Here is a 59,741-nt window from a genome sequence, read left to right on the forward strand (position 1 = left end):
CACAGTGCAGGTATCTCTCTCTCTCACACACACAGTGCAGGTATCTCTCTCTCACACACACAGTGCAGGTATCTCTCTCTCACACACACAGTGCAGGTATCTCTCTCTCACACACACAGCGCAGGTATCTCTCTCTCACACACGCCGTGCAGGTATCTCACACGCAGTGCAGGTATCTCTCTCTCTCTCTCACACACACAGCGCAGGTATCTCTCTCTCACACACACACAGTGCAGGTATCTCTCTCTCACACACAGTGCAGGTATCTCTCAAACACACAGTGCAGGTATCTCTCAAACACACAGTGCAGGTATCTCTCAAACACACAGTGCAGGTATCTCTCTCACACACAGCGCAGGTATCTCTCTCACACACACGCCGTGCAGGTATCTCACACGCAGTGCAGGTATCTCTCTCTCTCTCACACACACAGCGCAGGTATCTCTCTCACACACACTGCAGGTATCTCTCACACACACAGTGCAGGTATCTCTCTCTCACACACACACAGTGCAGGTATCTCTCTCTCACACACACACAGTGCAGGTATCTCTCAGTGCAGGTATCTCTCTAACACACACAGCGCAGGTATCTCTCTAACACACACAGCGCAGGTGTCTCTCTAACACACACAGCGCAGGTGTCTCTCTAACACACACAGCGCAGGTGTCTCTCTAACACACACAGCGCAGGTGTCTCTCTAACACACACAGCGCAGGTGTCTCTCTAACACACACAGCGCAGGTGTCTCTCTAACACACACAGCGCAGGTGTCTCTCTAACACACACAGCGCAGGTGTCTCTCTAACACACACACAGCGCAGGTGTCTCTCTAACACACACACAGCGCAGGTGTCTCTCTAACACACACACAGCGCAGGTGTCTCTCTAACACAGGTCTCTCTAACGCACACACAGCGCAGGTGTCTCTCTAACACACACACAGCGCAGGTGTCTCTCTAACACACAGTGCAGGTGTCTCTCTAACACACACACACACAGTGCAGGTATCTCTCTAACACACACACAGTGCAGGTATCTCTCTAACACACACACACAGTGCAGGTATCTCTCTAACACACACACACACACAGTGCAGGTATCTCTCTAACACACACACACAGTGCAGGTATCTCTCTAACACACACACACAGTGCAGGTATCTCTCTAACACACACACACAGTGCAGGTATCTCTCTAACACACACACACACAGTGCAGGTATCTCTCTAACACACACACACACAGTGCAGGTATCTCTCTCACACACACACACACAGTGCAGGTATCTCTCTAACACACACACACACAGTGCAGGTATCTCTCTAACACACACACACACAGTGCAGGTATCTCTCTAACACACACACACACACACAGTGCAGGTATCTCTCTAACACACACACACACACAGTGCAGGTATCTCTCTAACACACACACACACACAGTGCAGGTATCTCTAACACACACACACACAGTGCAGGTATCTCTCACACAGTGCAGGTATCTCTCACACAGTGCAGGTATCTCTCTCACACACACAGTGCAGGTATCTCTCTCTCACACACACAGTGCAGGTATCTCTCTCTCACACACACAGTGCAGGTATCTCTCTAACACACACAGTGCAGGTATCTCTCTAACACACACACAGTGCAGGTATCTCTCTAACACACACAGTGCAGGTATCTCTCTCACACACAGTGCAGGTATCTCTCTCTCTCACACACACACACACACAGTGCAGATATCTCTCACTCACAGTGTGGGTATCTCTCTCACACACACACACACACACACAGTGCGGGTATCTGTCTCTCACACACACACAGTGCAGGTATCTCTCTCTCTCTTACAGACACACACACACACACACACACAGTGCAGGACACACTGGGGGACCCGCACTGCCCAAAAGATTGCGCCTGGCAGGGAGACAGACCCACGCTGGTGAGGGCTCACTTCACGTGTGTCCCCTGTCCCCATGTACAGGCTGGCAGGGACATGTGTAAAACTGCACGGGACCGCACGCTTGCTCGTGATCACGCCAGAGGAGAGGTCTGTGGGCCGGGCAGCGGGTGGGGATGGTGGAGAGTGTGGGGGTGGGGGGTGGGGGGCAGGGGTCCCGCTCACCTTCCGATCACCTCCTTGGGGGTGTACCTCTGGTAGAAGCCCCCAGTGGCGATGTCCTGCTCCTGCCGAAAGCCCCGGGTCATGTCTGGAGAGGTGGGAGACGGGCAGCTTTCTGTGGAGGGGGAGGGGGGAGAGAGGGATAGTGAGGGATAGGGGAAGGAGAGACCGAGGGACGGGGAGGGGGAGGGAGAGGCGGAGGGAGGGGGAAGGAGGGGAGGGGGAGGGAGAGAGGGTTGGGGAGAGACGGGAGAGGGACGGGGAGAGAGATTGGGGAGAGGGATAGGTAGAGAGGGATAAGGGACGGGGGAGAGAGACGGATGGGGGGAGGGACAGGGACGGCGAGGGGGGAGAGGGAGGGTGGGAGAGTTAAAACTGCCTCCTTTTCCTTGTAATACAAACATTTATCCACTACAAGCAGCTCTAAAGGACGTCCAGGTGTCAAACCAACGCAGCAAACGGAAAGTGGAAACAAAACCTCCACACACTGCCGAACTGCAGCAACGACGGTAACTCACCCCCCGCCGATCGCCCCCGCAACACTCCGGGTAAGGATCGCGTCCTCACCGCCGATGACACGCCCGATCCCCCTGAAGGGGGGCAACCCTGCCCTTCCTCTAACAGCGCAGCCCGGGGCGCACTTCTGCGGAGCGAGGGTGGGGAGTGCCCTGGGGGAGAGTTGGGAGGCGGGGGCAGTGGAGGGGCATGATTGACGGGTTGGGGACACGGGGCAAGACTTCACCTCCCCCCCCCCCCGCTCTGAACGCCACCTCAGTGGGAGAAGGCACCTCCTGTTTACCGTGCGGTCAATTGCCGGAGGGATCCCGGGGTCCGAGTCCGCGGCCCCCCCCCCCCCCCCCACCGAAAGCGGCCGCACAGGGGCGGTGAAGAAGGCGTACGGCGCTCTCGCCTTCACCGGTGGGGGCGTCGAGTACAAGAGTCGGGAAGTCACGTTGCAGCTGTATAAAACTCCGGTCGGGCCACACTTGTGCGCAGTTCTGGCTGCCCTCGTTACAGGAAGGGTGCGGGGGGCGTCGGAGAGGGTGCGGGAGGGGTTCACCAGGACCCCTCCCGGATTAGAGGGCGTGAGCTATAAGGAGAGGTCAGTCAGACTCGGGTTGTTCTCTCCAGAGCGGCGGAGGCTGAGGGGAGAGGTTTATAAGATCACGAGAGGCACAGATAGAGCAGACAGCCGGGATCTTTCTCCCCCCACACCCCAGGGTGGAAATGTCTAATACCAGAGGGCGTGCGTTTAAGGTGAGGGGGGGAGAGTTCAGAGGAGATGTGTGGGGCAGGTTTTTTACACAGAGCGGTGGGGGGCTGGAATGTGCTGGTGGGGGTGGAGGCAGATACGATGGAGGGGTTTCGGAGGCAGTTGGATGGACACGTGAACGGGCGGGGAGTGGAGGGAGATGGTCCGCGTGCAGGAAGGTGGGATGAGTTGGATTGGAATCGTGGCCGGCACAGACAGTGTGGGCCGAATGGCCTGTTCCTGTGCTGTGTTCAAAGTGTTATTGGGCACCGCGGTGCTCTCTCCCTCTCCCTCCCTCCTCGCCGCGCCTCCCTCCTCACTGCCCTACCAGTGTCCATCGCCTGTGTCCGGCGGACCAGTCTGGGAGGGAGGGAGGGACTCGCTGCAGCTGGGTCACTGGGCAGACAGCGGAGGGGGTGCAGGTTCGCAGCTGCGGGGTGGGGGGGGTCGGGGTGGGCAGAGCAGTGGGGGCAGTGGCTGGGCTACGGACAATTGGCACACTGATCGGGTCTGGAGCTGAGATAAGATGTGACCAATGGCAGGCGGGGAGAGGTGATCAAATTAGCAGACACAATGGGGCAGGAGAAATGGAGGGAGGGGAGGGGGGGAGGGGAGGGGAGGGGGAGGGAGAGAAGGGGGAAGGGGAGGAGGGGAGGGCGGGAGAGAAGGGGGGGTAGGGGAGGGGAGGGGGAGGGAGAGAAGGGGGAATGGGAGAGGGAGGGGTGGGGAGGGAGAGAAGGGGTGGGAGGGGAGGTGAGGGGGAGGGAGAGAAGGGGGAAGGTGAGGAGGGGAGGGAGGGAGAGAAGGTGGGACGAGGGGAGGCATCGAGAGAAGGGGGGAGGAGAGGAGGGGAGGGGGAGGGAGCGAGAGAACGGGAAGTGAGAGAGTTGGTGGGGCAGAGATTGGGAGGGGGAAGGGAGGGAGGGAGAGAGAGAGGGGAAGGAGGGAGGGAGAGAGGGGAGGGAGGGAGAGAGAGAAAGGGCAGAGAGAGAGAGTTGGCGGGGCAGAGATTGGGAGGGGGAAGGGAGGGAGAGAGAGGAGGGGGAGGGAGGGAGAGAGATTGGGAGGGGTAGAGAGATTGGGAGGGGTAGAGAGATTGGGAGGGGGAGGGGGTGGACCCACGGCGTCACAGGGAGAACGTGCGAACTCCACACACGACAGGGGCAGAGGTGGGCATCGAACCTGGTGCTCTGGGATCGCGGCTCCACCCACCGCCCGACACTGACGGTCCCTCCGCGCACTGACCGGGAGCAAACTCCCTCTGCCCCCTCCTGCCCACTGCCCCTCCCTCCTACCCCTCCGCCCCCTCTCTCCCTCCATCCCCTCTCACCTCTCCACCCCTCTGTCTCCCCCCCGCCCCTACCATCCTTCCGCCCTCCCACTCCCTCCACCCCCTCTCCCTCCCCTTCCCTCCACCCCCTTCCCCTCCCTCCCCCTCCCCCCTGTCCACCTTCTCCCTCCCCTCCACTTTCCTCTCCCCGTCTCCCCCCTACCCCTCCGTCTGTCCCTCCGCTTTCTCCCCCCTCCCTCTCCCCTCCTTCCTCTTCCCTCCTTCCTCTTCTTCCCTCCCTCCTCCTCTCCCCCTCCCTCCCTCTCCCCCTCCTCCTCTCCCCCTCCCCTCCCTCCTCCTCTCCCTCTCCCCTCCCTCCCCCTCTCCCTCTCCCCTCCCTCCTCCTCTCCCTCTCCTCCTCCTCTCCCCCTCCCCTCCCTCCTCCTCTCCCCCTCCCCTCCCTCCTCCTCTCCCCCTCCCCTCCCTCCTCCTCTCCCCCTCCCCTCCCCTCCCTCCTCCTCTCCCCCTCCCCTCCCTCCTCCCCTCCCCCTCCTCCTCCTCTCCCCCTCCCCTCCCTCGTCCTCTCCCCTCCCTCCTCCTCTCCCCCCCCTCCTCCTCTCTCCCCCTCCTCCTCCTCCTCTCCCCCTCCTCTCGCCCCCCTCTTCCTCTTCCCCCTCCTCCTCTCTCCCCCCCCCCTCCTCCTCTCCCCCCTCCTCCTCCTCTCCCCCCCCTCCTCCTCCTCTCCCCCCCTCCTCCTCTCCCCCTCCTCCTCCTCTCCCCCTCCTCCTCTCCCCCTCCTCCTCTCCCTCCCTCTCCCCCCTCCCTCCCTCCCTCTCCCCCCTCCCTCCCTCCCTCTCCCCCCTCCCTCCCTCCCTCTCCCCCCTCCGGACCAGCACTCCGGGGTGGAGGGGGGACCGTACCCTCAGCCCTCAGGCCGCCTCCTCCGGTGGTGTGGGGGTGGGGGGGCAGCAGACGTGGCCCCAGGCGGGAGGTGAAGGGCCGAGGGGCCGCGGAGTTTGCCCCCGGCCGGCACACTTGGCGCAGGTCCCGCCCCCCACCATGACTGACGGCGGAACCGGCCTATCGCGGCCCAGGACAGCAGCAGCGGTCCCGCCCCCCACCCTGACTGATGGCGGAACCGACCTATCGCGGCCCAGGACAGCAGCAGCGGTCCCGCCCCCCAGCCTGACTGATGGCGCAATCAGCCTACCACGGCCCAGGACGGACGCACCGGCCCCGCCCTCCCGTCTGACTGGGAGGGAGGGGAGGGGAAGAGAGGGATGTGAAGGGGAGGGAGGGGGAGATGGGGGGAGGGGAGGGGGAGAGGGAGGGAGGGGAGGGGGAGAGGGAGGGAGGGGAGGGTGGTGGGGGAAGGGGTCGGAGAGGGGGAAGGGGTGGGGGGAGGGGGAGGGGGGAGGGGGAGGAGGGAGGGTGTGTGGAGGTCGTGGGGAAGGGAGTGGGGGTAGCGGGGGAGGGGTGGTGGGGGAGAGGGAGGGAGGTTGGGGCAGCAGGGAGGGAGTGGGAGGGGCTGCGCGGAGGAAGGGAGAGAGGGAGGGGCGGCGGGGAGGTTGGGAGAGAGAGAAGGAGGGGTGGAGAGGGAGAGGGAGGGGCGATGGCAGGGATGGAGGTTTCAGTGGCGGAGAGGGAGGGCAGTGGGGATGGGAGGGAGGGGCAGCAGGGAGGGGGGACGGCGGGGATGGAGGGTTCGGTGGCAGGGAGGACCCACACCGTGAACGGTGGGGAGTGTCGAGGGACAGAGGGACCTCGGTGTACGAGGGGAAGACACACACACCGTGAACGGTGGGGAGTGCGGAGGGACAGAGGGACCTCGGTGTACGAGGGGTGGACACGCACCGTGAATGGTGGGGAGTGCCGAGGGACAGAGGGACCTCAATGTACGAGGGTGGGGGACCCACACCGTGAACGGTGGGCAGTGTGGTGGGACAGAGGGACCTCGGTGTACGAGGGTGCGACACACACCGTGAACGGTGGGCAGTGTGGTGGGACAGAGGGACCTCGGTGTATGAGGGTGGGGGACCCACACCGTGAACGGTGGGCAGTGTGGTGGGACAGAGGGACCTCGGTGTACGAGGGTGGGGGACACACACCGTGAACGGTGAGGAGTGTGGTGGGACAGAGGGACCTCAATGTACGAGGGTGGGGGACCCACACCGTGAACGGTGGGCAGTGTGGTGGGACAGAGGGACCTCGGTGTACGAGGGTGGGGGACACACACCGTGAACGGTGAGGAGTGTGGTGGGACAGAGGGACCTCAATGTACGAGGGTGGGGGACCCACACCGTGAACGGTGGGGAGTGTGGTGGGACAGAGGGACCTCGGTGTACGAGGGTGGGGGACACACACCGTGAACGGTGAGGAGTGTGGTGGGACAGAGGGACCTCAATGTACGAGGGTGGGGGACCCACACCGTGAACGGTGGGACAGAGGGACCTCAATGTACGAGGGTGGGGGACCCACACCGTGAACGGTGGGGAGTGTGGTGGGACAGAGGGACCTCAATGTACGAGGGTGGGGGACCCACACCGTGAACGGTGGGCAGTGTGGTGGGACAGAGGGACCTCGGTGTACGAGGGTGGGGGACCCACACCGTGAACGGTGGGCAGTGTGGTGGGACAGAGGGACCTCGGTGTACGAGGGTGGGGGACCCACACCGTGAACGGTGGGCAGTGTGGTGGGACAGAGGGGACCTCGGTGTACGAGGGTGGGGGACACACACCGTGAACGGTGGGCAGTGTGGTGGGACAGAGGGACCTCGGTGTACGAGGGTGGGGGACCCACACCGTGAACGGTGGGCAGTGTGGTGGGACAGAGGGACCTCGGTGTACGAGGGTGGGGGACCCACACCGTGAACGGTGGGCAGTGTGGTGGGACAGAGGGACCTCGGTGTACGAGGGTGGGGGACCCACACCGTGAACGGTGGGCAGTGTGGTGGGACAGAGGGACCTCAATGTACGAGGGTGGGGGACCCACACCGTGAACGGTGGGCAGTGTGGTGGGACAGAGGGACCTCGGTGTACGAGGGTGCGACACACACCGTGAACGGTGGGCAGTGTGGTGGGACAGAGGGACCTCGGTGTACGAGGGTGCGACACACACCGTGAACGGTGGGCAGTGTGGTGGGACAGAGGGACCTCGGTGTACGAGGGTGGGACACACACCCTGAGCGGTGGGCAGTCAGCGGGTCAGTGACCCCATCGACGAGGGTCAGTGGGTCCCAGTGACCCCGTTGTCACCCCGTCCGCGGGCTCGGTGGGTGAATGGGCACCCTACCTGCTGGCAGGGCACCCCTGGGTGCCTCGGTGGGGGAGGAAGGAGTGGGGGTGGGGTGGGTGGGGGGGCTCCAGACCCCAGACCACCAGCCCAAGGGAAATGGCGCCGCGGCCAACCTGACCTCAGTCCGGGTCACAGAGGTCGGAGGGGGCGGGGCTGGAGGACCGAGGGAGGAGGCGAAGCCGGAGGACCGAGGGGGAGGCGGGGCTGGAGGACCGAGGTGGCTGGAGGACCGAGGGGGCTGAAGGACCGAGGTGGAGGCGGGGCCGGAGGACCGAGGGAGGAGGCGGGGCTGGAGGACCGAGGGGGAGGCGGGGCCGGAGGACCGAGGGAGGAGGACCGAGGGGGAGGCGGGGCCGGAGGACCAAGGGCGACGGGGGGACCGAGGGAGGAGGCGGGGCTGGAGGACCGAGGGAGGAGGCGGGGCCGGAGGACCGAGGGGGAGGCGGGGCCGGAGGACCAAAAGGGACGGGGGACCGAGGGGGAGGCGGGGCCGGAGGACCGAGAAGGTCGGAGGACCGAGGGAGGGGGCGGGGCTGGAGGACCGAGGGGGAGGGCGGTGTCCAACGGTCCCGTCAATTGAATCCCCGGGCGAGCTCACCACCCCCAACCCCAGCAACCGTTGGTGACGCAGGGGGAGCCCTGACCAATCACGGGCGCGATTTTCGCCGGGGGGCCACCACGTGGCCTGCACGGGAGGGCGGGGCTTGAGCCCTGTGACGTCGGCACGGCTTCCGCCAACCGGCTTCAGGCGCGGGGTGGAGGGGGCGCGGCCTGTACGTCATCGCCACGGCCGGCTTTGCCCGCCCAAATGACGTCAGCGGCCTCCCCTCCATCGCACACACACACACACACCCCCACCCACAGTACGTCAACACGTCCGGATTTTACCCTCTACTGACGTCAGCACGTCCAGACCGCCCCCTCCATCCCAAGCTCCCGCCTCCTTCTCCCGACGTCATCTCGTTCGGAGCCGCCCGAAGCTCCCGCCCCCTTTCCCCTGACGTCACCACGCCCCCTCCCCGCCGTCGCGGCCAATCAGCTCACGCCCCCTCCCACCGCCGACGTCACCGCGCACAGACCGTCCCACCCCTCGGCGGGCGGGAGGGAGGGGTCGACCCAAGAGATGGGGAAAGTCAATCGTAGAGAGGAAAAGGCGGAGCCGCCGGCCGGCCGGTGGAGGGGTTGGGGGTGCAAAAAAAAAAAGGAAGTCGGACCAGGGAGAGGGGGTCCGGGGGCCGGTCTCGCAGCTTCTCTCCGGGTGTGGAAGCCAACCTCAGAGTGTGTCCCCCCCCCCCCTCCCGGGGGCGAGATCCCATCGACCGAGGAGATAAAAGGAGCGGGCGGGCGGGCGAGCGGCCGTCCGCCTCCCCTCCCCTCCCCTCCGCCATCTTGGTGATGGCAGCGGCGGCGACGGGCGGAGCGGCCGCAGCGGCGGCGGAGGGGGCCCCCACCACCACCACCACCACCTCACGGCAGGCGGGGGCCGGCGGCCAGTGAGATCCGGCGCTGAGGGGGGGGAAGGAGAGACGCCGGGCGGACGGGGATCGGATCGGCGGCGGCCCTCCCTTAAAGGCGCCGGCGCCCACCTTTCGTGTCGGAGGACATTTATTCGTCAGCGGACAACCTTCCCCCCCCCCACCAGGAAAAGACTTTTTTTTCTGTCGGAGGACATTTATTCCCCCCCCTTAGGAAAAGCTTTTTTTTCTGTCGGAGGACATTTATTCACCCCCCCCTCCTCAGGGCAAACTTTTTTTTCTGTCGGAGGATATTTATTCCTCATCCCCTTTCTCCCCCCCCCCAGGAAAAAACTTTTTTTTTTCTGTCGGAGGACATTTATTCCTCATCCTTCTTCCCCCCCCCCCACACACAGTTAAAATTTTTTCTGTCGGAGGACATTTATTACCACCCCCCCCCCCCCCCGGAAGAACTTGTTTTTTCTGTCGGAGGACATTTATTCCTCATCTCTCTCTCTCTCCCCCCCCCCGGAAAAAAACTTTAAATTTAGGAGGACATTTATTCATCATCTTTCCCTCCACCCCACCCCCCAAGGAAAAAACTTTTGTGTCAGAGGACATTTATTCATCGTCTTCCCTACCCCCCCCCCACCCCTCAGGAAAAACTTCTTCCAAACTCTGAGGGAAGTTTAAGGAAGGAAAAGTGGGGGGGAGAGGACTTGAACTGATTTCTGCTCACTCCCCCCCCCGCCCCAAAGTTTTTAATTTTTTTAATATATATTTCTATATTGTTTTTGGTCGGGAGGGGGGTTTTATCTGTGTCCTGACTTCTGGAGGAAGAGGACGAGGACGAGGAGGAGGAAGAGGGTTTCATCTGTGTCCTGACTCCTGGAGGGAGGAGGAGGAGGAAGAGATACCTGTGTCCTCGCTCGCCGCTGGAAGGACAGGAGGGAAAGGGCTTCGACTCGTTTCCTATCTGTTCCCCCCCACCCGATCGGAGGTGACAGAGGGGGCAGAGGTGAAGAAAGAGGAGCAATTGAAAGGACTTGACTCTGTTCCAACTCCACCCCCCCCCCCCCCCCCACCATCTGAGGTGACAGAGGAAGAAGGAAGAGGAATTGAAAGGACTTATTTCCTATTTCCCGCCACCTTTCAAAGTGACGGAGGAGGAGAAGGGATTAAAAGGGTCGTGGCATCTTGAATCTTGCACAAGGCGTCTCTGGGGGGGGGGGGGAAGGGGTGTGCGCGTGTGTGTTTGACGTTCAACGTCGCAGAGGTGTAATCTTCCCCCTCACTCATTGCTCTCCGTCGACTTCGCTGCCGGGATATTTAATTCTTTCAGCCCACCAGCCCCCTGGAGGAGACAGAACTCCTGGAATAGGGATTGCTCGTGTTGTGTGTGTGTGTCTGCGCCTTCTCATTTTGTTTCTGAGGAGGTCTCTGGAAGTCCCGCAGGAGGTCTCTGGAAGTCCCGGAGGATACAGTTCCCTGGAGCAGGGATCGTGTATTTTTTTACATTTGAAGAGTCCTTCCTTTTTTTCCCCCAAAAAATTAATTCGCACCCCCTTTCCGTCGCAAAGACTTCTGTTGAGTTCCAAGTCCTGGTGTTTCTCGACTTGCGGGGCGGTGGGTGGTGGGTGGTGGGGGGGGGGGGGGGGTTCCTCATCGCGAGAAGTCTCAAAGCAAGGTTACCCTCCCTGCGAGGACTTTGGCTGAGGTTAGCAGACGTAGGGAGGTGGAGGACAAGACAGCTCCCTTGCCCAACCTCATCGCGATAAGTCTTAAAGCAAGGTTTCACGCTCCGCCTGGACTTCGGCTGAATTTAACAGACTTAGGGAGGGAGGTGGACAACACAGCTCCCTCACCCAACCTTGTATTGGTTTTCTCTGGAATATTTACATCTGGAGTGGTATTTCAGAGGGACGTTTCTCTTAAAAGGAAGAAAAAGAGAATTCTTTCGTTGTTATCCTAAAAGACAACCAAAGGGAGCGTTGACCATGGACGGGACTCCGAGGGTGGGCGGCTATCGACGGAGCAGGAGGTCGCGTTCCCAGAGGGACCGGGAGAGGAAGCTGGCCGTCCCTGGGGGCAGGGAGCCCAGGCCCTACACCCCTTCCTCCGGCTCGGAGCAAGAGGGAGCAGAGGGTGCCGGCTCGTCACGGCCCAGGCCCCCCCGGCGCAGGAGGAGGGACTCAGCGTCCTGCGAGGAGGACGTCATCGACGGGTTCGCCATCGCCAGCTTCATCTCGCTCGAGACCTTGGAGGTGAGAGCGCGGGGATACGTCTCTCCTTCCCCGTCCCTCCCCCTCCCCCATGTGTAAATGGCTGTTTGATGGCCTGCGTGGGACTGATGGGCTGAAGGGCCTGTTTCTGTGCGGTGGGGCCGTTTGACACTGCGGGGAGGTGGGTGACTGGGTCATCGCTTCTATAGCGAAGGCTCCGGAGGTTTTCTGAAGGTGTAACGCGAGCTCCATTGGATCTGCTTGGAATGGTGTGAAATCCCTGCCGGCTTGGGCACAGGTTTGACGCGAAATGAGATGCCGAGCCAGGAACACTCGGCAGGTCAGGCAGCACCTGTGGGGAGAGGAAACAGGGCTGATGTTTCGGGATGAAGGACAGGAGAGAGGGGTAGAGGTAGAGTTGAGTCTCAGACGGGAGGTGGGCTGCCATCTTTCTCACCTTCCCTGCAACCCTATCCTCTCAGCTGGACCCAGTAACGTGAAGCCCACTTCTCTGATCCACAGCCACTGAGTATTTCGGGGTCTTCATTTCATTGAACACTACAGCACAGTACAGGCCCTTCAGCCCACAATGTTGTGCCAACATTTTATCCTGCTCTAAGATCTATCTAACCCTTCCCTCCCAAATCGCCCCCCATTTCTTCATCATTCATGTGTCTATCTAAGAGCCTCTTATATGTCCCTAATGTATCTGCCCCCACCACCTCTGCCGGCAGTGCGTTCCACACACCCACCACTCTCTGTGTAAAAAAAAACTTCCCCCTTATACATTCCTCCAATCACCTTAAAATTATGTCCCCTCGTGTTAGCCATTGTCGCCCTGGGAAAAAGTCTGACTATCCACTCGATCTGTGCCTCTTGTACACCTCTATCAAGTCAGCTTTCATCCTCCTCCTCTTCAAAGAGAAAAGCCCCAGCTCGCTCAACCTATCCTCATGAGACATGCTCTCCAATCCAGGCAGCATCCTGGTAAATCTCCTCTGCACCCTCTCTAAAGCTCTCACATCCTTTCTATAATGAGGCGACCAGAACTGAACACAATATTCCAAGTGTGGTCTAGCTAGAGCTGCAACATCACCTCGTGGCTCTTGAACTCAATCCCCCGACTAATGAAGGCCAACACACCGTACGCCTTCTTAACAACCCTACCGACCTGCGCGGCAACCTTGAGGAATCTGTGGACTTGGACCCCGAGATCCCTCTGTTCCTCCATATCAGGCTTCCCCCTTTTCGGACCCTCAGTGTCTGCTGTTCCCCCCTTGCTGTCGTTTGCTCTCAAAGGGACCTCCTAATCTTGAGAAATTGTGCATCTTCGAACCAAGGACGTAACGCTGGGGGTTGGTCAGACCACAGTGCAGCGGTTAGCGTGACGCTATTACAGCGCCAGCGACCCGGGTTCAGTTCCCGGCCACTGTCTGTAAGGAGTTTGTACGTTCTTCCCCACCCACCAACCACCCCCCCCCCCCACCCCCCCCCCGCCCCGGTGTCTGCGTGGGTTTCCTCCGGGTGCTCCAGTTTCCTCCCACATTCCAAAGACGTACGGGTTAGGAAGTTGCGGGTGTGCTACGTTGGCGCTGGAAGCACGGCGACACTTGCGGGCTGCCCCCCAGAGCACTCTACGCAAAAGATGCATTTTACTGTCTGTTTCGATGTACATCTTATCTTTTGAGTAGTTTTATAAGATAAGGTTTCTTTATCAGTCACGTGTACATCAAAACACACAGTGAAATGCATCTTTTGCGTAGGGTGTTCTGGGGGCAGCCCGCAAGTGTCGCCACGCTTCCAGCGCCAACATAGCACGCCCGCAACTTCCTCACCCGTACATCTTTGGAACGTGGGAGGAAACCCGAGCCCCCAGAGGAAACCCACGCGGGGGAGAGAACGTACGGGCTTCTCGCAGGCAGCAGCCGGAATCGAACCCGGGTCGCTGGCGCTGTGATGGCGTTGCGCTAACCGTGCCTGCCCTATACCCGTATCTTAAGCGAGGGTTGGAGAGGATTCCAGAGGAGGTTCGCAAGAATGATCCCCGGAGGTGAGAGGGTTAATGTACAAGGGGCATTTGAAAGTTTTGGGCCATAGAAGGATGATGGGGTTAGGGGGGGAAATCTCACTGAAACCTTCCCAAATATTGAAAGGCCTGGATAGAGCAGACGTGCAGAGTATATTTCCAGCAGTTGCCATTCTGAGCTGGGATGCATCCGGATAGGATGCTTTCTGTGGGAATTTAAAACCAAGGATGTAACGCCGAGGCTCTATCAGGCCTCGGTCAGACCGCATGTGGAGTATCGTGAGCAGTTCTGGGCTCCTGTATCTAAGGGAGGATGTGCTGGCATTGGAGAGGGTCCAGAGGAGGTATTGGTTTATTATTGTCACTTGTACCGAGGTCCAGTGAAAAACTTGTCTTGTGTACTGATCATACAGGTCAATTCATTACCCGGTGCAGTTACATTGAGTTAGTACAGAGTGCATTGCTGTAGTACAGGTAAAAACAATAACAGTACAGAGTAAAGTGTCCCAGCTACAGAGAAAGTGCAGTGCAATAAGGTGCAAGGTCACAACAAGGTAGATCATGAGGTCAGAGTCCATCTCATTGTGTAAGGGTACAGTTCAGTAGTCTTATCACAGTGCTGGCGTTATCACAGTAGAAGCTGTCCTTAAGTCTGGTGGTATGTGCCCTCGGGCTCCTGTATTTTCTATTGGTATACTATTGTCACTTATACCGAGGTAAAGTGAAAAGCTTGCCTTACAAACCGATTGTACAGGTCAATTCATTGCACAGTGCAGTTACATTGAGTCAGTACAGAGTGAATTAATGTAGTACAGGTAAAAACAGTAACAGTACAGAGTAAAGTGTCCCAGCTACAGAGAAAGTGCAGTGCAATAAGGTGCAAGGTCACAACAAGGTAGGTCGTGAGGTTCAGGAGAACGATCCCCGGGGGGTGAAAGTGTTAACGTATGGGGAGCGTTTGACGGCTCTGGGCTTGTCCTCGCTTGGGAGTTCAGGAGGAGAGGGGGAATCTCACTGAAACCTCCTGAATATTGAAAGGCCTGGATAGAACGGGATGTGGAGAGGATGTTTCCAGCAGCAGGAGAGTCCGGGACCGGAGGGCACAGCCTCAGAATAGAAGGACGTCCCCTTCAGAACGAAGACGAGGAGGGATTTCCACAGCGGAGAATCCGTGGGATTGGTCGCCACGGATGGCTGTGGAGGACGATCATCGGGTGTGTTTAAAGCAGAGGTTCTTGATCAGTGAGGGTGTCAAAGGTCGCGGGGAGAAGGGGTCGAGAGGGAGAGATAAGTCAGTCACAATTGAATGGCGGTGAGCAGGTTCGACGGGCCGAATGGCCTCATTCTGCCCTCGTGGTCTTCAAGGTGGCTCTGCGTACGGCATTTGAATCAGTGGCGTACTGGGCGACGGCTGACAACGGGATCCAGGTGAACTGGGAAGAGTCGGCAGGTGGAGTTTGGCTTGGAATGAGCGCAAAGCGTTTCGTTTTCGTGAAGTCAAACCGGGGCAGGGGCTCGGGCGGTAAGCGGCAGTTCCCCTGGGGAGTGTTGCAGAACAGAGACCGCACCCCCCCCCCCCCCCGGGGGGCAGGCTCGAGTGCGAGAGTCAGAGAGACACAGGACTGCAGATGCTGGAATATCCATAGGAAAAAACACTCTGATGCCGGAGGAACTCAGCAGGCCAGGTTGGAAAAAGGGGGGGAGCCCGATATGGAGGAACAGGGATCTTGGGGTCCACATCCGGTCCTCTGCTGGCTCTCGACCAGTGATCCTGCTCTCTTCCCCCCCAGTTCCCCACCGACATGCTCTAACCCTGCAGAAACGGCGGTCATGGTCACCCTGTCATTGGGAAAGATCGTACATAAACAGGAAAGAGTGCAGTGGAAAAAATCTCTTAGCAGTGTGGAGGAACAGAGGGATCTTGGGATCCATGTCCACAGATCCCTCAAGGTTGCCGCGCAGGTCGATAGGGTTGTGAAGAAGGCGTACGGTGTGTTGGCCTTCATTAGTCGGGGGATTGAGTTCAAGAGCCGCGAGGTGATGTTGCAGCTCTGGTCAGACCACACTTGGAGTATCGTGTTCAGTTCTGGTCGCCTCATTACAGGAAGGATGTGGGAGCTTTAGAGAGGGTGCAGAGGAGATTTACCAGGATGCTGCCTGGATTGGAGAACATGTCTTATGAGGGTAGGTTGAGCAAGTGAGGGCTTTTCTCTCTGGAGAGGAGGAGGAGGAGGAGGAGAGGTGACTTGATAGAGGTGTACAAGAGGCACAGATCGAGTGGACAGTCAGAGACTTTTTCCCAGGGCGACGATGGCTCACACGAGGGGACATAATTTTAAGGTGATTGGAGGAAGGTATAAGGGGGATGTCAGGGGTAAGTTTTTTACACAGAGTGGTGGGTGCGTGGAACGCACTGCCGGCAGAGGTTGTGGGGGCAGATACATCAGGGACATTTAAGAGACTCTTGGACACATGAATGATACAGAAATGGGGGTTATGTGGGAGGGAAGGGTTAGATAGATCTTACAGCAGGATAAAACGTCAGCACAACATTGTGGGCTGAAGGGCCTGTGTTGTGCTGTAATGTTCTCTGTAATACATAGGAGGAAAAAGCAGAGCAGTGATAGGTGGACAAAAGAGGGGAGGCGGGGTGGGCACAGGGTGGTGATAAGTAGACGCAGGTAAGAGATGGTGATGGGCAGGTGCGGGGGGAGGAGGGGAGAGCAGATCCACCGAGGGATGGGTCAGAGGTACGGAGAGAGGTGGGGAGAAAAGGGGGACTAGGAAAGGGAAGAAGAAGAGAATTCAATGTTTATGCCGTTAGGCTACAAGGTTCCAAGAGGGAAAACGAGGTGCTGTTCTTCCAGTTTGCGCTTGGAATTCTCCTGGCAGTGGAGGAGGCCGAGGACTGACGCATCCGTAATAGGGTGGGAGGGGGAGTTGAAGTGACTGGCAACGGGGAGATGCAGGTGCACATAGTCCCCTGAAAGTGGTGTCACAGGTGGACAGTGCAGTGAAGAAGGCGTCTGGCGCACGCTGGCCTTCATCGGGCGGGTCACTGAGTACAGGAGCCGGGCCGTCCCGTTACAGGACGCCGGTGAGGCCGCACTTGGAGTACTGTGCGCAGTTCCGGTCGCCCAGCTACAGGAAGGGTATCATTAAGCTGGAGAGGGTGCAGGAGAAGATTCACGGGGACTGGAGGGCTCGAGTTATAAGGAGAGGCTGGACAGGCCGGGGCTGTTCTCCCCTGAGGTACTGCAGGGCGCACTGAAGTAGTAAAGATAAAAACAATAACAGATTACGGAGTAAAGTGTCACAGGTATAGAGGAAGTGCAGTGCAGGCAGACAATAAGGTGCAATGAGGCAGATTGTGAGGTCGAGAGTCCATCTCATCATATAAGATGGACCTTAAACCTAAGCCCTCTCATTTTAGACTCCCGCGGTCACATTCTACGCCCCTCGTGGTCTTACAGACCTCCATTAGGTCACCCCCCGCAGAGTAACACAGTGTGGAAACAGGCCCTTCGGCCCAACTGGTCTGTGCCGACCACAGCGTCCTCCCTGCCAGTCCCAGTTGCCCGAGTTTGCCCCCTAACCCTCCAAGCCCCTCCCCTCCCCTCCAGCTACCCGTTCAAATCCCTCTGAAACGTTGCAATTGCACCCACCTCGACCACTTCCTCTGGCAGCTCATTCCGGTTACTCACCACCCTCTGTGTGAAGAAGTTAACTCTCAGATCTCTTTTAAATCTCTCCCCTCGTAACGATTTGGAAGAGGGGACCAAGTGTAGCACATCGAAATTTGCTGATGACACTAAATTGAGTGGAAAATCAAATTGCGCAGAGGATGCGGAGAGTCCGCAGAGAGATATAGATAGGTGAAGTGAGTGGGCAAGGGTCTGGCAGATGGAGTACAACGTTGGTAAATGTGAGGTCATCCACTTTGGAAGGAAAAATAGAAGATCAGATTATTTAAATGGTGAAAGATTGCAGCAGGCTGTGGTGCAGACGGACTCGGGAGTGCCTGTGCATGAATCGCAAAAGGTTGGTTTGCAGGTGCAACAGGTTATCGAGAAGGCAAATGGAACGTTGGCCTTTATTACTGGAGGGATTGAATTTAAGAGCAGGGAGGTTATGCTGCAACTGTACAGGGTACTGGTGAGGCCACACCTGGAGTACGGTGTGCAGTTCTGGTCTCCTTACTTGAGGAAGGGTATACTGGCTTTGGAGGCGGTGCAGAGGAGGTACACCTGGTTGTTTCCAGAGATGAGGGGGTCAGCCTATGAGGAGAGATTGAGTCGCCTGGGACGATACTCACTGGAATTCAGAAGACTGAGAGGGGATCTTATAGAAACAAAATTGTGTAAGGGACAGATAAGATAGAAGCAGGAAAGTTGTTTCCACTGGTGGGTGAGACTAGAACTAGGGGACGTAGCCTCAAGATTCGGGGGAGCAGATTTAGGACGGAGATGAGAATCTGGTTTTCCCAGAGAGCAGTGAATCTGTGGGATTCCCTGCCCAGGGAAGTAGTAGAGGCTCCCTCATTAAATATATTTAAGACACCGTTAGGTAGATTTTTGCATTGAGGCACACACAACACTTCAGATAAGATTTGCATTTACACTGTCCACGACACGCGCAATCCCCTGAAGTGACTCCTGTTTGCTACCGTTATTATGCCCCTCATAATTTTATAAAAACCCCACAAAGTCGCCCCTCATAACTTGATAAAAGCCCCACAAGGTCGCCTCGCGGTCTCCAGTGAGAACAAACCCATCCAATCTCTTGCTATGACCACAGACCCGCTGCTCCCCATGTGGTGTGGTGGCCCGGAACTGTCTGCCACGAGGGTGGCTTTGACCCCACCCCCTCCCCAAGGCAGTTCCCCTCACTCTGCCCGCCATCTCTCTGGGTTAGTGTGGGGACCGACACGGGGCTGCGGGGAGAGAGCGGGGCAGTGGGATCGGTGTGGGGTCCGATGCGGGGCTGTGGGGCAGGGCAGTGGGATCAGTGTGGGGACCGACACGGGGCTGTGGGGCAGGGCAGTGGGATCAGTGCGGGGATCGACGGGGCTGTGGGGAGAGAGCGGGGCAGTGGGATCGGTGTGGGGTCCGATGCGGGGCTGTGGGGAGGGAGCGGGGCCGTGGGATCAGTGTGGGGACCGACACGGGGCTGTGGGGAAAGGGCGGGGCTCCCTTGTGGCTCCAGACCCAGGTTCAATCGTGACCTTCGGTGCTGTCTGTGTGGAGTTTGCACATTGTCCCTGTGACCACGTGGGTTTCTCCCATGTGTGTGGGTGAAGGGGTAAAATCCTGGGTGGGGGGGGGGGGGTGGTGCGGGGGTGGAGGGATGTGACTGGGAACATGGGGAGACTGAAATGGGACCGGTGTAAATGGGTGGCAGATGGGATGGCAGGGAATCTGTGGGCCAAAAGGCCTGTTTACGTCGCCATTTCTCTGACACTTGGTCAGGGCTGGTCTTTGCGCTGAGCTACGGGGTTCCACCGGTCAGGGGGTCGGGTCCAAACCGCCTCCCGGTAAAACCGTGGCACCCCTTCCCCGTGCCTCTGCGAGCTCCTTTCAGGAGTGCAGCGCGTTTCACAGAACGTAGAACAGAAAAGGCACTTCGGCCCACAATGTTGTGCCGACATAACTATTCCCTCCTACCGACAGAATGCCCACATCCCTCCATTTTCCTCTCATTCATGTGCCCATCCAAGCCCCCAATAAATTTGCCTCCACCACCCTATCAGGCAACACATTCCAGGCATCCACCACTCTCTGAGTAAAAAACGTACCCCTTACGTCTGTTCTGAACCTACCCTCCTCTCACCTTAAATGCATGCCCTCTGGTATTGGATTGCTCAGTAATGGGAAAAAGATATTGCTTGTCCACCCTATCTATGCCCCTCATTATTTTGTACACCTCCAACAGATCACCCCTCAGCCTCCGCCGCTCCAGAGAAAAGAGCCCAAGTTTGTCCAGCCTCTCCTGATAGCACATGCCCTCTCATCCAGGCGGCATCCTGGTAAACCTCCTCTGCACCCTCTCTAAAGCCTCGACATCCTTCCTGTAGTGGGGTGACCAGAATTGCACGCAGTAGCCTAAATGCAGCCTAGTCAGAGTTCTGTAGAGATGCATCATAACTTCTCAACTCCTGTACTCAGTACCTCGATTAATGAAAGCAAGCATTCCATAAGCCTTCTTCACCACCCTGTCTACCTATGTAGCCACTTTCAATGAGTCATGGACTTGCACCCCAAGGTCTCTCTGCTGTGAAGGGTCTTGCCCTTAAGAGTGTACCGCCTCCTAGTTTCCACCCTGTTCCGAGCGGCAGATGCCAGCTTATTGCCTCTGTCTTTCTCCGCTCTCCGCCCTGCCGCACAGGTCGATAGGGTTGTTAAGAAGGCGTATGGAATGTTGGCCTTCATTAGTCTGGGGACTGTGTTCAAGAGCCGCGAGGTGATGTTGCAGCTCTGTAGAACTCTGGTCAGACCACACTTGGAGCATTGCGTTCATTTCTGGTCGCCTCATTTGGGAAGGATGTGGAAGCTTCAGAGAGGGTGCAGAGGAGATTTACCAGGATGCTGCCTGGATTGGAGAACATGTGTCATGAGGAAAGGTTGAGCGAGCTAAAAGTTCACCCAGGGAAGGGGGGAGTGTCCTGTCACATTCCTGATGTGCAGATGAGGGAGAGGTAATGTGGTGGGTGTTGTGTGCATGGACTAACCCCACCCAGGGAAGTGGGGAGTGTTCTGTGACACCCCTGACGTGCAGACGGGGGGAGAGGTAATGTGGCGGATTTTGTGTGCTTTGGCGGTGGACGGACTGAGTGGTGGTGCCGATCGAGCGGGCTGCCGTATCCCGCACGGTGCCGAGCTTCCCGTTGAAGCTTTGATCGTCCAGTTTCTCCCTCCACGGACGCTGCCTGACCTGTCGAGTGTTGGCACCGTTGCCCGTTTTTTTTACTAACCAACGGCCTCCTGGTTTTCCGAAGGGAGGAGGGTCACCAGTCTCCCACTCCAAATCGCCGCAAACTTGTCCGGGGGTTGGTGGGGGCGGTGGTTGGCGGTGGAGGGACGGAGGCAAAGCCTCGCCCACAATCTGTTTCATTCCGACTCCCCTTCCCTCCCCTACGCAGAAGGAGGCAGCGCTTAAGCCCCCGGAAAGGGCGGAGGGACAAAGGAAGAGGCCGGACAAACGCAGGTCTGAGGAGCATGGGACAAGCTGGCCAGGCGAGGGGTGCAGGGCGAACGAGGGCTCCGACGCGGAGCGGGCCAGGCAGAACGGAGAGCAGGAGGGCAAGAAGGCACCCCCTGCTAAAAAGGTACCGGCTCACACCTGCTGCAAGGGCAGTCTGGAGTTCCCTGCAGGGAAAAACAGGTCCCCGGGGAGTGGGTGACAGGCTGGGATCTAATCCAGGGGTTCGAGGGGGGTTATATATAGAATAACAGGTCCCCGGGAGTGGGTCACAGGCTGGGATCTGATCCAGGGGTTCAGGGGTTTATATATAGAATAACAGGTCCCCGGGAGTGGGTTACAGGCTGGGATCTGATCCAGGGGTTCGGGGGGGTTTATATATAGAATAACAGGTCCCTGGGATTGGGTTACAGGCTGGGATCTGATCCAGGAGTTCGGGGGGTTTATATATAGAATAACAGGTCCCCGGGAGTGGGTTACAGGCTGGGATCTGATCCAGGGGTTTGGGGGGTATATATACAGAATAACAGGTCCCCAGGAGTGGGTTACAGGCTAGGATCTGATCCAGGGGTTCGGGGGGTTTATATATAAAATAACAGATCAAGGCTGCCTCTTCCCCCCCACCCAGGTGAAGATGAAAGGACAGAGTCATGGTAACGAAAGCACAGGCGGCGAGAACGGGAGTTCCTACCGCAGCAGCTCGCGCGGGCCGGGCAGCGAAGTGAGTACCCATGTGGCGGAGATCGGCCTCCCACCCCTGCACCTCCTCCCCGCTCCTTCCCTCCCTACCCTCCGCTGAGAGAGAGGGACTGAGGGACACCAGTCAGTGTACAGATCTCCCCCCTGAGGGAGAGGGACTGAGGGACACCGGTCAGTGTACAGATCTCCCCCTGAGAGAGAGGGACTGAGGGACACCGGTCAGTGTACAGATCTCCCCCTGAGAGAGAGGGACTGAGGGACACCGGTCAGTGTACAGATCTCCCCCTGAGGGAGAGGGACCGAGGGACACTGGTCAATGTGTGTGTGAGTGTGAGAGAGAGAGAGAGAGAGAGAGAGAGAGGGAGGGAGTTGGTAGGATTTAATTTTGGGGAGAGAAATGAGAGTCCCACAGCACAGAGACCCTTCAGCCCAACCGGTCCTTGCCAACCCAGATCCCCATCCAAGCCAGTCCGATCTCCCTTCATTTGGCCCATATCCCTTTAAACCTTTCCTATCCATGGATCTGTCTGAGTGTCTTTTAAATGTTGTTAATGTACCTCAACCCACTTCCTCTGGCAGCTCGTTCCATATATGGACCACCCTCTGGGTGAAGAAGTTGCCCCTTTAAGTCTTTCCCCCTTCTCACCTTCAACCTGCGCCCTCTAGTTTTAGACTACCTGACCCCTGGCGAGAAAGATCGTGACCGTCCACCATATCTACGCCCCCTCATGGTTTTATAAACCTCCGTCAGGTCACCCCCCCATCAGCCTCCTTCGCTCCGGGGAGAACAGTCTCAGCCTGTCCACCCTCTCCCTATAACTCGAGCCCTCTCCAGTCCCGGCGACGTAGCCGTGAATTTTCTCTGCAGCTGAATGACACCCTTCTGGACGACCAGAACTGCACACAACACCCGAGGCGCAGTCTCGGCAAAAATCTCAGGGTCAGTTGTGAACCATTGAAAGGTTCCTGCTGTTTCTTTTTTGTTTATTGTCGGTGGTTCCAGATACTGAGAGCGGCAGACTTGATCACTGTGCGATGATCGCTTGTTGCTGTTGCCCAGCTCTGTTGAATTTACCTTTCCCCCCCACCATTTTCTTCTTCCTGCAGGAATCTGTGCACTCAAGTCTCGGAACAGGATACTTTGTAAGTCTCAGCTGTTCGACCCTGAAGTCCCGTCAGCGGTCGAATTTGAAATTGGTTCACTGTCAAACAAGGGGATGGTTCTTCCTGCAGCGCTCCCTCCTCGCCACCCCTCCTACGGCGCAGCGCTCCCTCCTCGCCGCCCCTCCCACGGCGCGGCACTCCCTCCTCGCTACCCCTCCCATGGCACTCATTTCCCCCTCCAACATTCGTCAACCCAGATCATTCTCTCTCTCTCCGCGCGCTCTCTCTCTCTGCAGGTATCTCTCTCTCTGCAGGTATCTCTCTTTCTTTCTCTCTCTCTCTCTCTCTCTCTCTCTTTCTCTCACACACACAGTGCAGGTATCTCTCTCACACACACACACACACAGTGCAGGTATCTCTCTCACACACACACACACACACACACACACACAGTGCAGGTATCTCACACACACACACACACAGTGCAGGTATCACACACACACACAGTGCAGGTATCACACACACACACACAGTGCAGGTATCTCTCACACACACACAAACACAGTGCAGGTATCTCTCTCACACACACACAGTGCAGGTATCTCTCTCTCTCACACACACACAGTGCAGGTATCTCTCTCTCACACACACAGTGCAGGTATCTCTCTCTCTCTCACACACACAGTGCAGGTATCTCTCTCACACACACACACAGTGCAGGTATCTCTCTCACACACACACACACAGTGCAGGTATCTCTCACACACACACACAGTGCAGGTATCTCTCACACACACACACACAGTGCAGGTATCTCTCACACACACACACACAGTGCAGGTATCTCTCTCTCACACACAGTGCAGGTATCTCTCTCTCTCACACACACACAGTGCAGGTATCTCTCTCTCTCACACACACACAGTGCAGGTATCTCTCTCTCTCACACAGGCAGTGCAGGTATCTCTCTCTCTCACACACACGCAGTGCAGGTATCTCTCTCACACACGCAGTGCAGGTATCACACACACACACAGTGCAGGTATCACACACACACACACAGTGCAGGTATCTCTCACACACACACAAACACAGTGCAGGTATCTCTCTCACACACACACAGTGCAGGTATCTCTCTCTCTCACACACACACAGTGCAGGTATCTCTCTCTCACACACACAGTGCAGGTATCTCTCTCTCACACACACAGTGCAGGTATCTCTCTCTCACACACACAGTGCAGGTATCTCTCTCTCACACACACAGTGCAGGTATCTCTCTCTCACACACACAGTGCAGGTATCTCTCTCTCACACACACAGTGCAGGTATCTCTCTCACACACACACACACAGTGCAGGTATCTCTCACACACACACACACACAGTGCAGGTATCTCTCACACACACACACACAGTGCAGGTATCTCTCACACACACACACACAGTGCAGGTATCTCTCTCTCTCACACAGTGCAGGTATCTCTCTCTCTCACACACACACAGTGCAGGTATCTCTCTCTCTCACACACACACAGTGCAGGTATCTCTCTCTCACACACACACAGTGCAGGTATCTCTCTCTCTCTCACACAGGCAGTGCAGGTATCTCTCTCTCTCACACACACGCAGTGCAGGTATCTCTCTCACACACGCAGTGCAGGTATCTCTCTCTCTCACACACACGCAGTGCAGGTATCTCTCTCTCACACACACGCAGTGCAAGTATCTCTCTCTCACACACACACAGTGCAGGTATCTCTCTCTCTCACACACACACAGTGCAGGTATCTCTCTCTCTCACACAGGCAGTGCAGGTATCTCTCTCTCACACAGGCAGTGCAGGTATCTCTCTCTCTCTCACACACACGCAGTGCAGGTATCTCTCTCACACACGCAGTGCAGGTATCTCTCTCTCTCACACACACGCAGTGCAGGTATCTCTCTCACACACACACACAGTGCAGGTATCTCTCACACACACACACAGTGCAGGTATCTCTCTCACACACACACACAGTGCAGGTATCTCTCTCTCTCACACACGCAGTGCAGGTATCTCTCTCTCTCACACACACGCAGTGCAGCTATCTCTCACACGCAGTGCAGGTATCTCTCTCTCTCTCACGCAGTGCAGGTATCTCTCACACACGCAGTGCAGGTATCTCTCTCTCTCACACACACACGCAGTGCAGGTATCTCTCTCTCTCTCACACACGCAGTGCAGGTATCTCTCACACACGCAGTGCAGGTATCTCTCTCTCACACACGCAGTGCAGGTATCTCTCACACGCAGTGCAGGTATCTCTCTCACACACACGCAGTGCAGGTATCTCTCTCTCTCACACACACACAGTGCAGGTATCTCTGTCACACGCAGTGCAGGTATCTCTCACACGCAGTGCAGGTATCTCTCACATGCAGTGCAGGTATCTCTCTCACACATGCAGTGCAGGTATCTCTCTCACACATGCAGTGCAGGTATCTCTCTCTCACGCAGTGCAGGTATCTGTCTCTCACACACACACACACACACACAGTGCAGGTATCTCTCTCTCTCTCTCACACACACACACACACACACACACACACAGTGCAGGTATCTCTCTCTCTCTCTCTCTCACACACACACACACACACACAGTGCAGGTATCTCTCTCTCACACACACACACACACACACAGTGCAGGTATCTCTCTCTCTCACACACACACACACACAGTGCAGGTATCTCTCTCTCTCACACACACACACACACACACACACACACACAGTGCAGGTATCTCACACACACACAGTGCAGGTATCTCTCACACACACAGTGCAGGTATCTCTCTCACAAACACACACGTACACAGTGCAGGTATCTCTCTCACAAACACACACGTACACAGTGCAGGTATCTCTCTCACAAACACACACGTACACAGTGCAGGTATCTCTCTCACAAACACACACACACACAGTGCAGGTATCTCTCACACACACACACAGTGCAGGCATCTCACACAGTGCAGGTATCTCTCTCTCGCTCTCTCTCTCTCGCTCTCTCTCTCTCTGCAGGTATCTCTCTCTCACAGTGCAGCTATCTCCGTCACTTACACACGCAGATTCTCGTGGACACTCACATACACAGACATACACACACAGTCTCTCTCTCTCTCTCTCTCTCCCACACACACACACACACACACACACACACACACACACACCCATGACCTCTCCCTGTTGCTCCCCCTCACTGTTGCTCCCGTGTTGTGTCTTGCAGTGTGACATCGACAGCGACCCAGACGAGAAGGTGAGCGGTTTCAGTCAGTCCCCCTCTCCCTGCACCCCCCCCCCAACACACTTCCTCTCTCATTCCAGCCCTCTCCCTCCACCCCCTGTCCCCAGCTCACCCACCCCCTTGCCTCCTCCCCCATCTCCCTGTTCAGGAACCACGGGCACTCTGACCCTTGGACTGCACTGTGCCAACGGTGGACCGTGAAGGGGGCACAGGGAAATGACTTGAAAGGGCCACACGAGGGAGGGGAGAGCGGCTGCGATCGCTCGCAGTTCAGGGGAGTCAGGAGGTCCCAAGGAAGCGGTGCTGCGGGATGAGCCCCCAGCCCTGGGTTCAATCCCCAACCCCCCACCGGTGCCCTTTGCATGCGTGGAGTTTGCACCGTCCTCCCTGTGGGTCACCCCTTCTCTCCAGGTGCTCCAGTCCCCTTGCACCTCCCAACAAGCATGCGGGGTCGGTTGGGTTCGTTTCCCCCCACCCCCAGTGTGTGTGTGTGGATGAGGGGATAGAATCTTGGGGGGGGGGGAGGTATGAGGGGGTGGGGGTGGTGATGGGGGGAGGGTGAAGGGGAGTTGGTGGGAACTGGGAGGAACACAGAACAGGATCCATGTCAATGAAGTGATCGAAGTTCAGCGCACAATCGATGGGCTGAAAGGCCTGTGTCACTCCACTCATTTCAAGGAAGTTTGGTAAAGTTCCTCGTCGAAGGCTCATTCAGTGTTTGTTGAGGCTTTGTGAAAGGCAGGTCGTGCCTCATGAGCCTGATTTGAATTCTTTGAGGATGTTGTGACAAAGCACATTGATGAAGGTAGAGCAGTGGGTGTGGTGTACATGGATTTCAGTAAGGCATTTGATAAGGTTCCTCATGGACGGCTCATTCAGAAAGTCAGGAGGCATGGGATCCGGGGAAACTTGGCCGTGTGGATTCGGAATTGGCTCACCCACAGAAGACAGGGTGGTGGTAGATGGAGCGTATTCTGCCTGGAGGTCAGTGACCAGTGGTGTTCCACACGGATCTGTCCTGAGACCCCTTTGCTCTGTATTTTTTATAAATGACTTGGATGAGGGTGTGGGAGGGTGGGTTAGTAAGTTTGCCGATGACACAAAGGTTGGTGGTGGTGTGGATAGTGTAGAAGGTTGCTGTGGATTACAACAGGACATTGATAGGCTGCAGAGCTGGGCTGAGAAGCGGCAGATGCAGTTCAACCCGGAAAAGTGCAAAGTGATACACTTCGGGAGATCGAATTTGAAGGGAGAATACAAGGTTAATGGCAGGATTCTCAGCAGTGTGGAGGAACAGAGGGATCTTGGGGTCCACGTCCACAGATCCCTCAAGGTTGCCGCGCAGGTCGATAGGGTTGTTAAGAAGGCGTACGGTGTGTTGGCCTTCATTAGTCGGGGGATTGAGTTCAAGAGCCGCGAGGTGATGTTGCAGCTCTGGTCAGACCACACTTGGAGTATTGTGTTCAGTTCTGGTCACCTCACTATAGGAAGGATGTGGAAGCTTTAGAGAGGGTGCAGAGGAGATTTACCAGGATGCTGCCTGGATTGGAGAGCATGTCTTCTGAGGAAAGGTTGAGCGAGCGAGGGCTTTTCTCTTTGGAGAGAAGGAGAATGAGATGACTTGAGGTGTACAAGAGGCACAGATTGAGTGGACAGTAGAGACTTTTTCCCAGGGTGACAATGGCTAACACGAGGGGACATAATTTTAAGGTGATTGGAGGAAGGTATAAGGGGGATGTCAGGGGTAAGTTTTTACACAGAGTGGTGGGTGTGTGGAACACACCGCCGGCAGAGGTGCTGGGGGCCGATACATTAGGGACATTTAAGAGACTCTTGGATAGACACATGATAGAGAAATGGGGGGGGGGGGGGGCGAAGTGGGAGGGAAGGGTTAGATAGATCTCAGAGCAGGATAAAATGTTGGCACAACATTGTGGGCCGAAGGGCCTGTACTGTGCTGTAATGTTTTATGAAGACAGAAAAAAGCATCCCAGGCAGACCAAGACATTGAGAGTCCAACGATAAATGAAATAACAAGCAGTAAAAGATAATGGAAAAGTGTAATAAAAATGTGAGTGCATAGAAGAAACTTGGGGTCCGAGCCCACAGTTCCCCTGAAAGCAACCGTACAGGTCGACAGGGCGGTGAAGAAGGTGTACGACGCGCTGGCCTTCATCGGTCGGGGTGTTGAGTACAAGAGTCGGGAAGTCATGTTGCATTTCTATAAAACTCTGGCCAGGCCGCACTTGTGTGTGGTTCTGGTTGCCCCCTGTTACAGGGAGGGTGCGGGGGGCTTCGGAGAGGGTGCCGGAGAGGTTCACCGGGATGTTGCCCGGATTAGAGGGCGTGAGCTACAAGGAGAGGTCGGACAGACTTGGGTTGTTTTCTCTGGAGCGGCGGAGGCCGAGGGGAGACCTGATGGAGGTTTATAACATGATGAGAGGCACAAGTAGAGTGGACGGTCAGGGTTTTGTTTCCCCGGGGTCAAAACGTCAAGTACTAGAGGGCGTGAGCTGTAAGGAGAAGTTGGACAGACTCGGGTTGTTCTCTCTGGCGCGGCGGAGGCTGAGGGGAGAGGTTTAGAAGATACGAGAGGCACAGATAGAGTAGACAGCCAGGATCTTTCTCCCCCCAGGGTGGAAATATCTAATACCAGAGGGCGTGCGTTTAAGGTGAGAGGGGGGGAGTTCAAAGGCGATGTGTGGGGCAGGTTTTTTTTACACAGAGAGCGGTGGGTGCCTGGAGTGTGCTGCCAGGGGTGGAGGCAGGTACGACAGAGGGGTTTTAGACACGGGCACAGGTAGGCAGGGAATGGAGGGATAAGCAGGCTGATGGGATCCTGGGGTCCGAGTCCACAGCTCCTCTGAAAGTGGCCGCACAGGTTGACAGGGCGGTGAAGAAGGCGTACGGCGTGCTGGCCTTCACCGGTCGAGGCACTGAGCCCAAGAGATTGAGTAATTTAGCATGGACGTCGTGGGTTGAAGAGCCTGTTCTCATGGCGTACGGGGTCGGTTCATTAACAACATTTAAAAGATAGTCGGACAAGTAAATTAGTTTATTATTGTCACTTGTACCGAGGTCCAAGTCTTGCAAACCGATCGTACAGGTCAATTCATTACACAGTGCAGTTGCATCAAGGTGGTACAGGGTGCACCGAAGTAGTACAGGGTAAAAAAATGACGGTGTGGAGTAAAGTGTCCCAGCTACAGAGGAAGTGCAGTGCAGGCAGACAGTAAGGTGCAAGGTCACCACAAGACAGCCGGTATCTGTTCTTCCCCCAGGATGGAAATGTCTAATACCAGAGGGTGTGCACTTAAGGTGAGGGGGGGTGGGGGGAGAGTTAAAGGGGCAGGTCTCTCCACACAGAGGGTGGCAGGTGTGTGGAAGGAGCCGCTGGGGGAGGTACAACTGCAGCGTTTGCAGGGAAGGTTCAGAGGATGTTCTGGCCAAATGCGGGCAAATGGGCCTGGCTTGGATGGGAATCTGTGCCGGCACGGACCGGTCGGGCCGAAGGGTCTGCTTGCTTCCCTGCTGTACGACAATGTGACGCCAGACACAGGAAGTCTTAACGTGGGGATTAAAAAAGAGGAGTGAGTTGGATCTACTCAGCAGGTCGACCAGCGTCTGCGGGGGTGTTGTTGCGAAACAGATTCAGGGTCTCAGAAGGCAAGGACTCTGAACACAGTCTTGGAAGTAAATGATTTATTCACAAAAGACAAACACAGGAAAAGGGTTACGGGGATAACGCGCGCGCGCAGTTTATAGCGAGTGTGGGAAAATCACAACGGGAAAAATACACATACACACACACACACATCTCCACCCCCACCCCACCGAACTAGGAACATACAATCGAGGAAAGAACAATACCCGCCACCCTTGACGCAGTGCAGGCTCGGCTCTCTGCTACTAGGGACACTAACTAATAGAACAATACAGCACAGGACAGGCCCTTCGGCCCACAATGTCGAGCTGGCATTTTATCTTGCTCTAAGATCTATCTCACCCTTCCCTCCCACATAACCCCCCATTTCTCTCTCATTCATGTGTCTATTTAAGAGTCTCTTAAATGTCCCTGATGTATCTGCCCTCACCAGCTCTGCTGGCAGTGTGTTCCACGCATCCACCACTCTGTAAAAAAAAACTTACCCCTGACATCCCCCTTCTACCTTCCTCCGATCACCTTAAAATTCTGCCCCCTTGTGTTAGCCACTGTCGCCCTGGGGAAAAGTCTCTGACTGTCCACTCGATCTGTGCCTCTTGTACACCTCTATCAAGTCACCTCTCATCCTCCTCCTCTCCAAAGAGAAAAGCCCCAGCTCGCTCAACCTATCCTCATAAGACGTGCTCTCTAATCCTGGTAAATCTCCTCTGTGCCCTCTCTAAAGCTTCCACATCCTTCCTATAATGAGGCGACCAGAACTGAACACAATACTCCAAGTGTGGTCTGACCAGAGTTCTACCAAAATGCTTCCCAACCCTTTAAACAGTGCACACCTCACCAACGATCTCTCCAGCGCCATTCCATGGTACTCGGCCTGGAGTGAAGCAGGGTGGACCCTCGGAGACAGAGAGGGAACCGAGCACATGTGGCGCCTTTTATAGTGCTGGAGGGCTGGGGGGCGGTCCAGCCCAGGTAATTTACAAAGGCGAATGGTCAGGTGTACGCTGATGGGTGGGGCGGGAACAAACCTTGATCGGCAGTGGTGTGTCTGACCAGGTAGGGGGCAGTGGTGTCACGTGACAGCCACGACCCTCCACAATACAGGGGTGGGCTGAGGGGAGCAACAGAGTTAACGTTACCTCACTGCCACCGAGGTCGGGTAAGGGTGGGTGCGGGCGCGGGGCGGGCACTCTGCAGTGGGAGGTGGGAGGGGGGTGAGCAAGCAGCCGGTTAATGCCTGCTCCCATTCGTCCTCCCCACCCACAGTCCGTCTGCAACGATCCGGTCCGATGTCCGAAGCTGGAGGACCCCCCTGCCTCGCCGCACGGAGTCCCGTCCGTGTGGAAAAGCAGCCTGCTTGTGAGTTCTTCACCCGCCACAGCTCGATGTGTTTCCCTGTCGAACCGCAGCCCTTGGAGGAAAAGATATCGCTTCCCTCCCAAACCCCCCTCGCAGAACACCTGAGGGGCTCAGTGAGGTTTATGTAGAATAACAGGTCCCCGGGAGTGGGTCACAGGCTGGGATCTGATCCAGGGGTTCGGGAGGTTTATATATAGAATAACAGGTCCCCGGGAGTGGGTTACAGACTGGGATCTAATCCAGGGGTTCGGTGGGGTTTATATATAGAATAACAGGTCCCTGGGACTGGGTTACAGACTGGGATCTAATCCAGGGGTTCGGTGGGGTTTATATATAGAATAACAGGTCCCTGGGAGTGGGTGACAGACTGGGATCTGATCCAGGGGTTCGGGGGGTTTATATATAGAATAACAGGTCCCCGGGAGTGGGTTACAGACTGGGATCTAATCCAGGGGTTCGGTGGGGTTTATATATAGAATAACAGGTCCCTGGGAGTGGGTGACAGACTGGGATCTGATCCAGGGGTTCGGGGGGGTTTATATATAGAATAACAGGTCCCCGGGAGTGGGTTACAGACTGGGATCTGATCCAGGGGTTCAGTCAGTGTCGATTAATCCTCCATCAGTAACCCCTCCCGTCTGACTTGCAGGCAGCCGGTGACGAAGGGCTCTCAAAGCTGTTCAGCACAGCCACCAAGATAGGTGTGTGTGAATGTGATCTTGTCTGTTTGCCGCAGGAGGGGCAGTGCGGGGGGAGGGAGGCAGAGGGAGGGAGGCAGAGGGAGGGGGCTGCGAGGAGGGAGGGAAGGGAGTGCCGAGGGAGGGGCAGCCAGGAGGCAGGGAGGGCAGCGAGAGGGCGGGGGGGACGGCGGTAGGGGCGCTGACGAGGAGGGAGGGGCGCTGAGGAGAAGCAGGGAGAAGGGAGGAAGTGGCGGAGAGGAGAGTGGGAGGCAGGGAGCGGGAGGGGTGGCGGTGAGGAGGGATGGAGTGGGGGCGTGGTGAGGTGGGAGGGGCGGTGGGAAGTGAGGGGCAGTGAGGAGGGAGGGAGTGGGGGGCGGTTAGAAGAGGGGAAGGGAGGAGCAGCGAGGAGGGAGGGAGTTGGGGGGCAGCGAGGAGGGAGGTTGGGGGGCAGCGAGGAGGGAGGGAGTTGGGGGGCAGCGAGGAGGGAGGGGCGCTGAGGAGAGGCGGTGAGGAGGGAGTGAGGGTGGGAAGGAGGAGGGGGGAGGGGCTGTGAGCAGGGAGGGAGGGTGGGGGGGGTGCCGATGAGGGAGGGGAGCGGTGTGGCGACGAGGAGGGAGGGAGGTGGCGGGGCCGCGAGGAGGGAAGCTCCACTCACCCTGTGCCCACCCCCCGCAGCCCCTGGCCTGTGCAGCAGTCTGACCCCCCTACCCGATGCCAAGGTGTCCGGCCTGGACCGCAGCCGGGAGAGGAGCCAGGAGTCGGACCGGGAGCCCCCGCCCGCCCCCCGCACCCCGTCCCGGACCCCCGCGGCAGCCGCCGTGCCCATCCCGCAGCCTGGACCCCCGGCTCCTGACGAGCTGCGACCCGCTGGGGACCCCCGGCAGCCCAGCCCGCAGGCTCCCGTCCCGGCACAGACCCAGGCACTGCCCCGGGTGCAGCCCTTTGCCCAGGGCTATGGAGGGAGGTGAGTCTGCCCCAGGGGAGGGGAGGGAGGGGAGAGGGAGGGACGTTGGTGGGAGGGAGGTGAGCCTGCCCTGGGGGAGGGATGGGAGAGGGGGGGGGGAGGGAGGAGGAGAGGGAGGGACAGGTTGGGGAAGGGAATGGAGGCAGAGGGAGGGACAGGATGGGAGAGGGGAGGGAGGCAGGAGGAGGAATGGGAGTGGGGGGGAGGGAGGGACAGGAGGGAGGGGATGGGAGGGAAGTGGAGGGGGGGAGAGATGCATTGGGAAGGAGAGTGGGGGACGTGTGGAGGGGGGGGAAGAGTTGTCAGGTATTGACTGTATGTTCTGTTCAATCCCCTCTCCGCCCCCCCCTCCCCTCCCCTCCCCTTACCCCCTTTCTCCCCCCCAGCAGGAGCAGCACCCCGTCGAAGCCTCTGGCCCCCTCGTCGCAGCTGCCCCACCGGGCCTCGACACCCTCCTCGCTCTCGCTGGGCCTGAGCAGCCACCCCGGGGCGCACGGCTTCGCCCCCGCCCTGCGGCCCCCCTCCCATCCCCACCACCCCGGGGTGTACACCCCCTCGCCCGGGCTGCCCCCGCCTCCACCTCTCACCTCTGCCATCTTCCAGGTAGCAGGGCACCCATCTCCGGCATCTGCTGCGGCCTTCTCAGGTGAGTGTGTCCTCCCTCCCTCCCTCTCCCCCTCCCCTCTGCGGGGCTCCCTCTCCCCTTGCCGCCCCTCGCGCGGCACAGCGCTCCCCCCTTGCCACCCCTCCAGCACCCTCGCTCTGTACTGCCCACTCGCCCCCTCGCTCCTCACTATCCCTCCCGTGGCGCTCCCTTCCTCCGCACCTCCCCTTCCTCCTCACCACTCCTCATGTGACGTGCCCCTCGCTCCGTACTGCCCACTCGCCCCCTCGCTCCTCACTATCCCTCCCGTGGCGCTCCCTTCCTCTGCACCTCCCCTTCCTCCTCACCACTCCTCCTGTGATGTGCCCCTCCCCACCCCTCGCTCCTCACATTGCCTCACTGCTCCTCCCGTGATGCTCCCTCCCTCCACGCTGCCCTCCCGCGACGCTCCCTCCTCACTGCACTGCCCCTCCCGCCGCACGACGTCCTCCCCCACGCTGCGCACTCCCTCCCACCTTCCCGTCACAATCTCTCTCCCTTTCTCTCTCCAGAACAAGAGCTGATCCGGCAGGAGTTGAACTCCCGATACCTGAGCTCGCAGGGACCGGAGCGCGGCTCTTCGCTGGGACCCCCCTCCTTCCAGTTTCACCAGCACCAGCACACCCACCAGCACACCCACCAGCACTTCGCCCCCTACCCTCCCATTGCTCAGGCCAGCCTGGTTCCTGCCCCCGCGGCCCCCATGGTGAGTGCAGCAGGGGTTGGGGGGGGGAGGGTGGGAGAGAGCAAGGGGGGCAGGCAAAAGCCTGGTGCAATCCAGGTCTCTCCCTTTTATCTGGAGGTCTCACCCCGCAGATCCACCTTAAGCTTGCACCCTAACCACAAGGGAAAAAGATTCTGAACGTCAACCCCATCTTTTGCCTCTTATAATCTTACAAAACCCTGAGATTTAGACTCCCCTATCCTGGGGGGAAGAAACATTTGGCCCTATATTCCTCTAAAAGTGTGAAGTGTTACACTTTGTGAGATCGAATTTGAAGGCAGAATTCAAGGTTAATGGCAGGACTCTTAGCAGTGCGGAGGAACAGAGGGATCTTGGGGTCCACGTCCACAGATCCCTCAAGGTTGCCGCGCAGGTCGATAGGGTTGTTAAGAAGACGTATGGAGTGTTGGCCTTCATTAGTCAGGGGATTGAGTTCAAGAGCCGCGAGGTGATGTTGCAGCTCTGGTCAGACCACACTTGGAGTATCGTGTTCAGTTCTGGTCGCCTCTTTATAGAAAGGATGTAGAAGTTTTAGAGAGGGTGCAGAGGAGATTTGCCAGGATGCTGCCTGGATTGGAGAGCACGTCTTATGAGGATAGGTTGAGTGAGCTAGGGCTTTCCTCTTTGGAGAGGAGGAGGATGAGAGGTGACTTGATAGAGGTGTACAAAAGGCATAGATTGAGTGGACAGTCGGAGAATTTTCCCCAGGGCGACAATGGCTCACACAAGGGGACATAATTTTAAGGTGATTGGAGGAAGGTATAAGGGGGATGTCAGGGGTAATTTTTTTTTACACGTAGAGTGGTGGCTGTGTGGAACGCACTGCCGGCAGAGGTGGTGGGGGCAGATACATTAAGGACATTTAAGAGACTTAGACACATGTATGATCGAGAAATGGGGGGCTATGTGGGAGGGAAGGGTTAGATAGATCTTGGAGCAGGATAAAATGTCAGCACAACATTGTGGGCCGAAGGGCCTGTACTGTGCTGTAGTGTTCTATGTTATATTGCCTGTTGTAATCTTACAAAACCCTGAGATTTAGATGTCCCCTACACTGGGGAAAGAAACATTTGGCCCCATACCCCTCTAAAAATGTGGAGAGATACACTTCAGGAGATTGAAACCCTGAGTTTTAGACTCCCCTACCCTGGGGGAAGCACACCATACACCTTGTTAACAACCCTATCGACCTGTGTGGCAACCTTGAGGGATCTGTGGACATGGACCCCAAGATCCTTCTGTTCCTCCACACCGCTAAGAGCCCTGCCATTAACCTTGTATTCTGCCTTCGTATCGTCAGTCGGAGGATTGAGTTCAAGAGCTGCGAGGTGACGTTGCAGCTCCACAGCACTTTGGTTAGACCACCAGGAGTATTGTGTTCAGTTCTGGTCGCCTCATCATAGGAAGGCTATAGAAGCTTTAGAAAGGGTGCAGAGGAGATTTATCAGGATTGGAGAGCACATCCTATGAGGATAGGTTGAGCAAGCGAGGGCTTTTCTCTTTGGACAGGAGGATGAGAGGTGACTTGATAGAGGTGTACAAGAGGCACAGATCGAATGGACAGTCAGAGACTTTTTCCCAGGGTGACAATGGCTAACACGAGGGGACAGAATTTTAAGGTGATTGGAGGAAGGTATAAGGGGGATGTCAGGGGTAAGTTTTTTACACAGAGAGTGGTGGGTGTGTGGAACGCACTGCCGGCAGAGGTGGTGGGGGCAGATACATTAGGGACATTTAAGAGACTCTTAGACACATGAATGAGAGAGAAATGGAGGGACTATGTGGGAGGGAAGGGTTAGATAGATCTTAGAGCAGGATAAAATGTCAGCAGAACATTGTGGGCCGAAGGGCCTGTACCGTGCTGTAGTGTTCAATGTTCCACTGTCTCTCGTAATCTTACAAAACCCTGAGTTTTAGACATCCCCTATCCTGTCCCGCCTTGGTGCGCCCTGTACCACGTCAATGCATTCTGCACTATCTGAATTTGACCCCTCCCCTGCTCTCCCCACCCTGTTGTGGCTCAGGGAGGGGTTGAACTCTGTGCTAACTCTGTGTGTGCGCGCTCTGTCCCACTGCAGTACTTCCAGACGTACCATGCTGCCTCGCCCGCGGTCCCCACTGTTCTGCCCACCACAGGACCCTTCAGCTCCCTGCAAGGTGCCTTCCAGCCCAAGGTAAGGTCCACACTACCCCACCCACCACCCCTCTCCGTCCGTCCGTCACCCCCACCGGGGGAAGGCTCAGGGTTTGGTTCGGGGAGGTGGGGTGGTGGCATTCCTTCTTCCCATCCCGATCCTGAGTCTACTATCCCTCCACCCCCCCTCTCCGCCCTCCCTCCCTCTCCGCCCTCCCTCCCCCTCTCCCACTGATCAACTTTGCCCCAAGTTGGCTGTCAGCTCGCGGGATTTTGTGCACAGACATTCAACTTGTTTTTCTCCCCTCCCCACCCCTCCTCCCCCCTGTCCCTCCCCTTCCCTGCCTCCTCTCCCCCACCCATCCTGTATCCCAGACCCCCAACACGGAGTTGGCCTCCCGGCCAGGACCAATTCCCCACGCTCTCCTGCGCAAGGACCCCAGGGTAAGGAACTGCATTGTGTGTGTCTGTCTGTCTCCGCACCTCCCAGCGGTGGGGTTGGGTCGGGGGGATCTTCCCGGCGGTGGGGTGGGATTGGGGGGCAGTGGCGATGGAGTGACTGGGATTTGAACTTCTGACATCCTATCTGAAGAGTTCCAAATGGTTCACAACTTATCCCCAAATCCTTCCTTGCCGCCCCTCCTCCCTCTCCCGCCCTCCTCGCTGCCCCTCCCTCTCCCGCCCTCCTGGCCACCCCCCTCTCCCACCCTCCTCGCCGCCCCTCCTCCCACCCTCTCCCGCCCTCCTCGCTGCCCCTCCCTCTCCCGCCCTCCTGGCCACCCCCCCCTCTCCCGCCCTCCTGGCCACCCCCCTCTCCCACCCTCCTCGCCGCCCCTCCTCCCACCCTCTCCCGCCCTCCTCGCTGCCCCTCCTCCCACCCTCTCCCGCCCTCCTCGCTGCCCCTCCTCCCTCTCCCTACTGCCCTTCTCGCCGCCCCTCCTCCCTCTCCCTACCGCCTTTCTCGCCGCCCCTCCTCCTCCCTCTCCCTCCTTGCCGCCCCCCTCCCAAGAAGGGGTGGCCGCCGTTCGAGGAGTCAGCTCACTCCCCACAGTCTCTCAGAGGTGACTGGGGATGTGCAGTAAATGCTGGCATCAACTGGGGTCGTGCCCGTGTCGGTGGGGGGGGGGGGGGGGGGGGGGGGTGGAGGGCGGGGGCGTGGGTGGGCCCCTGGACCAAGACATCCTGCAGTCGGAAAGCGCGGCTGGGAACTGTTCCAGAAAACGGTGGGGGGGGTGGGGGGCGGGGGGCAGAGGGGGAGGTGCTCAGCGCTGGCACGAGGAACTCCGAGGGCATAACTCTCCTATCTGCTTTCCTTCCCTCCTCGCCCACAGTTAACGGAAGTCTACCGGCCTCAAATGAGGGTGAGTCCAGACACTCGTTCCCTTCTAACGTCTCTCCAAGTTGTCACCTCCCCACCCCTCTCACCCTGGGTCATTCAGCACAAAGACAGGCCCTTCCGCCCAACCGGTCCCTGCCGACCCAGGTTCCCCCAGTCCCAATTTCCCCGCGTTTGGCCCCTATCCCTACCAAACCTTTCCCCATCCACGGACCTGTCCCAAGTCTCTTTTAAGCGCTGTTAATGTACCTGCCTCACCCACTTCCTCTGGCAGCTCGTTCCACGTACGGACCACCCTCCGGGTGAAGAAAGTTGCCCCTCGGGTCCCCTTTTAGATCTCTTTCCCCTCTCATCTTAAACTTGTGCCCTCTAGTTCTTGATTCCCCGACCCGGGGGGGGGAGAAAGACTGTGCGCATTCACCCTATCGATGCCCCTGGTGGTTTTATACACCTTTGATACGCTCCAAGGAATATAAAGTCCCAACCTACCCAACCTCTCTCTGTAACTCAGTCCCCTGGAGTCCCAGCAACATCCTCCTAAACCTCCCTCTGCACTCTTTCCCAGCTCGACAGCGTCTTCCCCACAGCACGGCGACCAGAACTGAATGCAGTAACTCCGAGTGCGGCCTCACCGATGTCCTGTACAACTGCAACGTCACCTCCCGACTCCTGCACTCAGTGCCCTGACCGATGAAGGCCAGCGTGCCGAACGCCTTCTTCACCGCCCCTGTCCACCTGTGACCCCACTTTCAGGAGGAAACCGTGTACCTGTACCCCTGGGTTCCTCTGTTCTACAAGAGTTTAATCAATGCAGGCTCAATGAGAGCTCAATCGCTGTGTAACAGCAGAGGGTCAGTTAGACCTCCCTCCACTCTACCCCACTCCCTCTCCCACCCCACTCTCGCCCAGACGGGTGCTTGCTGTGCATTTTCCGACCTCCTGACCCCTCTCGCCTTTGACCTCCCCAACAGAAGCAGGGTAAATGGTGCGCCATGCACGTGCGGATTGCGTGGATGATCCACCGGCATCAGGAGAAGAACAAGGTACGTGCTATCGACTACCCCCCTACTTACCCGGGTGGGGTTAGTCTGTGCACTCCACATCTGCCACATTACCTCTTCCCCCATCTACACACCAGGGGTGTGACGGGATACTCCCCACTTCCCTGGGTGGGGTTAGTCCATGCACTCCACATCCGCCACATTACCTCTCCCCCATCTGCACGTCAGGGGTGTGAGGGAACACTCCCCACTTCCCCGGGTGGGGTTAGTCCGTGCACTCCACATCTGCCACATTACCTCTTCCCCCATCTACACACCAGTGGTGTGACGGGATACTCCCCACTTCCCTGGGTGGGGTTAGTCCGTGCACTCCACATCCGCCACATTACCTCTTCCCCCATCTACACAGCAGGGGTGTGACAGGATACTCCCCACTTCCCTGGGTGGGGTTAGTCCGTGCACTCCACATCCGCCACATTACCTCTTCCCCCATCTACACACCAGGGGTGTGACAGGATACTCCCCACTTCCCTGGGTGGGGTTAGTCCGTGCACTCCACATCCGTCACATTACCTCTCCCCCATCTGCACATCAGGGGTGTGAGGGAACACTCCCCACTTCCCCGGGTGAGGTTAGTCCATGCACACAGCATCCGCCACATTACCTCTCCCCCATCTACAGGTCAGGGGTGTGATGGGACACTCCCCACTCCCCTGGGTGGGGTTAGTCCATGCACTCCACATCCGCCACATTACCTCTTCCCCCATCTGCACGTCAGGAGTGTGACAGAACACTCCCCACTTCCCCGGGTGAGTGCGGCTCCCACAACTCTTGAGAAGCTCGACGCTGTCGAGGACAAAGTATCCCGCTCGATGGTCTCCCTTGCCATCCCCCCCACCCCACCCCACCCCACCCCACCACTGGCGCACGGTGGCAGCGGTGTGCACCGTCTACGGAACGCACCACGGTTCCTCGCCCAGTTTCCCCCTCCCTCCGTGAAATTGGGAATGAAGTGGGGGATTGAGTAGGGCCCCTCCCTCCGTGTGTGTGTGTGTGTGTGTGTGTGTGTGAGAGAGAGAGAGATACCTGCACTGTCTGTGTGTGTGTGTCTGTGTTTGTGTGTGTCTCTGTGTCTGTGTGTGAGAGATAGATACCTGCACTGTCTGTGTGTTTCTGTCTGTGTGTGTGTGAGTGACTGGAGATCGTGGTGCGCTGGGGGAGGCAGTGGGGAGGGAGGGGTGTTCAACATGTCACGGACGTCTCTGCTGCCCCTCCCTCATACTGCCTGTGGGGATGTGTGCGAGGGCTGGGTGGTCTCTGCGGCTGAGGGGTGTTCCCTCACACTGCTCTCTTTCCCCCTCCCTCCCTCACCCTCTTCTTCCCCCCCCACCACTCACTCACCCTTCTCTTCCCCCCCCATTCACCCTTCTCTTCCCCCCCCACTCACCCTTCTCTTCCCCCCCCACTCACCCTTCTCTTCCCCCCCCACTCACCCTTCTCTTCCCCCCCCACTCACCCTTCTCTTCCCCCCCCCACTCACCCTTCTCTTCCCCCCCCCACTCACCCTTCTCTTCCCCCCCCCACTCACCCTTCTCTTCCCCCCCCCACTCACCTCTTCCCCCCCCCACTCACCCTTCTCTTCCCCCCCCACTCACACCCTTCTCCCCCCCCCCTCCCTTCCTTCTCCCCCCCCCACCCCACCCCCCCCAGATGTTACAGGTGGAACACCAGAAGCTGGACCTGGCCAAGGCCGACCTCCTGTCCAGGGGAGCCAGTGTCTTCAGCCCCATCACCCCCGCCCACGAGCTGGCCCGTCCCATCACGCTCTTCACCGCCACAGGTAGGAGTGGGGTCTGCTGGAGGTTGTTGTGGGGGGGAGAACAGGGAGGGGGGGAGGGCTCTCCGCCGTACACCTGCCTCTGGGTCATCTGATGTTCTGCCTGTAGCTCAGACCAGATAACTGCCTCTACTCCACGGACCCTGCCACTCCGCCTGTACCCCAGATCACACCCCAGCCCTCCGCCTGTACCCCGGACCCTGCCCCTCCACCTGTACCCCGACTCCACCTGTATCCCGGACCCCAGCCCTCAGCTTGTACCCCAGACCCTGCCACTCCGCCTGTACCCCGGATCCTGCCTGTACCCCAGCCCTCCGCCTGTACCCCGGACCCCATCCCCCTGCCATCTACCTGTACCTCAGGTCCCAACCCTCTGCCTGTACCCCGGACCCCAACTGCCCACCACTCCGCATTTACCCCGGACCCTGAACCTGCCTGTAACCCGGACCCCCCCCCCCCCCCAGCCTGTACCCCAAGCCCCTGCCCCTCCGCTTGTACCATGCCCCCTGCCTGTACCCTGGACTCCAACCCCTTGCCCCTCTGCCTGCACCCCAGACCTTGCTCCTCCGCCTGCACCGTACACCTGTTTCTCTGCCTGTGCCCCGAACTCCGCCTGTACACTGTCCCGGCATTCCCGTCGTCCGTCACCCTCCCCCCCCCCCCCCCCGCCACCCCCTCTGAAACCTCCGACACTCCACCTGTACCTGACCCCGGGGGCACCAGCCTCGCGACTGACGCGGCGGCCTGTGTTGCTCTGTCTCTTGACGGGCTCGGTGACTTCTCTCTCGCTCTCTCTCTCACCCACAGGAGCCGTGCACCCAGCGACGTCGCCCTTTGTGCCCCCGAGCGCACTCAGTCCCTTCCTCAACGCCGCGCCTCATCTCGGTGAGTCCGTGTCCAGCTCGGCGCCCGTCTCCCTTCCTCGGCGCCTCTCTCCCCCAATCCCTCCCTCGCCGCCCCTCCCTCGGCACTCCCAGGGTGTGCAGCCCACCCCACTGACGGCGGTGTCTCCCACAGATCCCTACACACGGTCCCCCAGCTACAGCGCCATCGGGCAGCTGCCCAACGCTGCCTTCGGAGGTCTTGGCAACCCTGCAGTCGGTGAGTCATGGGGGTGGGGGCCAGCTGGGGTGGAGGGAGGGGGGTGGTGGGATCTCCCCCTCAAACTGACTCCCCACCCCTTCTCTCTCCTCCTTCCCCCCCTCCCGAGCCTGGTTTAGGAGCCCAAAAGTGAGGGCAGATGTACCTCTGCCTCACCGATCCTGGGTCTGGTTGTCGGGTGGGGGTGAGGGGTGCGGAGAGTGTCGGGGGTCAGGGAGGGGCGCGGGGGGTCTCTGAGGGGTTCTCGATGGTGGGTGCTGGAGTACAGGGCACAGGTTTCGCTCTTGGGGCTGGTCAGAGGGCTCTCCCCACACCAGGGAGACAGGAGCCAGGGGGCAGCAATCCGATGGCTCTTGTACTGGTCAGGGACAGGGGACCCTACCCCTCCTTCCTCCGCCCCTCCCACAGCGCGGGGCTCCAGTTACTGCGGGAGGCTTCAGTGTGTTGTGTTTGAAATTGGGGAAAAGTGCATGTTAATGTGTGGCTTAACCCCTTCCTCTCTCTCTCCTCCCCCCCACACCATCATCAGCCAGCGCCGTCTTTGCCCCCAAGGAGTGCCCGGCTGCCCCAGGTTACGGCAGCTCCCGGGATCAGTGGAACCGCCTGCACCAGACCCCTCCTTCGTTCCCCACCCCGCCACCACCGCCTCCGTGGCCCCGGCTGGGGGAGCCGGACAGGGAGAGGGAGCGCGTCCTGCCCTCGGAGAAGGAGGCCGTGACGGACAGACACGAGGTCCTGCTCCTCAGGGACGAGAAGGAGAGGTGAGGGGTGGAAGAGGCCAGGGAGAGGAGAGGGGTGGTGGTGGGGTGTGAGGGGACTGGTGGGGGGGCGCGCGCAGGATGGTCACATCCCACTGTGGAGGAGCCACGCATTTGGGAAAGGTGGGGGGGGGTGGTGGGGGGTATCCACCGAATCCCACCCCGCAGCTCGTCTCACCCTCACCGGCTCATCAACTCGCTTCTGAATCTGGAGCCCCTTCGTCGAGACGTCGCCGGGAGAGGTCCGTCGGGCTGCTCCCCGTTCCGCTGACACCCCCTTCCCTCCTCCCTCCCATCGAGGAGAGAGTTAGTTGGGGGGGGGGGTGCGGGGGTGGCGCAGGTGGGGATTTGCACTCTCGACCGAGAGGGGGGGCGTCACGTCCGGTGGTCCGAGACGGGATTTACTGAGGGGACCGTCCAGTGAGGCTTGGTGGATGGAGCTGAGAAATGAGGTGGGGGGGGGGGTGCGGGGGTGTTAATGATCTCCTTGTTAGGATTTTAATGTAGACCCCCACCCTCGCTCCCCCCACTTAACCAAATGGGAATGGAAGGATCAAATATGCAGGGAGATGGTTCAGACTCGCAAGAATAGAAGGGTTGTCAAAATCTGAGGGGGAGCGGTTTAACTGTAGAACTGTAGAACACGACAGCACAGAAAACAGGCCATTCGGCCCTTCTAGTCTGTGCCGAAACTTTATTCCGCTAGTCCCGTTGACCTGCACCCAGTCCATAACCCGCCAGACCTCTCCCCTCCATGTATCTGTCCAATTTATTCCTAGAACTTAAGAGTGAGCCCGCATTTGCCACGTCAGATAGCAGCTCGTTCCACACTCCCACCACTCTCTGGGTGAAGAAGTTCCCCCTAATGTTCCCCCTTTCACCCTAAAGCCATGTCCTCTCGTACTTATCTCTCCTAATCCAGGTGGAAAGAGCCTCCTCGCGTTAACTCTGTCTATACCCCTCATAATTTTGTAAACCTCTATCAAATCTCCCCTCATTCTTCTACGCTCCAAGGAATAAAGTCCTAACCTGTTCAATCTTTCCCTGTAACTCAACTCCTGAAGACCCGGCAATGTTCTAGTAAATCTCCTCTGCACTCTTTCAATCTTACTGACATCCTTCCTATAATTAGGTGACCAGAACTGCACACAGTACTCCAAATTTGGCCTCACCAATGTCTTACGTAGGCTGGGATGGGATGGGATGAGTTCAGTGCGTTCAAGAGAGTTTCCTTGGGCAATACACTGAACAAGAAACACGATGACGCTGGAGGAACTCGGCAGGCCAGGCAGCATCCGCGGAGAAAAGCAGGTGGTCAAGGTCTTGGGTCAGGGGCCCCTTCCTCGGGACTGGAGATGGGGAAAAGGGGGGGAACACTGATTATATAGAACAGTACAGCACAATACAGGCCCTTCAGCCCACAATGTTGTGCCGACCTTTAAACCTCGCCTAAGACTATCTAACCCCTTCCTCCCACATATCCTTCTATTTTAAATCTCTCCATATGCTTATCTAACGAGGGAAAACGAGGCGCTGGCAGCAGAGGAGGCCAAGGACTGACGTATCAGTGATGGAGTGGGAGGGGGAGTTGAAGTGACCGGCAACGGGGAGATGCAGACCGCGGTTACGGACAGAGCGCGGGTGTTAGAACGTAGAAGAGTACAGCACAGAACAGGCCCTTCGGCCCACAATGTTCATTTTCCTCTCATTCATGTGCCCATCCAAGCCCCCAATGAATTTGCCCCCACCACCCTATCAGGCAACACATTCCAGGCATCAACCACCCTCAGTAAAAAAAAACGTACCCCTCACGTCTGTTCTGAACCTGCCCCCCCCTCACCTTAAATGCATGCCCTCTGGTATTGGATTGATCAATCATGGGAAAAAGATATTGCTTGTCCACCCTAACTATGCCCCTCATCATTTTACACACTTCCAAGAGATCACCCCTCAGCCTCCGCTGCTCCAGAGAAAAGAGCCCAAGTTTGTCCATCCTCTCCTGGAAGCACATGCCCTCTCATCCAGGCAGCGTCCTGGCTAACCTCCTCTGCACCCTCTCTAAAGCCTCAACATCCTTCCTGCACACAGTACCCTAAATGCAGCCGAACCAGAGTTCTGTAGAGATGCATCATAACTTCTCGACTCCTGTACTCAGTACCTCGATTAATGAAAGCAAGCATTCCATAAGCCTTCTTCACCACCCTGTCTACCTGTGGAGCCACTTTCAATGAGTCATGGACTTGCACCCCAAGGTCTCTCTGCTCTTCAACACTGTGAAGGGTCTTGCCCTTTAGAGTGTACTGCCTCTTGACATTAGTCCCACCAAGGTGCAACGCCTCACATTTCTCCGGGTTAAACGCCATCCGCCATTTCTCTGCCCACATCTGCAGTTGATCCATATCCCGCTGTATCTATCGCCGGACTTCTACACTATTCACAACTCCACCGATATCGGTATCGTCTGAAACCTTACTGACCCACCCATCAACATACTCATCCAGGTCATTTACGTACATCACAGACAGCAGAGGTCCCAGCACAGCTCCCTGCGGAACACCACCACTCACAGGCCTCCAGCCCAAATAAGTCCCTTCAACCACCACCCTCTGTCTTTTACGTTAGAACGTAGAACACTACAGCACAGTACAGGCCCTTTGGCCCACGATGTTGTGCTGATATTTTATCCTGCTCTGAGATCTGTCTAACCCTTCCCTCCCACATAACCCCACATTTCCCTATCGTTCATGTGTCATTATCTTAAATGTCCCTAATGTATCTGCCCCAACTGTGAACTGTGGGGCACCAGGGGGTGTGGTAGAACAGGGGGACCTAGCGGTACAGGTACATGGTTCTTCTGAAAGTGGGGTCACAGGTAGACAGGGGGCGGTGAATCATAGAACAGTACAGCACAATACAGACCCTTCGGCCCACAATGCTGTGCCAACCCTTAAACCTCACCTAAGACTATCTAACCCCTTCCTCCCACATATCCCTCTATTTTAAATTCCTCCATATGCTTATCTAGCAATCTCTTGAATTTGCCTCCACCACCACCCCGGGCAGTGCATTCCATGCCCCAACCACTCTCTGGGTGAAAAACCTCCCTCTGATATCTCCCTTGAACTTCTCACCCATTACTTTAAAGCCATGCCCTCTTGTATTGAGCATTGGTGCCCTGGGAAAGAGGCGCTGGCTGTCCACTCTATCTATTCCTCTTAATATTTTGTACACCTCTATCATGTCTCCTCTCATCCTCCTCCTCTCCAAAGAGTAAAGCCCGAGCTCCCTTAGTCTCTCCTCAAAATGCATCCTCTCTAAACCAGGCGGCATCCTGGTAAATCTCCTCTGCCCCCTTTCCAACGCCTCCACGTCCTTCCTATAATGAGGCGACCAGAACTGGACACGGTACTCTAAAGGCGTTCGGCACGCTGGCCTTCATCGGTCAGGGCACTGAGTACAGGAGTCGGGAGGTGATGTCGCAGATGCACAGGAGGCCGCACTTGGAGTACCGCATGCAGTTCTGGTCACCCTGCTGTGGGGTAGATGCCATTAAACTGGAAAAGAGCGCAGAGGGAGATTTACAAGGACGTTGCCAGGACTCGAGGGCCTGAGTTATCGGGAGAGGTTGTCCAGGCGAGGTCTTTATTCCTTGGAATGTAGGGGCGAACTTATAGAAGCGTTTAAAGGCATAGATGAGGTGGACGGTAACAGTCTTTTCCCCAGGGTAGGGGAGTCCAAAACTAAGGGGGCAGAGGTTTGGGGTGGGGGGGGGGAAGATTGCAAAGGGACCCGAGGGGCAACTTTTCCCACAGAGAGGGTGGTGAATGTGCGGGGCCAGCTGCCCAGAGGAAGTGGGTGAGGCAGGAACGATGGCGTCATTTGGGAAGCACCTGGACAGGCGCACGGAGGGATGTGGGGGGCGGACGCAGGGAATCGGGGCTAGCTGGGTGGGCGCTGGGGTCGGCAGGGACCGGTTGGGCCGAAGGGCCCTGTATCCGTGCCGGATTGAGTCACCGGAGAACAGAATTTCTCCCCGTCGTCCCGTCTTTCAACAGGCCTCCCCCACCGCCCCCCCCCCCCCCACCCATGAGGTTCGAGATTGTCCCACCGGGGTGCCCTCCCCTCCCCCTAAACCTGTGACCCATCCCCTCCCGGGACTTCACACTAATGGGAAAATCTGTCAGGGATACTTGCCCCCTCCCCTCGGGATTCAGACCCGCTCCAGGGCAAGGGTTATCTGTTGGGGAGGGGGGGGTAGGGGATGAGGGGGATTGTGGGGGGAGGAGATGGGGGGGAGTGTAGGGGGAGGGGGGGTGGGATTGTGGAGGGCAGATATCGGGGGAGGGGGTGTTTGGACCCCGACAACTGACTGAAACTTCTCTTCCTCCTCCCCCTCCCCCCCTCTCTCTCCCCCTCCCTCCCCCTCCCTCCCTCCTCCCTCCCTCCCCCTCCCTCCCCCTCCCTCCCCCTCCCTCCCTCCTCCCTCCCCCTCCCTCCCTCCTCCCTCCCCCTCTCTCCCCCTCCCCCCCCTCTCTCCCCCTCCCCCCCTCTCTCCCCCTCCCCCCTCTCTCTCCCCCTCCCCCCTCTCTCTCCCCCTCCCCCCTCCCCCTCTCTCCCCCCTCTCTCCCCCCTCCCCCCCTCTCCCCCCCTCTCCCCCCCTCTCCCCCCCTCTCCCCCCCTCTCCCCCCCCCCCCCCCCCCCCTCCCCCCCCCTCCCCCCCCTCTCCCCTCCCCTCCCTCTCCCCCCCCCTCCTCCCCCCCCCTCCCTCTCCCCCCCCTCCCTCTCCCCCCCCCCTCCCTCTCCCCCCCCCCCCCTCTCCCCCCCCCTCCCTCTCCCCCCCCTCCCCTCCCTCTCTCCCTCCCACAGCAGGGATGGACCCTACCCCCGCCACCACTTCCGAGTGACCGACGAGGAGAGGGGGCCGCCGGCGCTCCCGCCCCACCCCCCCAGCGCCGGCTCCCTCTCGGAACGCCGCCACCCCCACCAGCGGGAGAAGCGAGACCGCCCTTGGAGCGAGTCCCGACTCCGGGACCGCCGGCGGGTCGGCGGGTTGGGTCAGGGGGAGGAGGATGTTGGGGGTGGGGAGGAGGAGGGCGGCGACCCGCCCAGGAGGTCCGAGGCAGCGGGAGCTGGTTGTGAGGCAGCCTCAGGGAGCTTCCCCGGGCTCCGCGCCATCCCCCTGCCCGTCCTACTCTCCCACGGGCACCCCCACCCCCACCAGCCGGCTGAGCTGGGACTCCTGGAGAGAGGCCGCCTCCTCGGGGGTCCCTACCTCCGGCTGGGACAGCCACCCCCCTACCCCTGGGACACCTGGCGGGACCTGACACCCCTGCCCCCCCCACACCACCCTCACCACCACTGCCCAGCCCGCGACGACGGGCACCCGCCGCCCCGGGACCCCCCCCCACCCCGGGAGGACTACGAGCAGAGGGCCCGGCTGATAGCCGGGGGCTTCCTGGCCCCCTCCCACCCGCACCCTCCCCACCCCTACCCCCGCCTCAGCCCCTCTCTCCTCCTGCCCAAGACCCCGCCCATCGGGGCCCCCCCGCCCCTTGTCTCCTCCTCGTCCACCCACTCCTCCTCCTCCGCCCCCTCGTCCCGCGGAAGGAGCTCCCTCCTCTCCGACCCCCGGGACTTCCCCCCTCACCCTCACAAGGAGCGGGACGCCAGATAATATCCAGCCCCTCCCGTCTGCCCCCTCCCCGGAGGGGGGGAGGGGAGTGCCTCGAGGAGGGGTTGGGGGTGGGGAGGGAGGGAGAGGGGAGAGATTCCTCCCCTTTTTCTGTCCCTAACCCCCCTTCCCGTCCCGTCCCAGAGGGGAGGGGATCAACTCCCTTCCCCCTCAACCACTTTCCTCTGTTTCCCCGTCCCAGAGGGGATGAACCCCCAACCCCTCTGTCCCCCGTCCCGTTCCCATCTCAGAGGAGAGCTGGGCATCCCCCCCCCTTCCTCTGTGTCCCCCTTCGCTCTCCCACCACCAACCCCCACCCCATCATGTCCCAGAGCTGCCCCCATCCCCTTCCTGGGGGAGGGGGAGAGCATTGTATGGGTGAGAGCCCCCTTTCCCCGTTCTTTCCCCCCCCCCCCCCCCCCCCCCCCCCAATCCTGTCCCAGAAGGGATGGCACCATCCTGGGACGGAGAACCCCCCCTACTCTCCATTGCCCACCTTCTCCTCCCCGTCCCGTCCCACAGGCGACCTTCCCAGAGGGGCGAGAAATGTCTCTCTGTCTCCCTACCCCCTGAGAAAACAAAGTTAATAATCCTGTAAATACTTATATTATATAACCAGTGTGATACAGTGGTTTTTTTTGGGGGGGGGAAGCATTGACAGAGTATTTTGTACATTTTTAAAAAAGAAAATAAGAGGTTTTTTTGGGGGGGAATGTGATTTTAACCAAAAGGGCAAATTTTTATCTGGGCTTCAACTCTCTCTCTCTTTTCGCTGTGTACGGATTTTGTTTTTTTTTCCAAAAAGAAACATGCTACGGAACGTTTGTGAGGAGGATTTTGATTGGTGTGGGGTGGGGGAGCGGGGAGGGGACGGGCAACGATCGAGGGGAAGGGAGGGGGACTGGGTGGGCAGGGAGATGGGGAGATGGATCACGTTCCCTTAACCCCCCCCCCCGTGTCCCTGTGATCCATTCATCTCCCTCCTCCCCGTCCCCCCCTCCTCGTGATCCATCCGTCTCCTTCCTCCACCCCCCCCCCCCCCGTGATCCATCCGTCTCCCTCCTCCACCCCCCCCGTGATCCATCCATCTCCGTCCTCCTCGTCCCTCTCCCATCCAACATCTGCCACATTACCTCTCCCCCATCTACACATCAGAGGTGTGACGGGACACTCCCCATTTCCCCGGGTGAGTGCGGCTCCCACAGCACTCAAGAAGCTCGATACCGCCCAGGACACTGCAGCCTGCTTGACAGGCACCCCCGTCCACTCACTCCACCGCTGACGCACAGTCGCAGCAGTGTGTACCGTCTGCAGGAGGCACTGCAGCCCAACTCACCGAGACTCCTCAGACAGCACCTCCCAAACCCCCCACCCCTAACCGCGGGGAGCTCCACCCCCTGGAGGTTGCCCCCAAGCCACACCCCATGCGGACTTGCGAATATATCGCCTCTGGCTCAAAGTCCTGGAACTCACTCCCCAACACCTCCAGGACCACAGTGGTTCAAGAAGGTAGCTCACTGCCACATCCTCAAGGGCAACTAGATGGTGGCTTGCATCCCTTGAACATCTACAAGAGAAACGTACTTCAGCACCGCAGGAGGAAACAAAGAGCAACCGATTTCTGTTCCTGTCCTCAGAGTCATCAACACCTCGAGCGTCGGACAAAAATTATCTGACCTAATTCTGTTCCTATGTATTAGTCTTGCATACCGTCCGGACAGATCAATTCATTACATCAGTGCGTCGAGGTCGTGCAGGGTAAAACAAAAACAGAACGCAGAGTAAAGTGTCCCAGCTACAGAGAAAGTGCAGCGCAGGCAGACAATAAGGTGCAAGGGCCACGACGAGGGAGATCGTGAGGTCAAGAGTCCGTCTTATTGTTCGATGGTCTTACAACAGCGGGGTAGAAGCTGTCCTTGAGCCTGGGGGACGTGTATCTTCTGTCCGACGGGAGGGGGGAGAAGAGGAAATGTCCCGGGGTGGGTGGGGTCTCTGATTATGTTGGCTGCTTTCCCGAGGCAGCGGGAAGTGTAGACGGAGTCTGCTGAGGGGAGGCTGGTTTCCGTGACGTGTCCACAACTCTCTGCGGTTTCTTGCGGTCCCCGGGGGCAGAGCAGTTGCCGTCCCGAGCCGGGATGCATCCAGAGAGGATGCTTTCTGTGGTACATCGATAAAAGTTGGCGAGGGTCGACGGGGACGTGCCGAATTTCTGTAGCCTCCTGGGGAAGTAGAGGCGCTGGTGAGCTTTCTTGACCATGGCGTCTACATGATTTTGACCAGGACAGGCTGTTGGTGATGTTTGCTCCTAGGGAACATGAAGCTCTCAACCTCAGCACCATTGATGTAGACAGGAGCGTGTACACCACCCCCTCTCCTGAAGTCACTGACCAGCTCTTTTGTTTTGCTGACATTGAGGGAAAGGTTGTTGTCCTGACACCATGTCACTAAGCTCTCTGTCTCCTTCCTGTACCCCGACCCATCGTTATTTGAGATACGGCCGACAACGGTGGTATCATCTGAAAACTTGTAGATGGAGTTAGAGCAGGATCTGGCCACACAGCGATGAGTGTACAGGGAGTAGAGTAGAGGGCTGAGGACGCAGCCTTGTGGGGCACCAGTGTTGAAGATAATCGTGCTGGAGGTCTTGCTGCCTACCCTCACTGATTGCGGTCTGTTGGTCAGGAAGTCAAGGACCCAGTTGCAGAGGGAGGTGTTGAGTCCCAGGTCTCAGAGTTTGGTGACGAGTTTGCTTGGAGTTATTGAAGGCAGAGCTGTAGTCAATGAACAACATTCTAAGGTAGGTGTCTTTACTGTCCAGATGCTCCAGAGCTGAGTGTAGGGCCAGGGAGATGGCGTCCGCTGTGGACCTGTTTCAGTGGTAGGTGGGAGGGGTAACCCCACCCTCATGGACTGCAGCGGCTCGAGGAGGCTGCTCACCGCCTCTTCGAGGGGCCATTCGGGATGGGCAAATTCCGGCTCGACCTGCGAACCCCGCGTCCCTCATCGGAGGGGTAACGGGGAACCCCCGGCGGTGGGGCCGACGCAGGCAGGAGTGGGACGGAGAATGGAACAGGCCTCGGGGGATCTCACCACCCCCCCCCCCCCACGGACAGCCAATGCAGCGCATCAGATCGGGAGCTGGGACCCCCTCTGTCCCCTTGAGACTCTCACCTCGCCCAAGGCAGTACATAGATGCAGGCACCAGAACGATCACGAATTGTCCATGGATTCTACAAGACATAGAAGAGAGAGACTGTGCAGTCCCTCTGATCAGACCACACTTGGAGTATTGTGTTCAGTCCTGGTCGCCTCATTATAGGAAGGATGTGGAAGATCTAGGGAGGGTGCAGAGGAGATTTACCAGGATACTGCCTGGATTGAAGAGCACATCTTATGAGGATAGGTTGAGTGAGCTTGGAGCTTTTCTCTTTGGAGTGAGGGAGGACAAGAGGCGACTCGAGGTGTACAAGATTGAGGGGCATAGGCCTGCCTGGAGGTCGGTGTCTAGTGATGTTCCGCAGGGATCTATCCTTTCTGATTTTTATCAATGACTTGGATGAGGGTGTGGGAGGGTGGGTTAGTAAGTTTGCCGATGACACAAAGGTTGGTGGTGGTGTGGATAGTGTAGAAGGTTGCTGTGGATTACAACAGGACATTGATAGGATGCAGAGCTGGGCTGAGAAGCGGCAGATGCAGTTCAACCCGGAAAAGTGCAAAGTGATACACTTCGGGAGATCGAATTTGAAGGGAGAATACAAGGTTAATGGCAGGATTCTCAGCAGTGTGGAGGAACAGAGGGATCTTGGGGTCCACGTCCATCGATCCCTCGAGGTTGCTGCACAGGTCGATAGGGTTGTTAAAGAGGCGTACGGTGTGTTGGCCTTCATTAGTTGGGGGATTGTGTTCAAGAGCCGCGAGGTGATGTTGCAGCTCTGGCCAGACCGCACTTGGAGTATTGTGTTCAGTTCCGGTCTCTTCATTATAGGAAGGATGTGGGAGCTTTAGAGAGGGTGCAGAGCAGATTTACCAGGATGCTGCCTGGACTGGAGAGCACGTCTCATGAGGATAGGTTGAGCGAGCTGGGGCTTTTCTCTTTGGAGAGGAGGAGGATGAGAGGTGACCTGATAGAGGTGTACAAGAGGCACAGATCGAGTGGACAGTCAGAGACCTTTTCCCAGGGCGACAATGGCTAACACGAGGGGACATAATTTTAAGGTGATTGGAGGAAGGTATAAGGGGGATGTCAGGGGTAGGTTTTTTACACAGAGAGTGGTGGGTGTGTGGGACGCACTGCCGGCAGAGGTGGTGGGGGCAGGTACATCAGGGACATTTAAGAGACTCTTAGACACATGATTGATAGAGAAATGGGGGGCCATGTGGGGGGGAAGGGTTAGATAGATCTCAGAGCAGGATAAAATATCAGCACAACATTGTGGGCCGAAGGGCCTGTACTGTGCTGTAGTGTTCTACGTTCTAACGTAAAAGACAGAGGGTGGTGTTGAAGGGACGTATTCGGGCTGGAGGCCTGTGAGTGGTGGTGTTCCGCAGGGATCTGTGCTGGGACCTCTGCTGTCTGTGATGTACGTAAATGACCTGGATGAGTATGTTGATGGGTGGGTCAGTAAGGTTTCAGACGATACCGATATCGGTGGAGTTGTGAATAGTGTAGAAGTCCGGCGATAGATACAGCGGGATATGGATCAACTGCAGATGTGGGCAGAGAAATGGCGGATGGCGTTTAACCCGGAGAAATGTGAGGCGTTGCACCTTGGTGGGACTAATGTCAAGAGGCAGTACACTCTAAAGGGCAAGACCCTTCACAGTGTTGAAGAGCAGAGAGACCTTGGGGTGCAAGTCCATGACTCATTGAAAGTGGCTCCACAGGTAGACAGGGTGGTGAAGAAGGCTTATGGAACGTTTGCTTTCATTAATCGAGGTACTGAGTACAGGAAGTCATGATGCATCTCTACAGAACTCTGGTTCGGCCACATTTAGAGTTTTGCGTGCAGTTCTGGTCACCCCACTACAGGAAGGATGTCGAGGCTTCAGAGAGGGTGCAGAGGAGGTTTACCAGGACGCTGCCTGGATGAGAGGGCATGTGCTATCAGGGGAGGCTGGACAAACTTGGGCTCTTTTCTCTGGAGCGGCGGAGGCTGAGGGGTGATCTGTTGGAGGTGAACAACATGATGAGGGGCATAGATAGGGTGGACAAGCAATATCTTTTTCCTATTACTGAGCGATCCGATACCAGAGGGCGTGCATTTAAGGTGAGAGGGGGGTAGGTTCAGAACAGACGTGAGGGGTACGTTTTTTTTACTGAGAGAGGGGTGGATGCTTGGAATGTGTTGCCTGATAGGGTGGTGGAGGAGCTTGGATGGGCGCATGAATGAGAGGAAAATGGAGGGATGTGGGCATCCTGTCGGTAGGAGGGATTAGTTATGTCGGCACAACATTGTGGGCTGAAGGGCCTGTTCTGTGCTATGTGACAGCACCTTAGAGAGGTCCACAGGCATGCAAGACGTGGTCCGTAGTGTCCCATTGCTGAGGGTGGGTCCACATAGTACAGATCATTTCATGAGGGCCACACCGGTCGACGTGGCGGTAAAGAAGGCGTAAGGCGCACTCGCCCCTATCAGCCACTGAGTCCAAGAGTCGGGAAATCAAGTTGCAGCTTCTTAAAACTCCGGTCAGGAATATTGCATTCAGTTCCGGTCGCCTCGTTACAGGAAGGGTGCGGGGGGCTTCGGAGAGGATGCGGGAGAGGTTCACCGGGACCCTGCCCGGATTAGAGGGCGTGAGCTGTAAGGAGAGGTCGGACAGACTCAGGTTGTTCTCTCCGGAGCGGCGGAGGCTGAGGGGAGAGGTTTATAAGATCACGGGAGGCACAGATAGGGCAGACGGCCGGGATCTTTCTCCCGCCACACCCCAGGGTGGGAATGTCTAATAGCAGAGGGCGTGCGTTTAAGGCGAGAGGGGGGAGTTCAGAGGGGATGTGTGGGGCAAGTTTTTTTTACACAGAGAGCAGTGGGGGCCTGGGATGTGCTGCCAGGGGTGGGGGTGGAGGCAGGTACAATGGAGGGGTTTAGGCTCGTAGACGGATGTGTGGGGAACGGAGGGAGACGGGATCGGTTCAGTGAGGGGTTTAATGACGAGTTTAATTAGTTCGGCCCAACATCCGTGGACTGAAGGGACTGTTCTGTGTTCTAACCCAATGGTTGAAGGGGAGTCTCTGTCCCTGCGCCTGGTGGTGTGGGGACTTCAGGCTCCTGCCCGACGGGAGCTGCGAGAAGACGGCACGGCCCAGCCGGTGGGGAGGGCGGGATCTTTGACGACGGACGTTGCCTACTCGAGGCAGCCCCTCCTGTGGATACTCCCGACGGTGGGGGAGGGACGGGCCCGCAATGTATCGGGGGCAGAGTCCTCCAACTCTCCACAGATCCTCACGTTCCTGCCCGTTCAGAGTCGCCACCCCACACCGCGACGCGGCCGTCCGGGTCGCTTCTGCCGAAGTCCGGTGACCTCCCGAGAAAGCTAAGGGGCCAGCGAACCTTCCCCGGCGATGGGCCCGGGACGGGATGTCCAGGAAATTAACGCCCACCGACTACAAGGATGCTGACCCTGTCGGGGGATCCCAAGCCCCCTGTGAATCTCCTCTGCGACCCCTCTCCCCAGTGCTAGCGTCACAGAGCTCAGAAACAGGCCCTACGGCTCATCTCGTACCTGCCAGTCCCATCTACCTGCTTCCCGGACCGTATCCCTCCAATCCACACCTCTCGGATGTTGCCATCCACCACTACCGAGAGGCAGCTCGCTGCGCACTCGCACCTCCCTCTGAGTGAAGAAGTTCCCCCTCGGATTCCCCGTAAACACCTTTCACCCTCAACCTACGTCCTCTGGTTCTAGTCTCACCCAACCTGAGGGGAAAAAGCCTGCATACCATTCACCCGATCTGTACACCTCTGTAAGATCTCCCCTCGTTCTCCTGCGCTCCGGGGAAGCAAGCCCCAACCTATTCTTTATAAACGACCTGGACGAGGAAGTGGAGGGGTGGGTTAGTAAGTTCGCGGATGACACGAAGGTTGGGGGTGTTGTGGATAGTGTGGGGGGCTGTCAGAGGTTACAGAGGGACGTAGATAGGATGCAGAGCTGGGCTGAGAAGTGGCAGATACAGTTCAACCCAGATAGTGTGAAGTGGTTCATTTTGGTAGGTCAAATATGTTGGCGGAATATAGTATTAATGGTAGGACTCTTGGCAGTGTGGAGGATCAGAGGGATCTTGGGGTCCGAGTCCATAGGACGCTCAAAGCGGCTGCGCAGGTTGACTCTGGTTAAGAAGGCACATGGTGTATTGTCCTACCATCGGGGAAATGAATTTAGGAGCCGAGAGGTATTGTTGCAGCGATATAGGTCCCTGGTCAGACCCCACTTGGAGTACTGTGCTCAGTTCTGGTCGCCTCACTACAGGAAAGATGTGGCAGCCATAGAGAGGGTGCAGAGGAGATTTACAAGGATGCTGCCTGGATTGCAGAGCATGCCTTATGAAAGCAGGTGGAGGGAACTCGGCCTTTTCTCCTTGGGGCGACAGAGGACGAGGGGGGGACCTGACAGAGGTGTATAAGATGATGAGAGGCATCGATCGGATGGATAGTCAGAGGCTTTTCCCCAGGGCTGAAATGGTGGCCACAAGAGGACACAGGTTTAAGGTGCTGGGGAGTAGGTACAGAGGAGATGTCAGGGGTAAGTTTTTTACTCAGAGAGCGGTGAGGGCGTGGAACGGGCTGCCGGCAACGGCGGTGGAGGCGGATACGACAGGGTCTTTCAAGAGACGTTTGGACAGGTACATGGAGCTGAGACCACTGCTCAGGACAAGTTCCCGACTGGCTGATCCCCTTCTCCCGGTTGCCTTTCTGTGTGTGTTGTGGGATCTTCCCTGCCCCAGGGAGAACCAGGAGACTGGCTGCCAGTGCTCCCTCGCTCACCCCCTCCCCACGGCGGTGTGCTGCCTCTGCCCCCCAAACAGCGGGGCGCTCCCCGCTGCCCAGGGTCCGTGTCCCCCAGTGGTCTGGTTGAAACGGGATCCCGATCCCTGCCCCCCCCCCAATCCCGGGGAGGGGAGGGGAGGGGAGACGGGGCTGCGGAAGAGACGGAACGATTCCCGGTTACCTCGGAGTGAGAGATCGCGTTTAAAAAAAAGCAACAAGGGGTTTATTAACAAGCAGTGCAGGCGGTCCCGGTGGGACCAGGGCGTGGGAGGTGGGAGTCATGTACACACACACACTGGGGGACCCACAGACACACACACAGGACCCTTGGGTACACACAAACACACTGCAGGACCCACAGGTGTGCGCGCACACACTCACACACAGACACAGGTCTCTCTCTCGCACACACACATTCTGACACACTGCTCTCTCTCTCACACAGGTCTCACACAAACACTCCCACACACACTCTGACACATAGCTCGCTCTCTCTCACACACACACACACACAGGTCTCTCTCTCTCACACACTGACACAGCTCGCTCTCACACACACACACAGGTCTCTCTCTCTCTCACACACACTGACACATAGCTCGCTCTCACACACACACACAGGTCTCTCTCTCTCTCACACACACTGACACATAGCTCGCTCTCACACACACACACACAGGTCTCTCTCTCTCTCACACACTCTGACACATAGCTCGCTCTCACACACACACACACAGGTCTCTCTCTCTCTCTCTCACACACACTCTGACACATAGCTCGCTCTCACACACACACACACACAGGTCTCTCTCTCTCACACACACTGACACATAGCTCGCTCTCTCACACACACAGGTCTCTCTCGCTCTCACACACACTCACACACAGAGGTCTCTCTCTCTCTCACACACACTGACACATAGCTCGCTCTCTCTCACACACACACACAGGTCTCTCTCTCTCACACACACTCTGACACAGCTCGCTCTCTCACACACACACACACAGGTCTCTCTCTCTCTCTCTCACACACACACTCTGACACATAGCTCGCTCTCACACACACACACACACAGGTCTCTCTCTCTCTCACACACACTGACACATAGCTCGCTCTCTCACACACACACACACACACAGGTCTCTCTCTCACACACACTGACACATAGCTCGCTCTCTCACACACACACACACACACAGGTCTCTCTCTCTCTCTCTCTCACACACACTCTGACACATAGCTCGCTCTCACACACACACACACAGGTCTCTCTCACACACACTGACACATAGCTCGCTCTCTCACACACACAGGTCTCTCTCGCTCTCACACACACTCACACACAGAGGTCTCTCTCTCTCTCACACACACTGACACATAGCTCGCTCGCTCTCACACACACACACACACACAGGTCTCTCTCTCTCACACACACTCTGACACAGCTCGCTCTCTCACACACACACACACAGGTCTCTCTCTCTCTCTCTCACACACACACTCTGACACATAGCTCGCTCTCACACACACACACACACACAGGTCTCTCTCTCTCTCACACACACTGACACATAGCTCGCTCTCTCACACACACACACACACACAGGTCTCTCTCTCTCACACACACTGACACATAGCTCGCTCTCTCTCACACACACACACACAGGTCTCTCTCTCTCTCACACACACTGACACATAGCTCGCTCTCTCTCACACACACACACACAGGTCTCTCTCTCTCTCACACACACTGACACATAGCTCGCTCTCTCTCACACACACACACACAGGTCTCTCTCTCTCTCACACACACTGACACATAGCTCGCTCTCACACACACACACACACACACACACACACACAGGTCTCTCTCTCTCTCTCTCTCACACACACTGACACATAGCTCTCTCTCTCTCACACACACACACACACCAGTGGACGAGAGACCGAACGCGGTGCAGTCGAGCTCCCAGTGGACGGATCGGGGAGCACTGAGCATCCCCGCCCGTTCCCACTGAGCCCCACCGCCCAACGACGGCATCTCCTCCGAACCTCCCTCTTCACTTCTTGGACAACTTCAGCTGTTTGTGTTTGGGTGGGGCCCACTTCAGGCAGATGGAGTCGACTGTAACAGGAGAGAGAGAAACACGTTACCAGGGCCATGTCCCGGTGGTGGGGGGGAAGAGGACGGTGTGTCTGACGCCCGGGTGCGGGGGGGGGGGGAGAGGACGGTGTGTCCGACGCCCGGTCCCAGAGGTGGGGTGGGGGAAGAGGACGGCGTGTGTGTGAGAGAGAGAGAGGGCGCGGGGACGGGGTTTACCTGTGATGGGGGGTTTCTTGTACTGCGCGCTCTTCAGATGCTCCTCCACCAGTTTGGGTGTGACGCAGATGACGTGTTGACCCTTCCAGTACTTCACCATGTTGAGGGACTGCAGGGTGCTGATGATGTCGTTCTGGGTGATGCTGGTCATCTGGCTGCGGGGCAGCAAGAGGGAGAGGTCACACCCTGTGCGTGGGGGGCAGCAGGTCAGCAGCCCAAAGATCCCCCTCCCCCCTTTGTGTGCGTCCATGGTCCCAGTTGGGGACCGCAAGAAACTGCAGAGAGTCGGGGACGCGGCCCAGCGCGTCGCGGACAGCAGCCTCCCCTCCACGGACTCTGTCTGCACCTCTCGCTGCCTCGGTGAAGCAGCCGGTATAATCAAAGACCCCACCCACCCGGGACATTCTCTCTCCTCCCCTCTCCCATCGGGTAGGAGATACAGGAGCCTGAGGGCACGTCCCACCAGGCTCAAGGGCAGCTTCTACCCCACGGTGATGAGACTATTGAACGGTTCCCTTATACGATGAGATGGACTCTGACCTCACGATCTACCTTGTTGTGACCTTGCACCTTATTGCACTGCACTTTCTCTGTAGCTGGGACACTTTACTCTGTACTGTTATTGTTTTTACCTGTACTACCTCAGTGCACTCTGTACTACCTCAATGTAACTGCACTGTGTAATGAACTGACCTGTACGATCGGTTTGCAAGACAAGTTTTTCGCTGGACCTCGGTACAAGTGACAATGATAAACCAACAGCTTTGTACAGTGCAAAGATATAAAATCACCACTAAATTACAAAAGTAAATCAACAGTGCAGAAGAGGTGGTGTTCACGGGTCCGTGGACCGTCCAGGAATCTGACGGCGGAGGGGAAGAAGCTGTTCCCGAGTCGTTGAGTGCGGGTCTTCAGGCTCCTGCACCTCCTCCCCGATGGGAGTAACGAGGAGAGGGCATGTCCCGGGGCGGTGAGGGTCCTCGGCGACGGACACTGCCTCCTTGAGGCACCGGTGTCCTCGGCGGCGGGGAGGGTTGTGCCCGCGATGGAGCTGGCTGAGCCTACGACCCTCTGCGGCCTCCTGCGCGTCGGAGCCTCCGTACTGGGCGGTGATGCACCTGGTCAGAACGCTCTCCCACCGTACATCGAACACTACAGCACAGTACGGGCCCCTCGGCCCACAATGTTGTGCCGACATTTTATCCTGCTCTAAGATCTATATAACCCTTCCCTCCCACATAACCCCCTCCATTTCTCTATCAGTCATGTGTCTAAGAGTCTCTTAAATGTCTCTGATGTACCTGCCCCCACAACCTCTGCCGGCAGTGCGTCCCACACACCCACCACTCTCTGTGTAAAAAACATACCCCTGACATCCCCCTTATACCTTCCTCCGATCACCTTAAAATTATGTCCCCTCGTGTCAGCCATTGTCACCCTGGGAAAAATTCTCCGACTGTCCGCTCGATCTGTGGCTCTTGTACACCTCGATCAAGTATTGGTATTGGTTTATTATTGTCACTTGTACCGACTATTCCCTGTCTAATGAAGGCCAGCACACCGTACGCCTTCTTAGCAACCCTATCGACCTGCGCGGCGACCTTGAGGGATCTGTGGGTGTGGACCCCAAGAT

At 57.8% G+C, this 59,741-nt stretch overlaps 3 protein-coding genes across 6 annotated transcripts; 1 reads left to right on the forward strand and 2 right to left on the reverse strand.

Moving 5' to 3' along the window:
• Positions 1 to 7,902: 7,902 nt before the first annotated feature.
• Positions 7,903 to 8,905, reverse strand: LOC127567270 (basic proline-rich protein-like). The gene is made up of 2 exons (XM_052009950.1): positions 8,842 to 8,905; positions 7,903 to 8,717 (listed from the first exon to the last, which is right to left on the reverse strand). Exons 1-2 carry the CDS (start codon positions 8,903 to 8,905, stop codon positions 7,903 to 7,905), a joined length of 879 nt encoding a protein of 292 aa, XP_051865910.1.
• A 169-nt stretch (positions 8,906 to 9,074) lies between these two features.
• LOC127567272 (autism susceptibility gene 2 protein homolog) lies at positions 9,075 to 48,612 on the forward strand. Of its 4 annotated transcripts, none has more exons than XM_052009951.1 (19): positions 9,076 to 11,664; positions 20,787 to 20,972; positions 21,474 to 21,566; positions 22,652 to 22,687; positions 25,916 to 25,945; positions 30,864 to 30,956; positions 31,606 to 31,657; positions 32,312 to 32,600; positions 32,987 to 33,246; positions 33,756 to 33,949; positions 36,046 to 36,141; positions 36,477 to 36,545; positions 37,433 to 37,462; positions 38,409 to 38,480; positions 40,149 to 40,278; positions 41,083 to 41,160; positions 41,293 to 41,376; positions 41,906 to 42,137; positions 47,001 to 48,612. In XM_052009951.1, the coding sequence occupies exons 1-19, from the start codon at positions 11,398 to 11,400 to the stop codon at positions 47,806 to 47,808; spliced, it is 3,099 nt and encodes a 1,032-aa protein (XP_051865911.1). In that variant the 5' UTR covers positions 9,076 to 11,397; the 3' UTR covers positions 47,809 to 48,612. The 4 variants fall into 4 exon arrangements, with proteins under 4 accessions (XP_051865914.1, XP_051865911.1, XP_051865912.1 ...); XM_052009952.1 differs by having other exon boundaries at positions 47,004 to 48,612; XM_052009953.1 differs by having other exon boundaries at positions 32,990 to 33,246.
• An 8,913-nt stretch (positions 48,613 to 57,525) lies between these two features.
• Positions 57,526 to 58,373, reverse strand: LOC127567278 (histone acetyltransferase KAT8-like). The gene is made up of 2 exons (XM_052009962.1): positions 58,109 to 58,373; positions 57,526 to 57,913 (listed from the first exon to the last, which is right to left on the reverse strand). Exons 1-2 carry the CDS (start codon positions 58,356 to 58,358, stop codon positions 57,849 to 57,851), a joined length of 315 nt encoding a protein of 104 aa, XP_051865922.1. The 5' UTR covers positions 58,359 to 58,373; the 3' UTR covers positions 57,526 to 57,848.
• Positions 58,374 to 59,741: the final 1,368 nt, after the last annotated feature.

This window comes from Pristis pectinata, unplaced genomic scaffold (assembly GCF_009764475.1).
Source record: "Pristis pectinata isolate sPriPec2 unplaced genomic scaffold, sPriPec2.1.pri scaffold_88_arrow_ctg1, whole genome shotgun sequence".
Lineage (NCBI taxonomy): Eukaryota > Metazoa > Chordata > Chondrichthyes > Rhinopristiformes > Pristidae > Pristis > Pristis pectinata.

What these genes read in the sequence shown, in the direction of transcription:
- LOC127567270 (XM_052009950.1), bottom strand. Translation starts at nt 8,905, where the DNA reads ATGACGTCGGGAGAAGGAGGCGGGAGCTTGGGATGGAGGGGGCGGTCT. An exon ending in GTCTGGACGTGCTGACGTCA is followed by an intron (nt 8,718 to 8,841) that starts GTAGAGGGTAAA and finishes GATGACGTACAG; the next exon opens with GCCGCGCCCCCTCCACCCCG.
- LOC127567272 (XM_052009951.1), top strand. Translation starts at nt 11,398, where the DNA reads ATGGACGGGACTCCGAGGGTGGGCGGCTATCGACGGAGCAGGAGGTCG. An exon ending in ACAGCGACCCAGACGAGAAG is followed by an intron (nt 25,946 to 30,863) that starts GTGAGCGGTTTC and finishes CCCCACCCACAG; the next exon opens with TCCGTCTGCAACGATCCGGT. An exon ending in TCTACCGGCCTCAAATGAGG is followed by an intron (nt 37,463 to 38,408) that starts GTGAGTCCAGAC and finishes CCTCCCCAACAG; the next exon opens with AAGCAGGGTAAATGGTGCGC.
- LOC127567278 (XM_052009962.1), bottom strand. Translation starts at nt 58,358, where the DNA reads ATGGACGCACACAAAGGGGGGAGGGGGATCTTTGGGCTGCTGACCTGC. An exon ending in CAAGAAACCCCCCATCACAG is followed by an intron (nt 57,914 to 58,108) that starts GTAAACCCCGTC and finishes CTCCTGTTACAG; the next exon opens with TCGACTCCATCTGCCTGAAG.